Here is a 61,711-nt window from a genome sequence, read left to right as displayed (position 1 = left end):
TCCTCGTGTGTGATTTTATTTATTCCTTTGTGAATGTCGTGTCTGTCTGAACATGTCTCGCTCAGAGACCTGACAGGTGGAAAAGCCTCCCTCTTCTCTCTCTAAACCTTTTACTTTCTTCTGCCCTTTCAAGCTCATTCTCTTTAAATGTCAAGACATACTCTTTCTATTCTCCAGTAAGAATTAGAGATCTTTACGGTGTAATCTATGCTGTTACACACGGCCTAATATCCATAAGATTTTTTGCGGTATCTGTACTTTAATATTTATATTTTTGATAACTTACTTTTACTCCACTACATTCCTAAATAAAATTATGTACTTTTTACTCCATACATTTCCCCTGACACCCAAAAGTACTCGTTACATTTTGAATGCTTAGCAGGACAGGAAAATGGTCCATTCATGCACTTATCAAGAGAACATCCCTGGTCATCCCTACTGCCTCTGATCTGGCGGATTCACTAAACAGAGAACATCCCTGGTCATCCCTACTGCCTCTGATCTGGCGGNTGGTCATCCCTACTGCCTCTGATCTGGCGGATTCACTAAACAGAGAACATCCCTGGTCATCCCTACTGCCTCTGATCTGGCGGATTCACTAAACACACACGCTTAGTTTTTAAATGATGTTTGAGTGTTAGTGTGCCCCTGGCTATCCCTAAATTAAAATAACAAGAAAATGGTGCTGTCTAGTGTTGTTTTTTATGGAGAGAGTCTCCAAGGTAGAGTTCCATTCTGGTCCAAAACACTTGACTTTGAATGTCATTCAAACTGGACTGGATCAATATGAAGTTGTTAAACGCTTTTTTTWGTTAACCTTTATCGTAGTATATTTAGATACTTGTCTTATTCCTGAGGGAGACAGAGTACTCTTGCCGTTAACTGGGTGTTCTTTGACCAAAACAGACTCCTGGACAACTCTCTGGTTAAAAGCAGTGCACTGTATAAGAAAGTTGGTCCCATTTGGGACGCAGACCTAGTCTCCTGCTGAGATAGACAGCTGTTCTTAGATTCATCTAATAGTGACAGATATCAACCAATCAGGGACTGTTTAGTAATACATCCACCAATCACACACATGCTTAGAGACAGCTACAGTAGCTGTATCGTGCACAGTGGTCATTGATTCAAAAAGTCTGAGTAGCTTCCCTCATTCATTGATTGGTGGCGAAAGATCGCTGGTTTGAATCCCTGAGCCGACTAGGTAAAAAATATGTTTGTGCCCTTGAGCAAGGCACTTGACCCTAATTGCTCTGAATAAGTTGTCTACTAAAATGTACGTCTATTGGACAGTCACGCTAATGTTCAAAGGTTAGAGTTCAGTACAGGAGTCGTCTCTTACTGGGTGGTGATTGTGTTGTCTTCATGTGGTCTGGTATTTGGGATGTCTCCTGAGGTCCGGAGGGCCGAGTGTCTGCGGGTTTGTGATCCATCCTTGTACTTGATTGATGAATTGAGGTTACYAATTAGTAAGGAACTCCCCTCACCTGGTTGTCTAGGTCTTGATTGAAAGGAAAAACCAAAAACCYGCAGACACTCAGCCCTCCGTGGAATGAGTTTGACACCCCTGCCCTATATAGTGCACTTCTTTAAATGAAGAGCCCTATGGGCTCTGGTCAAAAGTAGTGCACTATGTGGGGAAAGGGTGCCATTTGGGACGGTATTGCCATTTTAGGAATGGAATTCATTTTAACACCCCCTCTAGAGGGAATGCATTAACCTGTTTGGGATAGGGGGCAGCATTTTCACGTTCGGATGAAAAGCGTGCCCAGAGTAAACTGCCTGCTACTCAGGCCCAGAAGCTAATATATGCATAATATTAGTAGATTTGGATAGAAAACACTCTGAAGTTTCTAAAACTGTTTGAATGATGTCTGTGAGTATAACAGAACTCATATGGCAGGTGAGAACCTGAGAAAAATCCAACCAGGAAGTGGGAAATCTGAGGTTTGTAGTTTTTCAAGTCATTGCCTTTCGAATATACAGTGTAAATGGGGTCGTATTGCACTTCCTAAGGCTTCCACTAGATGTCAACAGTCTTTATAACCTTGTTTCAGGCTTTTACTGTGAAGGGGGAGCGAATAAGAGCTGTTTGACTAAGGGGTCTTGCACGCAGCCGTGAGCGCGAGCTACGTTCCTTTTCATTTCTAAAGACAAAGGAATTGTCCGGTTGGAATATTATTGAAGATTTATGATAAAAACATCCTAAAGATTGATTCTATACATCGTTTGACATGTTTCAACGAACTGTAATAGAACTTTTTTGACTTTTCGTCTGGACTTTCGTCTGGACTTGCCCGCACCTTGTGAATTTCAATTGGTGAACTAAACGCGCTAACAAAAAGGAGGTATTTGGACATAAAGATTAACTTTATCGAACAAAACAAACATTTATTGTGGAACTGGGAATGCATTCTGATGAAGATCATCAAAGGTAAGTGAATATTTCTAACGCTCTTTCTGACTTTTACTGACTCCACAACATGGCGGGTATCTGTATGGCTTGTTTTTGTGGCTTAGCGCTGTACTCAGATTATTGCATGGTGTGCTTTTTCCGTAAAGCTTTTTTGAAATCTGACACAGCGGTTGTATTAAGGAGAAGTATATCTTTAATTCTATGCATAACACTTCTATCTTTTATCAAAGTTTATGATGAGTATTTTTGTAAATTGATGTGGCTCTCTGCAAATTCGCCGGATGTTTTCGAGGCACAACATTACTGAACATAACGCGCCAATGTAAACTAAGATTTTTGGATATAAATGTAAACTTTATCGAACAAATCATACATGTATTGTGTAACATAACGTCCTATGAGTGCCATCTGATGAAGATCATCAAAGGTTGGTGAATAATTTTATCTCTATTTCTGCTTTTTGTGACTCCTCTCTTTGGCTGGAAAATGGCTGTATGTATGTAGGCGCTGGCCTAACATAATCGAATGGTGTATTTTCACTGTAAAGCCTTTTTGAAATCAGACACAAAGCCTAGATTAACAAGAAGTTAAGCTTTAATTTGGTGTATTGCACTTGTGAATGTATGAAAGTAAAATATTTCGGAAAAATATTTTTGAATTTCGCGCTCTGCCATTTCAGCGGATGTTGTCGAATCGATCCCGCTAAAGGGATTTGATCCCTAAGAATTAACAATGACCAATCCCAATAGATTAGAATAAGATTTTGATCCAATGAGTTGATAGCACACTGAAGTACAACAGCCTAATATCAACAATTGGTCCGCATTACATCATCATCAATAACAGCTGGTGCGCGAAATCTAATATTGAGGAAGTCTCAAGGTTTTGCTCGCCTGAGGTAGAGTATCTCATGATAAACTGCAGACCACATTATTTCCCAAGAGAGTTTTCATCTGTATTTTTCATAGCTGTGCTATTTACCACCACAAACCAATGCTGCATAAGACCGCAGTCAACGAGCTGTATGTGGCGTAAGCAAACAGTCAGTCAATGAGCTGTATGTGGCCGTAAGCAAACAGTCAGTCAATGAGCTTGTATGTGGCCATAAGCAAACAGTCAACTCAATCAGGCTGTATGTGGGTAAGCAAACAGTCAGTCACTCAATGAGCTGTATGTGGCCGTAAGCAAACAGTCAGTCAATGAGCTGTATGTGGCCGTAAGCAAACAGTCAGTCACTCAATGAGCTGTATGTGGCCGTAAGCAAACAGTCAGTCAATGAGCTGTATAAGGCCGTAAGCAAACAATAAAATGCTCATCCAGAGGCGACGCTCCTAGTGGCCGAGGACTTTAATGCAGGGAAACTTAAATCCGGTTTACCTTATTTCTACCAGCATTTCACATGTGCAACCAGAGAAAAAAAACTCTAGACTAGCTTTACTCCACACACAGAGACGCGTACAAAGCTCTCCCTCGCCCTCCATTTGGCAAATCTGACCATAACTCTATCCTCCGGATTCCTGCTTACAAGCAAAAAATAAAGCAGGAAGGACCACTGACTAGCTCGATACGGGAGATGTCAGATGACGCAGATGCTAAGCTACAGGACTGGAATATGCTCTCTGTGTGTGGAGTAAAGATGGCATTGAGGAATACACCAAATCTGTCACTGGCTTCATCAATAAGTGCACCGATGACGTCGTCCCTACAGAGACCGTATGTACATACCCCAATCAGAAGCCATGGATTACAAGCAAAATCGGAACTGAGCTAAATGGTAGAACTGCCGCTTTCAAAGAGCTGGACTCTAAACCGAACGCTTATAAGAAATCCCGCTATGCCCTCAGATGAACCATCAAACAGGCAAAGCGTCAACCCACGACTAAGATTGAATCGTACTACACCAGCTCCGACGCTCGTCGGATGTGGCAGGGCTTGCAAACTATTACGGACTACAAAGGGAAGCACAGCCGCGAGCTGCCCAGTGACACAAGCCTACCATACGAGCTAAATTACTTCTATGCTCGCTTCGAGGCAAGCAACACTAAAGAGCACCAGCTGTTCTGGACGACTGTGTGATCACACTCTCCATAGCTGATGTGAGTAAAACCTTTAAACAGGTCAACATTCACAAGGCAGCAGGGCCAGACGGATTACCAGGACGTCGTGTACTCCGAGCATGCACTGAACAACTGGCAAGTGTCTTCACTGACATTTTCAACCTGCCCTTAGCGAGTCTGTAATACCAACATGTTTCAAGCAGACCACCATAGTCCCTGTGCCCAAGAACACCATTATCCCAGAAACCCTAGACTCACTCCAATTTGCATACCACCCCAACAGATCCACATATGACGCAATCTCTATTGCACTCCACACTGCCCTTTCCCACCTGGACAAAAGGAACACCTACGTGAGAATGCTATTCATTGACTACAGCTCAACGTTCAACACCATAGTGCCCTCAAAGCTCATCAATATGCTAAGGACCCTGGGACTAAACACCTCCCTCTGCATCCTGGACTTTCTGATGGGCCGCCCCCAGGTGGTAAGGGTAGGTAACAACACATCTGCCACGCTGATCCTCAACAGTGGGGACCCTCAGGGGTGCGTGCTCAGTCCCCTCCTGTACTCCCTGTTCACCCACGACAGCACAACTCAAACACCATCATTAAGATTGCTGATGATACAACAGTGGTAGGCCTGATCACCGACAACGATGAGACAGCCTATAGGGAGGAGGTCAGAGACCTGGTAGTGTGGTGCCAGGATAACAACCTCTCCCTCTGAGTGATCAAGACGAAGGAGATGATTGTGGACTACAGGAAAAGGAGGGCTGAGCATGCCCCCATTCTCATCAACGGGGCTGTAGTGGAGCAGGTTGAGTTCACATCACCAGCAAACTACCATGGTTCAAACACACCGAGACAGTCGTGACGAGGGCACGACAATGCTTATTCCCTCTCAGAAGACTGAAAAGATTTGGCATGGGTACTCAGATCCTCAAAAAGTTATACAGCTGCACCATCGAGAGCATCCTGATTGGCTGCATCACCGCCTGGTATGGCAACTGTTCGGCCTCCGACCACAAGGCACTAATGCGTAATGCGTACGGCCCAGTTGGTTAAGGGCTTGTAAGTAAGCATTTCACTGTAAGGTACTGTATTCGGCGCATGTGAGAAATACATGTTTTATTTAATTTAATTTGATCGTCATCGTCATCATCCCAAAACAGGACAGGATTTAGAGCATGCCTAAATAATGGAATGTTTCAATCAAACTCCATGTGTGTGGAGACGTTGACAAAAAAAAATGATGAAATGTAGGAATTTTTCAGAGAGATAAGAACCACTTAGGGGTAAAACACGCATGTCAACACTGATTTTGTCTCACACTGGCAGCAGCATCTGTGTGTGTGTGTGTGTGGTGTGTGTGTGTGTTGTGTGTGTGTGTGTTGTGTGTGTGTGTGTGTGTGTGTGTGTGTGTTGTGTGTGTGTGTGTGTGTGGGTGGTGTGTGTGTGTGTGTGTGTGTGTGTGTGTGTGTGTGTGTGTGTTGTGTGTGTGTCTGGTTTAGTAGCTAATTAACCATCTGAACAAGGCTTCTGTTATCAGGAGTAACATCCAGGCCTGTCACAGACCGAAGCATGTCTTTGGAGGAACTGTCATTGAGACGAGCAGCTGATTGCAGGAACAGTCACAGAGGCAAGTCCGTGACCTAGGAACCTGTGACAGTGATGGACATGGTGATTGGAGGAGGCAATGTGGCTTTGTATAATGGTTGAGCAAGTTATCTTCAAACCCATAGAGTGGTTAGGAGGAGGAGTCTACCGTGTACGGAAGACAATTCACCGTTCATTTCCTGTATTCAGGGTTCACTCAGGGTTCACACTTCACTTTAAGCGTTGTTTGTTTTACTATTGACAGTTACAGCTGATTTTGGCATTGTGTATCGATGTGCTTTCCTTAAATAAAAAAGGAGTCATCTGATTTATTCGTTTCAGTCTCGGAATTGTTTAATATAACGATTTGCCGTCAGCTCCTGATATCAGGGCATAAAAACTATAATCTGTCTCCTGAATTAGCCTAGTGTGCATGTGCGCACAGTTGGCACACTAGGCCCAAGCTTGTTTTCCCTAGCTAAACTAGTCAACTAGCTAAACTATGCTAGTTTTTGTCCTCATTGCCAAATTTCATAAATACTACACCATCAACTTCAAAACTGCTTTGTTAGTTATACAATCACGTAACTAAGATATTATCTGGAAAGAAACTTGAAAATGATTTCTTGTTTTATTGTTTTGTCGAATAGTCATGACTAGTTCCAGAGGCTTTATCTGAATAAAAACTATGGTGGCGAAGGATATCATTGATACTTACCACATAGTCATATTTTTTATCATGTAGAATAGTCTGTATACATACAGGAAGTACACAAATAGACAATGATATACATATGTACTTACCACTTACCAAGTTCAGTATTGAGATCCACCGACGTCATTGGCTGGACGTTTTTGACTGGTCTTGGGACTGTGACAACGGGCAGCCTCTCCCCGCTTGGCTCGATTGGATATGTAGTGATTTAACCAACACAGCCAGATATGTACACAGTCTTGTACACTTCATCTTTTTTTTTAAATGACTTTCGTATTTGTTGACAAAATCACACTCTATTAGTATAATAGTAATCCAGGAATGTCACGAGTTACTTGACACGAGAAAACCTGAGAAAATAGCAACTCTACCGATTGCAATGTCTACAATGAATGGCTAAATTACTTCCAGACGCGGTCTGCGGAGCTCATCCTCCTCAAGTCTCTACTGGTAACGGGAAGATATGTTTGAGCTTCCACCATGTAATGTAATGTACTTTGAGCGTCTTGAAAAGCACTATATAAATCCAATCCAGTTATCTGTTGTGAGTGGATAAACTGCCACAGGTACTGTATAATGAACTGTGGATAAACTGCCACAGGTACTGTATAATGAACTGTGGATAAACTGCCACAACTGATATAATGAACTGTGGATAAACTGCACAGGTACTGTATAATGAAACTGTGGATAAACTACAGGTACTGTATAATGAACTGTGGATAAACTGCCACAGGTACTGTATAATGAACTGTGGATAAACTGCCACAGGTACTGTATAATGAACTGTGGATACACTGCCACAGGTGCTGTAGCATTAACTGTGGATAAACTGCCACAGGTACTGCAGAATGAACTGTGGAAAAACAGCCACAATTCTAGAAGGGGTGAGTCCCAAATGGCACCCTATTCCATAATAGTGCACTACTTTTGACCAGAGCACTATGGTCCTTGGTCAAAAGTAGTGCACTAAATAGGGAATAGGTTGCCATTTGGGACGAAACCAAAGTCTGCCACCTAGTTCAATCTCTGATGAGGATGTGAAGATTTGTTAATGAGTTGGAGAGGATTTGCCAATGGGAATATATTATATTTCTGTGTCCCAAATGGCCCCCTGTTTAGAACTCTATAGTCCCTGGTCAAAAGTAGTGCATTACATAGGTAATAGGGTGCCATTTGGGCATACATTACATGGTTCAGGAGCAACTACAGTAGTCTACCAGGCAGGGTTTTTCCTCCCTAAATCCTCTCAGGCTGGGCCACTTCAGGTTTTCTAAATCTGCATCAAAAATGGCACCCTATTCCCTATATAGTGCATTACTTTTGACCAGAGCCCTATGGAACCCTATTCCCTATATTGTGCACTACTTTTGACCAGAACCCTATGGAAACCTATTCCCTATTTATTGTGCACTACGTTTGACCAGAGCCCTATGGGCCTTGGTTGTAAAGTAGTGCACTATTTAAGGAATAGGGTGCCATTTGCGATGCTGGGTGTATGTCTCCCCTTTACCCTGAGTGGAGGGAGATCACATGGGAGAGATTACTGTAACATAAGGGTGAGATTGCTTTCTGCCTGGTTGCTCTGAATCAACATCAGTGTGAATACCTACTAATTTGGACACGTTTGACAGGACCTCTGAGCTGAGAACAGACTTTTTCAATGTAGTAGTTAAATCAAGAACCGTATGCATAAAGGGTCTCAGGGTAGGAGTGCTGATCAGGATCAGTTTAACTTTGTTGTTGTTTTTCTTCCATAATTAATGTGTATATATATATGGACGAGGGGGTGCTGATCCTAGATCAGATGCTTTATGAATACAAGCCCAGGTATTATAATGACTATTTGTACTTTATGATTGTTTGAGAGAAGGTTATATTCTCATTAATTTACTAGTATGTAGGTTCAGAACTCATGTGACATCTGAGAGATCTGCTGTTATCTGACTTCAATGGCTGCGTGCCCATTGGGCTCTGGTCAAAAGCAGTGCACTATACTGGGAAGAGCCAAGATGTCCTCTGAGGTTCCCCTGGGCTCTTGTGGAGTCTCCCCTGGCTCTGACCTAGGCCCGATGCCTTCTGGGTGCATTATGGTCCTGGAACTGGGTACAGCTGCTGAAGCACCAACCATCTGCCAGGCCAGCAGGCTCCCAGGCTCTTCAAGGTCCCAACTATACTGTGATCTATTTAAACCAATGTTCTGCAGAAAGAAACTGACCCAATAATTATAGTTCTGTAGAGTTCAGCCTACCCATAGACTATAATTATAGTTCTGTAGAGCTCAGCCTACCCATAGACTATAATTATAGATACTGGTGTCCTTAATTCTGACAATGTAGTAATAATGTTATATTAATTAAAGCTATGTTATGTGGATGATTGTAAACCAGTCCAAACAAATGAATTACCAACAATGGTAATGACTTCTGGAGAGGCAGTCAACAGCTTGTATGGCTGTGTCCCAAATGGTACCCTATTCCCTAAGGGCTCTGGTCAGAATTAGTGCACATAGATGCTGCTACGAGATGCTGCTACGAGATGCTGCTATTAGAAGCTACTATGAGATGCTGCTATTAGAAGCTACTATGAGATGCTGCTATTAGAAGCTACTACGAGATGCTGCTATTAAGAAGCTACTTATGAGATGCTGCTTAGATAGCTAACTATAAGGATGGCTGCTGATTAGAAGTACTTATGCAGATGCTGCTATTAGAAGCTACTATGAGATGCTGCTATTAGAAGCTACTATGAGATGCTGCATTAGAAGCTATAGCAGATGCTGCTATTAGAAGCTACTATGAGATGCTGCTATTAGAAGCTACTACGAGATGCTGCTATTAGAAGCTACTATGAGATGCTGCTATTAGAAGCTACTATGAGATGCTGCTATTAGAAGCTACTATGAGATGCTGCTATTAGAAGCTACTTGATGAAGATGCTGCTATTAGAAACTACTACGAGATGGCTGCTATTAGAAGCTACTATGAAGTGCTGCTATTAGAAGCTACTATGAGTGCTGCTATTAGAAGATACTATGAGATGCTGCTATTAGAAACTACTACGAGATGCTGCTATTTGAAGCTACTATGAGATGCTGCTATTAGAAGCTACTCGGATGCTGCTTAGATAAGCTACTATGAGATGCTGCTATTAGAAACTACTACGAGATGCTGTTTAGAAGCTAATCTAGAGATGCTGCTATTAGAAGTACTATGAGATGCTGCTATTTAGAAGCTACTATGAGATGCTGCTATTAGAAGCTAGACTGCTATATGAGATGCTGCTATTGAAAGTACTATGAGATGCTGCTATTAGAAGCTACTATGAGATGCTGCTATTAGAAGCTACTACGAGATGCTGCTATTAGAAGCTACTATGACGAGCTTCAATCGAGCTTCAATGCCATACAACACTCCTTCCGTGGCCTCCAACTGCTCTTAAACGCTAGTAAAACCAAATGCATGCTTTTCAACCGTTCGCTGCCTGCACCCGCCCACCCGACTAGCATCACCACCCTGGACGGTTCCGACCTAGAATATGTGGACATCTATAAATTAAATACCTAGGTGTCTGGCTAGACTGTAAAATTTCCTTCCAGACTCATATTAAACATCTCCAATCCAAAATCAAATCAAGAATCGGCCGTCTATTTCACAACAAAGCCTCCTTCACTCACGCCGCCAAACTTACCCTAGTAAAACTGACTATCCTACCGATCCTCGACTTCGGCGATGTCATCTACAAAATAGCTTCCAATACTCTACTCAGCAAACTAGATGCAGTTTATCATAGTGCCATCCGTTTGGTTACTAAAACACCTTATACCACCCACCACTGCGACCTGTAAGCTCTAGTCGGCTGGCCCTCGCTACATATTCGTCGCCAGACCCACTGGCTCCAGGTCATCTATAAGTCTATGCTAGGTAAAGCTCCGCTTTATCTCAGTTCACTGGTCACAATAACAACACCCACCCGTAGCACGCGCTCCAGCAGGTATATCTCACTGATCATCCCAAAAGCCAACACCTCATTTGGCCACCTTTCCTTCCAGTTCTCTGCTGCCTGYGACTGGAACGAATTGCAAAAATCGCTGAAGTTGGAGACTTTTATTTCCCTCACCAACTTTAAACATCTGCTATCTGAGCAGCTAACCGATTGCTGCAGCTGTACATGGTCCATCTGTAAACAGCCCACCCAATTTACCTACCTCATCCCCTTAATGTTTTTATTTATTTACTTTTCTGCTCTTTTGCACACCAGTATCTCTACTTGCACATGATAATCTGATGATTTATCACTCCARTGTTAATCTGCTAAATTGTAATTATTCGCTCCTATGGTCTATTTATTGCCTACCTCCTCATGCCTTTTGCACACAATGTATATAGACTMATTTTTTCCCCTACTGTGTTATTGACTTGTTTATTGTTTACTCCATGTGTAACTCTGTGTTGTTGTCTGTTCACACTGCTATGCTTTATCTTGGCCAGGTCGCAGTTGTAAATGAGAACTTGTTCTCAACTAGCCTACCTGGTTAAATAAAGGTGAAAAAATAAATAAATTAGAAGCTACTATGAGATGCTACTATTAGAAACTGCTATGATATGCTACTATGAGATGCTGTTAGGATCCCAGAGGACTGATAAGACAGGCAACAGCAGTAGAGGCTCTCAAAGAGGCATTAGGAATGTACTGCACAAAAAACAAATATCATAGGGTGAAGGTAGCCCGCAGGAAGACCACAGGGGCACATTGTGTGTGTGTGTGTGAGGCTGTCCAGTCCTGTCCCTCTACAGGGGTACTCTATGTGTCACCATGATTCAAGGTGACAGCCGCTGCCCTGAGGTGGCCTCAGGCTGCCAGACCAGTGACCAGTGCTGCAGTAGCTTATACTCAAACTACATACGACCTGCTGTTCTGTTCACTTCTATGTAGCTGAACTCTCTCTCTGTCTCCGTCTCCGTCTCTGTCTCTCTCTGTGTCTCTGTCTCTGTCTCTCTCTCTCTCTCTCTCTGCATGGGAAACATATGTTTACACTGCCAAAGCAAGTGGATTGGATAAACAATAAAAAGTGAACAGTAAATATTACACTCTCACAATTTCCAAAATAATAGAGACATTTCAAATGTCATATTATGTCTATATACAGTGTTGTAACGATGTGCAAATAGTTCAAGTACCAAAGGGAAAATAATGTACACACACATCACACACATTCTGGAAAGTCCCCAGACTAGTACAGCTGAGTGGTGCTAACATAACACACTACAACACACTTCCTAACCAGATCAAGAGGGATCTTATTTTTCTTCAGTACTTAGACACCCAGCATTTCATCCAGTCCGACCTACCTGTGGAGAGAGACCAGTACCTCCTGTGGATCACACCAGTGGGCGTTGATTGACTACAAAAAATATGTTATTGTCACATACGGATAGGTGTAGTGAAATGTGTTGTTTTACAGTGTCAGCATTAGTAGTGGAGCAAATTAGGGTTAAGTGCCTTGCTCAAGGGCACATCGACTTCTTTTTCACCTTGTCAGCTCAGTCATTTGAACCAGCAACCTTTCAGTTACTGGCCCAATGCTCTAACCGCTAGGCTACCTGTTAACCGCTAGGCTACCTGTTAACCGCTAGGCTACCTGTTAACCGCTAAGCTACCTGTTAACCGCTAGGCTACCGGTTAACCGCTAGGCTACCTGTTAACCACTAGGCTACCTGCCACCCAGAGGCATGCTCCAATAGAGAGCACAGATCAGCCCCTCACTGAAAGCCAAAGGGCCATCTGCACCGCCACGATTATTGTGTGTGACCATGCATTAAGCTATTTGATGTTTCCCCTGGATTTACTGTTGATCACGACAGCCGGTACTGGGCTCAGACAGTCAGAGTATATCATGTTGGCTGGTACTGGGCTCAGACAGTCAGAGTATATCATGTTGGCCAGGCCGGTACTGGGCCCAGACAGTCAGAGTATATCATGTTGGCCGGTACTGGGCTCAGACAGTCAGAGTATATCATGTTGGCCAGGCCTGTACTGGGCTCAGACAGTCAGAGTATATCATGTTGGTCGGTACTGGGCTCAGACAGTCAGAGTATATCATGATGGCCAGCCAGTACTGGGCTGCAGACAGTCCAGAGTATATCATGTTGGCCGTCACTGGGCTCAGACAGTCAGAGTATATCATGATCGGCCGACGGCGGGTACTGGCGCCAGACAGTCAGAGTATATCATGTTGGTCGGTACTGGCTCAGACAGTCAGAGGTATTTATCTATATGGCCAGGCCAGGTACTCGGGCTCAGACAGTCAGAGTATATCATGTTGGTCATCTGGAAGGTTTACTGGGACTGTCCAGTACAGGTCAGCAGTCATATATCAGTTGTGCTGGCAGACATATTGGTGGTGTGTGGGTTTTAAGTCTCGTTGCAGATGCAAACGAGGGTGGTATGTGCAATGGATAGACTGCTGTGTGTGGTGTGTGTGTGTGTGTGCTGTTGTGTGTGTGTGTGTGTGTGTGTGTGTGTGTGTGTGTGTGTGTGTGTGTGTGTGTGTGTGTGTGTGGTGTTTGTGTCTGTGTCTGTGTGTTGTCTGTGTGTGTGTGTTGTGTGTTGTGTTGTGTGTCAGTCAGAGAGAGGGTATTACAGTATAAAGCTTCTAAGCCATGTAAAATAATGTTACCATAACAGGATAGGTATATCACCTCATACTTTATTAAATAATCATCATCATCATCATCGTAATGGAAAAAAGGAAAGTTAAAAATTGCATTCTTAACACATGGACAAAACAAGTTCCATAGTTTTCATTATGTTGAAGATTTCCCACAACCAGTATTAGAAATACATGCGGTGGCTTTACAAAAGTCACTCTGGGCTCACTTCATTTTAGTTTTCTTCCAATGCCATTGTCAGTGCCCATCGGGTAGGTAACCATGGAAACCTGGGTAAGGGCTGCATCGGGGACCGTGAGAGACTGAAGGATTCCAAGGTCTGTGCAGATGCTAAGGTTACAGGTCTGTGAGAGACTGAAGGATTACAGGTCTGTGAGGGAGGACTGAAGGGGGGATACAGCGGTCCTGTGAGAGGGACTGAAAGGGGAATACAGGTCTGTGAGAGATTGAAGGATTACAGTTCTGTTGGAAAGAGACTTGAAGGATTACGAGGTCTGTGAGAAACTGAAGATTTACAGGTCTGTGGGGGATGAAAGGATTACAGAGCGCGAGAGACTGAAGGTTACAGCGGTTGTGAGAGACTGGAAGGATTACAGGTCTGTGAGAGACTGAAGGATTACAGGTCTGTGAGAGACTGAGATTAAGGTTGTGACTGAGTTTCAGGTCTGCGAAGAGGGACTTGAAGGATTACAGGTCTGCGAGAGACTGAAGATTACAGTCTGTGAGAGACTGAAGGATACAGGTCTGTGGAGACTGAAGATTCAGGTCTGCGAGAGACTGAGAATTACATGTCTGTGAGAACTGAAGGATTACAGGTCTGTGAGAGGGTTTGCAACACATGGGTCTCTAACTCAATGTACTGATCATTCAGACAAGTCCTTTTTGTTTAGGTTTTGTTCTAGACTATTTTCCTTTCATAGATTATCAAACCGAGGTATAATGCAGCCTTTGGAAATGATCTGAGACGTCGATAAGATGCAGTGCTGCTGGTTAACACGTACAGTCACTGGAGGGTGAGACCGGAGCTGCTTGTTCGGGACTGCCTGTGACTAATCCGATCTCAAAATGACTTCCTTTGTGCCACCATTAATCACATTGTTGCATTGATGAGCTTCACCATTAATCCCATTGTTAATTTTTCTTAATTTAACTAGACAAGTCAGTTAACAACAAATTCTTATTTACAATGACAGGCTGCCCGGTCAAACCCCGGAAACGCTGGGGCCAATTTTGCGTGGCCCTATGGGACTACGCAATCACGACCGGATGTGATTCAGCCTGGATTTCGAACCAGGGACTGTAGTGATGCCTTCTTGCACTGAGATGCAGTGCCTAGACCACTGCACCACTCCGGGGAGCCCATTGATGAGGCTTCACCATTGATTCATCATTTAATTTACACACGGCAGCCTTTACAACATGCCGTGCTTTTGTCTCTGTGATGGTTGCGTGAAAAGATTTATCCCAGCCCCTGTTTCACAAGAATCCTCAGAGGAAGATTACCCACCCCTGTTTCACAAGATCCTCAGAGGAAGATTTACCCAGGCCCCTGTTTGCACAAGATCCTCAGAGGAAGATTTACCCAGCCCCTGTTTCACAAAGATCCTCAGAGAAGATTTACCCGGCCCTGTTTCACAAGATCTCTAGAGGAAGATTTACCCAGCCCCGTTTCACAAGATCCTCAGAGGAAGATTTACCCGGCCCCTGTTTCACAAGATCCTCAGAGGAAGATTTACCCAGCCCCTGTTTCACAAGATCCTCATCAAAGGAAGTGAGACAGGCACGAATTTCAGACAATTCCTTCCTATAGAAGGCTAGGGATGTATCCCAAATGGCACCCTATTCCCCATAGTGCCATGGTCAAAAGTAGTGCACTATATAGGGAATAGGGTGCCATTTAGGATACTTACCCAGCCTCTTTAACTCATCATCCTCCCTCCTGACCCAACTAACCATCACAATGACACCAATTATAGCAGAACTTTTATCACATCTACCATGTTGAGACGGTGTGGTGTCAATAGCTGTGTCTGGAAGCGGTGGTGGAAACATGTGACATAATACGTCATCATTTCCTCACATGATTTAACACGCTTCAGGATGTTAAAGAGAAAGGTTCATCAAAACAAAATGAGAGTACCGGTACTGTAGATTCTCTGTCATTCAGTAAGATAACATCCACAACGACAATAATACTTTAAAGTTGCAGTTATAATTATAACAATCCTCATGACATAGTTACAAACTAATAGTGTTTGACATCAGATCTTCTCCCGGCGACTAGGGATGAACTGATTTAAGTTAAGGAAATAAAATGCAATAGAAAACACATCAACGTTGTGCTGATCAAAACAAAATGAAGCTTAGATTTGATCAGATCAAAGCGTTGCCCGGCGACAGCAGACACTCGCATAGCAGGTGTTGGAGGTGGAACTGCGTTGGAGCTGTCAAATCGGTAAGCAGCTGCACTTGCAAAGCCACATCAGCCCCACTCACTTTAGAATTTCAGAACGAGAAAAGTGTAGGCTATATAGAAATAATTAGCCAGAGTGGCGCAGCAGTCTAAGGCATTGCATCTCAGTGCTAGAGGTGTCACTACAGACCCTGGTTCGATTCCAGGCTGTATCACAACTGGCCGTGATTGGGAGTCACATAGGGTGGCGCACAATTGACCCAGCGTTGTCCTGGTTTGGCCTAGTTAAATAAAGGTTAAATAAATCAAATGTAAATAATAAAGGTTTCTATCATCCTAATGGAGGTGTAGATTACATCCATCATCCTAATGGAGGAGTAGATTACATCTATCATCCTAATGGAGGAGTAGATTACATCTGTCATCCTAATGGAGGTGTAGATTACATCTATCATCCTAATGGAGGAGTAGATTTTACATCTATCATCTAATGGAGGAGTAGATTCACATCTATCATCCCTAATGGAGGTGTAGATTACATCTATCATCTAATGGAGGTGTAGATTACATCTATCATCCTAATGGAGGATAGATTCATTATCATCCTAATGGAGGTGTAGATTACATTTCATCCTAATGGAGGAGTAGATTACTCTATCATCCTAATGGAGGTGTAGATTACATTCTATCATCCTAATGGAGGAGTAGATTAACATCTATCATCCTAATGGAGGTGTAGATTACATCTCACATTTCCGTGTTCTAACAAGGCCACGTGTGGATATCTGTTAATGCGACTCCGTGCAAACAATGGCAATGTCCTCTTTAGGTATAATGCCGGGAGCCATTTGTGTATTTGACAGCCCTAACGCAGTTCCGCCGTCAAAACAACCGCTATGCAGATGTTGGCTGAAGCTGTTCTGATTGAATAGAGCACCTAGTCTATCTATCTGGCATGCACACCACCACTGTAGCTAGACACGACGTGTGGGTTTTTAAAAACGTTTTCCTGTCCTCGGTTCATTGGGTCACACAGCAACATATTTACACYGACACAATTTGTTTCTTCCGTTAAAAAGGGATAGTTCAAACCCAATATGTCATGTTGTCATTTGAACTATAACTTTAAGTCTACACTTTAGACAGACTGTTATAGGTGTGTCCATACATACTGTAGCAGCAAAAACACACTGATTTAACAAGTTCATCACAACTCACAGAGCAATGGTGACATAGACTGCCTTCGCCTCATATTCCCCAAAACCAAAGCTCACATTTGGCCAAACTAAGGTCTGCCCCAGCTCAACTATTCTGGAAGGTACAATAGTCTCTACTTGAATTCCATTTCCCATTCATGTCATTCATAGAATAGGGCGTAGGGTCCAAGTCTCCTGTTTTCTTCCTGGTTGAGGCTCCATATTAAGTCCATTTGTAGTGAAGGAGTTCAACCGAGTTCCAGGGTTCTAATGAGGTGTTTGATTGGACAGATAGTCACAGTTTCTGTTGAGTAGTATGATATGATTGGTTGAAAACAGAGTGAAAGGTCCCGTTTAGGAATAAGATTGGAGGAACAGTGATATGATCCAGCTCAAGGATTTGTTTGGGTTGGTGGAGGAAAATGAGATAAGGGGTGATCTTCTTAARGTGAGGGTGGACAGGGTCAAGGTGGCAATCACATTATAACGACATAACAGAATTAAACTGAAGCGTCTACAGGGCCTCTGTGTCTCAACTCTATAACTCTATAACTCCATGAACTACCGCCATTCAGGGAGCTTGTGGTTGTCATGGACAACAGGGTAGTCCCATAGCTGTAAACTGTACGGGACGGATGGGGATATGGCTCTAAGGTCATACGCAGTCATGAAACATCATTTTACGGTTTCTCTGAAAGATGCAATAATAAACCATTAGGAGTACAGGATTTAACTAGAAGTCTCCTGGTGGAAGCAAAACTCTTCCAATACTATGACCCACATCTAATCCCTATCGCCCCTACAGACAGTATAGTATACAACCTAATCCTTATCACCCCCCACAGAATCAGTTAGTATACAACCTAATCCCTATCACCCCTACAGACAGTATAGAATACAACCTAATCCCTATCACCCCTACAGACAGTATAGAATACAACCTAATCCCTTCACCCCTACAGACATTATAGTTACACCTAATCCTATACCCCTACATGACAGTATAGAATACAACCTAATCCCTATCACCCTACAGACAGTAATTAGACACCTAATCCCTATCACCCCTACAGACAGATAGACAACCTTAATCTCTATCACGCCCAACAGACAGTATAGTTAATACAACCTATCCCTATCACCGCCTACAGACAGTATGAATACAACCTAAGTCCCTATCACCCCTACGACAGTATAGTATAATCAACCCTATCCCTATCACCCTACATGACCAGTATAGAATAAACCTAATCTCTATCACCCCTACAGACAGTATAGTATACAACCTAATCCCTATCACCCCTAACGAACAGTATAGAATACAACCTAATCTCTATCACCCCTACAGACATTATAGTATACAACCTAATCCCTATCGCCCCTACAGACAGTATAGAATATAACCCCTACAGACAGTATAGAATCAACCTAATCCCTATCACCTCCTACAGACAGTATAGAATCAACCTAAACTCTATCACCCCTACAGACAGTATAGTATACAACCTAATCCCTATCACCCCTACAGCACAGTATAGAATCATACCTAATCCTATCACCCCTACAGACAGTATAGTATACAACCTAATCCCTATCACCCCTACAGACAGTATAGAATACAACCTAATCTCTATCACCCCTACAGACAGTATAGTATACAACCTAATCCCTATCACCCTACAGACAGTATAGAATATAACCCTACAGACAGTTAGAATACAACCTAATCCTATCGCCCCTACAGACAGTATAGAATATAACCCCTACAGACAGTATAGAATACAACCTAATCCCTATCACCCTACAGACAGTATAGTATACAACCTAATCCCTATCACCCCTACAGACAGTATAGAATACAACCTAATCTCTATCACCCCTACAGACAGTATATAGTATACAACCTCATCCCTATCGCCCTACAGACATTATACGTATACAACCTAATCCCTATCACCCCTACAGAACAGTATAGAATACAACCTAATCCCTATCACCCCTACAGACAGTATAGTATACACTCATCCCTATCACCCCTACAGACAGCATAGTATACAACCTAATCCCTATCACCCTACAGACAGTATAGAATATAACCCCTACAGACAGTATAGTATACAACCTAATCCCTATCGCCTACAGACAGAACACCAAGATAAATAGATGTGTATGTGCACAGCTTGTAGACAGCGAAAACACAACCCTCTGTCTTCTGGTCTAGTCCTGACTGGCACACACAAACACATTAGCACACAATTTAGATTCAAATGTGTGAACCAGAACACACACACACACACACACACACACACACACACACACACACACACACACACACACACACACACACACACACACACACACACACACACACACACACACACACACACACACACACACACACACAACACACACAACACACACACACACACACAAATCATGTTGCAAAGAGGTAACAACAAGCCTATTGGTTGTGTCCCAAATGGACCCTATTCCCTATATAGTGTAGTACTGCCCTAAATGCCCTGGTAATAAAAACTAATGCACTATAAACATTATAGATTTACTATTTGAGACACTGCCAGGGGTCCTAGAAGCTGCTTCATGCCAGGGTCCCTAGAAGCTGATTCATGCCAGCGAGGACTTGTTTGTGTGTCTCTGTCTGTCTGTCTGTCTGTCTGTCTGTCTGTCTGTCTGTCTGTCTGTCTCTGTCTGTCTGTGTCTGTCTGTCTGTCTGTCTGTCTGTCTGTCTGTCTGTCTGTCTGTCTGTCTGTCTGTCTGTCTGTCTGTCTGTCTGCTGTCTGTCTGCTGTCTGTTGCTGTCTGCTGTCTGTCTGCTTCTGTTGTGCGAGATGGATGAAGGGGGTGGGGCTGGAGGACGAAGGGAGGAGAGGGGACAGAGGTGGATGGAGGGGCTGGAGGAAGAAGGGAGGAGAGGGGACAGAGGTGGATGGAGGGGGTGGGGCTGGAGGAAGAAGGGAGGAGAGGGGGACAGAGGTGGATGGAGGGGGTGGGGCTGGAGGACGAAGGGAGGAGAGGGAGACAGAGGTGGATGGAGGGGGTGGGGCTGGAGGACGAAGGGAGGAGAGGGGGCAGAGGTGGATGGAGGGGGTGGGGCTAGAGGAAGAAGGGAGGAGAGGGGGACAGAGGTGGATGGAGGGGGTGGGGCTAGAGGAAGAAGGGAGGAGAGGGGACAGAGGTGGATAGAGGGGGTGGGGCTGGAGGAAGAAGGGAGGAGAGGGGGACAGAGGTGGATGGCGGGGGTGGGGCTGGAGGAAGAAGGGAGGAGAGGGGGACAGAGGTGGATGGCGGGGGTGGGGCTAGAGGAAGAAGGGAGGAACGAAGTAGGAAAGGTAATCTCGTTAATACCAAAGCAGCAGCAGGCAGGTGCCCTGATGACAGGCACAGCCAGGGAACAAAGGACTGACGGGGTTAAACAGCTGATGACCTCACTGACGCCCACTGCACAACACACACACACACACACACACACACACACACACAACACACACACACCGCACACACACCACACACACAATAAGGGCATACTTTGCTTCCACCAGGAGACCCCTTAGATGAAATGATAGCTGAGAGTTAGAGACAAATGGCCCTGCACTCTTCAGGCATTCCAAATGAAACTGTAATCCTTATGTAGTGCCCTACTTTTGACCTATGGCCTCTGGTCAAAAATAGTGCACTATTTAGGAAATATTTGAGTCTGTTGGTTCTTACATCAAGTCATCTATTTAAAAGTAATGATGTCCATGATCTTCTAGGTTACACGCTGTTGATAAAATACCATCCCTGGGTTGTTAATGACCCAACCAATCACTTTTTATAACCTCTGACCCCTGACCTGCATGTGGTTGTGATGATGCATTTTCTTCTAGATCTGACACTAAAAACTGACCCATGTAAACAAATGTAACGATCACATTCAGATAGGGAGTCTTGGCTGTGGGGGGAGAGGGGAGGGGGTTAGAGAGGGGGGAGAGGGAGGAGTGAGAGGGGAGACAGGGGAGGGGGGAGAGAGGGAGAGGGGGGACAGGGGAGGATTTCTATTTCTGTTCCTCCAGCTCACTGAGACTCAAGAGGTGAGAGTGGGGTCACCAAGGACAGGTGAGCTAAAAGGTCATTCAAGTAAAATCAGTTGAGTCTTCCGTAACATAGAAGGGTTTGTGTTGAAAACACAACAGAAGACATCAGCCCCATTGATGACACATGTCGAATTCTAATCGTGTCTTAGGGGGAACAGTTCCCCCCCTGTTGTAATATGGATGGCTCATAGTAGGATAAAGTAGGGTCTTGTGATTAGAGGTCGACCGATTCATCGGAAAGGCCGATTAATTAGGGCCAATTTCAAGTTTTCATAACAATCGGTAATCGCCATTTTTGGACACCGATCATGGCCGATTACATTGCATTCCATGAGGAGACTGCGTGGCAGGCTGACTACCTGYTATGYGAGTGCAGCAAGGAGCCAAGGTAAGGTGCTAGATAGCATTAAACGTATCTTATAAAAACAATCACTCTTCACATAATCACTAGTTAACTACACATGGTTGATGATATTACTAGTTTATCTAGCTTGTCCTGCGTTGAGTATAATCGATGCGGTGCCTGTTAATTTATCATTGAATCACAGCCTACTTCGCCAAACGGGTGATTTAACAAGCGCATTCGCGAAAAAAGCACTGTCKTTGCACCAATGTGTACCTAACCATAAACATCAACGCCTTTCTTAAAATCAATACACAAGTAAATATATTTAAACCTGCATATTTAGTTAATTTTGCCTGCTAACATGAATTTCTTTTAAATAGGGAAATTGTGTCACTTTTCTTGCGTTCTGTGCAACAGAGTCAGGGTATATGCAGCAGTTTGGACCGCCTGGCTCGTTGCAAACTGTGTGAAGACTTTCTTCCTAACAAAGACAGCCAACTTTGCCAAACGGGGGATGATTTAACAAAAGCGCATTTGCGAAAAAAGCACAATCGTTGCACGAATGTACCTAACCATAAACATCAATGCCTTTCGTAAAATCAATACACAGAAGTATATTTTTTTAAACCTGCATATTTAGTTAATTAAAAGAAATTCATGTTAGCAGGCAATATTAAATTAGGGAAATTGTGTCACTTCTCTTGCGTTCATTGCACGCAGAGTCAGGGTATATGCAACAGTTTGGGCCGCCTGGCTCGTTGCGAACTAATTTGCCAGAATTTTACGTAATTATTGCGTAACATTAAAGGTTGTGCAATGTAACAGCAATATTTAGACTTAGGGATGCCACCCGTTAGATAAAATACAGAAGGAACGGTTACGTATTTCACTGAAAGAATAAACGTTTTATTTTCTAAATGATAGTTTCCGGATTTGACCATATTAATGACCTAAGGCTCGTATTTCTGTGTGTTATTATGTTATAATTAAGTCTATGATTTGATATTTGATAGAGCAGTCTCACTGAGCGGTGGTAGGCAGCAGCAGGCTCGTAAGCATTCATTCAAACAGCACTTTCGTGCGTTTGCCAGCAGCTCTTCGCTGTGCTTCAAGCATTGCGCTGTTTATGACTTCAAGCCTATCAACTCCCGAGATTAGGCTGGTGTAACCGATGTGAAATGGCTAGCTAGTTAGCGGGGTGCGCGCTAATAGCGTTTCAATCGGTAACGTCACTCGCTCTGAGACCTTGAAGTAGTTGTTTGCCTTGCTCTGCATGGGTAACGCTGCTTCGARGGTGGCTGTTGTCGATGTGTTCCTGGGGCGAGGAGAGGGACGGAAGCTATACTGTTACACTGGCAATACTAAAGTGCCTATAAGAACATCCAATAGTCAAAGGTATATGAAATACAAATGGTATAGAGAAATAGTTCTATAATTCCTATAATAACTACAACCTAAAACTTCATACCTGGGAATATTGAAGACTCATGTTAAAAGGAACCACCAGCTTTCATATGTTTTCATGTTCTGAGCAAGGAACTTTAAACATGAGCTTTTTTACATGGCACATATTGCACTTTTACTTTCTTCTCCAGCACTTTGTTTTTGCATTATTTAAACCAAATTGAACATGTATCATTATTTATTTGAGGCCAAATAGATTTTATTGATGTATTATATTAAAATAAAAGTGTTAATTCAGTATTGTTGTAATTCTCATTATTACAAATAAATAAATAAAAATTGTCCGATTAATCGGTATCGGCTTTTTTTGGTCCTCCAATAATCGGTATCGGTATCGGTATCGGCGCTGAAAAATCATAATCGGTCGACCTCTACTTGTGATATACCATAACACCTTGCAACTCAACTCTGGACCTCGAAGCCCCCCTCTAATTAGGGACTGGTTTACAGCTGGGACACCAGGTGGGTACAATTAATTATCAGGTAGAACAGAAAACCAGCAGTCTCCGGACCTCATAAGGTAAGATTTTAAATCCCCTGCCATAAGATAATGGGGGGGGGGGGGCATGACAAGCAGCTGATGGAATGATCCAACCGTGTCAGTGACCATACAGACCACAGTCATGATAGGCCAGTTGGTTTCTTCCCCCCTGTGTTACATGCTTGGATGTAGGGGACAGGAGGGGGAAATGTTTGGCAGATAGGGGAAGGGGGGGATGGGGATTGGGGGGGGTTGTACCCCTCTACACCTCCTCTCACCGGTCCAGCACTCGGCTGTAGTCCTGTGGGCCGCAGCCCCCCTCACTCTTAAGCTCGGCAAACACGTGGGTGAAGAAGTGGGGATCAGCGTTGATGCGTAGCATCTTGGTGCTAGTGGCGTCGATRATGGCAAGGCATCGGTCCCAAAACGCCTCTTTGCCAGCCTCCACCAGGAAAGGTTTCAGTGGGTAGGAGATCTCATTKCCCATGTAGGAGTAGGACAGGTAGAGGCAGGTGAGCAGCGTGGCCTGAAGCTCGTGCTCCGACGACACCAGGTCCCCATCCACCACATTTCGACACAGCATGTAGACAAACACAACGTTGGCTGGCGTCACGAAGGCCTGATCCTGCCAGCCCTGGAGGAGTAGAGASCGGTCCACCGCCCTCACCCACTGCACTGGGTCCGCCGGGGAGAGGTGTTTCAGCCGATAGCAGCGGCCACACAGGAACTCACCCAGGCAGCGGAGAAGTTCACTAGTGGAMGCCTGGATGATGACGCGCTTGGGGGACGAAGCGCCCGTTCCTTGATGGGGCACTTTTTTGACAGARGGTAGCTGCTGGGGCTTAATGCCCATCTCATAGCCGCAGTGTCCCTGGCCAAAGCCTATCCCCAGGCCTAGTCCCGCTGGCCTGTTGTAGCTGGACAGGTTGGCACAGGATAGAGACTTCTTGACATTCTCCTGGTTGAGATGCAACACCGGGTCCTTCTGGTAAATGTTGTTGTTGTTGAGGGTGTCTCCTAGCAACCCAGGACCCCCAGAACATTTCTTAGAACCCCCTCGTTTCTTGGTGGTGGCAACCAGGCGTTTCCAGGTGAGCGCCGGGAGGAAGATTGACTGGCCCCGTTTCAGGCCGCCGGTGTGGTCTTTCTGAGTGTTGAGCGATCGGCTGCTCAGGTTCGGGTAGTGGTTGAGCGAACCGGGGCGYGTGTTGTAGTAGCTGTTCTTCCTGGATGCAGGGGACAGTGACAGTACTGCACCCATGGTGATTCAGTGATCTATTATACTGGCTTTGTGAGGTCAGATTTGGACAGGGGTGAGATGGAGGCACAGTTCTCTCCTGTTTAACTCTTTAAGTTTAGTTGAATTTAGAGACAAACGGTTTCCAGTTGATGCTGACACTATTCATATGCCCATGATGGCATTGCCATTATCTGCAACACAAGAACAGCAAACATTTATGATGTTGTGAATAAAAAAAGCAAATAGCCTACTTAAACTTTGAAAATAATACATTTGTATATTTTTCTCTCAAACATTTACATTCGCTAATGTCCTGTCAAGCAGCGCTGTGCACCTGCRTCCCACCAGACTGCTATTTGCACAAGCATATCAATACATACAGKGCCTTCAGAAAGTATTCATACCCCTTGACTTATTCCACATTTTGTTGTGTTACAGCCTGAATTCAAAATGGATTACAAAGATTTTTTTCTCTCACCCATATACACACACAATACCCCATAATGACAAAGTGAAAATAAAATACAGAAATATCTAATTTACAAGTATTCTCACCCCTATGTCAATACATTTTAGAATCACTTTTGGATGCGATTACAGGTTTRAGTATTTTTGGGTAAGTCTCTAAGAGCTTTCATACCTGGATTGTACAATATTTGCACATTATTATTTTTTAAATCCTTCATACTCTGTCAATTTGGTTGTGGCTCATTGCTAGACAKCCATTTTCAAGTCTTGCCATAKATTTTCAAGCCGATTTAAGTCAAAACTGTAACTTAGCCACTCAGAAACATTCAAAGTCATCTTGGTAAGCAACTCCAGTGTATATGGGGTATTGTGTTTTAGGTTATTGTTCTGGTGAAAGGTGAATTTATCTACCAGTGTTTGAACCAGGTATTCCTCCTAAGATTTTGCCTGCGCTTAGCTCTATTCTATTTCTTGTTATCATAAAGAACTCCCTAGTCCTTGCTGATGACAAGCATGCCCATAACATGATGCATGCTTTAAAACATGAAGAGTTGTACTCAGTGATGAGTTGTGTTGGATTTGAATTGTGGAGGAACTGCAACGTTGTTGATCCATTCTCAGTTTTCTCCTATCACARCCGTTAAACTCAAACTGTTTTAAAGTGGAATTGAGAGCATTTTAACTACTTTGCAGATATGAAACCAACAGACAACCATAATATCAGGCAAAAAAAATCACATTTGCAGTTTATGCTACAAAATCAACTTTATCAAATCAAAATCCTCATAWCAAATGTTATTGGTCACATACACATGGTTAGAAGCGGTTTTAAAAATAGATKCTATTTGACTCAAAATTCCATGTTGGCAGAATAGATGATTAATATAATTCACAAATATATTTCTTGGTAGTCCAAAAMATATTGCTATCAGGTTGTAAATCACAGCTGCTCTGGTACATTGTTTGCTGCCTCCATTCGGGATGCAATATTTCAGTTTCAATGACTCAATATTTTGGACAAAAACGGACGAATGCAAACTAAGGTTGAGAATGTCAATACAATCAAACTAGCAAGGGAAGTGATCACAAGTCAGTCATAATGTAGCTAATAGGCTTGCGTACCTATTTATGTAGCTATTTATTTAGCAAGCTAAAAACACAGAGCCTAACGTTAGCTAGCTACCTAGCTAGCTAGGTGCTGGGGGATGTCATGTCATTGGAGGAGTTGATGGGTGACCAACTTTTTCCCCTCATCATAGTGGCGGGAAGGAGGGGTGCTGGGGTGCTGCCRCAATCCCTGAAAAATCATAGTCAAAAAATATTTATATAAAAAATATTTTTTCACAAAAGTAGTGCACTGGGCCTTTATTGGTCCTGCATTAGTGGACCAATACAGCCGTCAAATCACTCTCATCTGAGTGTGCCAGAGAGTGCAGAATAACTGATAGATTTACAATCCTGCAAGATCCGCTGACTATGACCGGTGTCAGTAAACGTTGGCAAAAAATGTAATTGTTCGTCACTAACGCTCTAGATAACATGTAAACAGCCTAACCAGCTCTGCTAGGGAGAGTAAAATGGTCAGAGGGATGTGTTCTCTCATTTGTGTCTGGAAGAAGATGGCAAGCTAGCCAACTTTAGCCAGTTAGCTTGGGTGCTTGACTGCTGTTGTGAGCATCATCCCTACTCCTCGGGCACGAGGCAATTTACGAACGCASCCTTAGTTGTCAATCAAATGTATTTGGCATCAATCAAATGGGAGGGCAGGTAGGCAAGTTCCCATTCAGTTGTCAAAATGTGGGTGGGTTGGGAAATGCAYGAATTGGCAGGCGGGCTACAGAAGGACAAGCAGGCTACTACTATACCCCATCGTTTATCAGAGCAATTCTGATGGCCAACTAGCTGAAAAAGTTGAAGAGGGTTTGTCTAATGTTTTCTCGTTAGATTTGAGCTTATCTCACTCTGGCATTAGTTGTTGGTCTTGTTGTTGTTGATGTGCATAACATAGGGAGCGATAGCCTACCTTTTCATGGTTGTTTGATCAAAAGGACTGTTAAGTTCCCAAATGGAAGAAGACTCCCGTGGTATTTACATATTTGCAGAAATCCATTCAGGTGCATTTTGTGTCTTTTTGGCAACTGCGTTAATTCTAATGATCTAAAGTTGCGCTGTTGGTACTGCCAGTTCAAAGTGGATGATGGCAGGCCTGTGTGGCAAATGGCTTATTTGCATAACGACCTACTGTAGCTATGATTGGCTATGGCGCACCGGTCTGCATAGACTCTCTCTGGTCCTGGACGAGACAGCTGTTTTTCAGGTTTTATTTACTGCAGTGTCTATTAATTTTCAAAAATGCCGTACTGTACATCACTCCCAAACATTACCATATCTTAGTGCTAGCTTGTCAGACTTTTTTTTTTTTAAGTGTCATATTCTTCCTTAAACATATGAACAGATTTTAATAACATTTCATGCTGTCAGGTCCACTTTAAAGTCGCCACTGGCCKCATGGTGAATTCCCTGAGCGGTTTCTTTGAGAGGCATTGGAAAAYCTCCCTCCCTGGGGTTTAATATGTGTTTGGAATTCACTGCTTGACCGAGGGACCGTACAGATAATTGTATGGCTCCTGAGTGGTGCAGGGGTCTAAGGCACTGCATCTCAGTGCTAGAGACATCACTACAGACCCTGGTTTGATTCCAGGCTGTATCACAACCGGCCGTGATTGGGAGTTCCATAGGGCGGCGCATAATTGGCCCAGCGTCGTCCGGGTTAGGGTTAGGCCGGGGTAGGCCGTCATTGTAAATMAGAATTTGTTCTTAAACTGTCTTGCCTAGTTAAATAAAGGTTAAATAAAAAWAAWAWAAAWAWAAATGTGTGGGGTACAGAGATGAATTAGGTAGTCATTCAAAAATMATGTTAAACACAATTATTGCACACACAGAATGAGTCCATGCATTTTATTTTGTGACTTGTTMAGCACATTTTTACTCCTGAACTTATTTAGGCGTTGCCATAACAAAGGGGTTGAATACTTACTGACTCAAGACATTCATTTGTAAAAATGTTGAAAAACAATTCCACTTTGACATTATGGGGTGTAGGTGACAAAAACAAGTGACAAAAATGTTAAATTCAGGCAGCAAAATGTTGAAAAAGTCATGGGGTTTGAATACTTTCTGAAGGCACTGTATCTCTGGTCCAGGGCGTTAGTGCGCGTTCTTCTACTATCCTCTACGAACACCCTGGACGCCCGGGACCAGAGCTAATCCAGACAATTCCCTAGTGTGAGGACCGTTCCTCATGCGCCAGTCTCCACTAAAGTCACCAGACTGACCCAAATAGAATATCCGCGCAGCTATAATAGTTGAATCATTTCAACACATTGTTGTAGCCTACTGCAGTGCGCTAAGGAAATAAATAGTCGATTTCCATGCACAATGATATTCTAGGGCAGGCTACATTGCCAGAGCGCACTTTAACAAGATTTTTTWAAATGCCGATAAAAACACAAGCTCTCTGACAAACACAATCAATGAAAATCCATTTGACATAATAACAATTGTAAATAATTATCAATGAGAAATAAATACAATTTCGAAACCAAAACAGGTCATATTTTTTTCTCCAAAAGACAAACAAACAAACAATGCAAACAGAACAGATATGCTCACCTAGCCTATGTATGGCTATATCATCGGATGTCCGATGGCAGTATCAACCCGTTGTCCATTATCGCCTATCTGCAGTCCGCGATTTACAGAACTGCACAACAAAGCGCWATAACTGGACTGCCTGTGGGGAGGTAACATTGACAACTGTTCACATGAGTGCCGGAATTATTGATTCAGTTCAAGAAGCGCTTCTGAGCGCTTTGTTATTCTCAGGGTAGCCGCGTAGAAGCCGTCCGTCTCGGCCACGTCGGGTGCAGGTGTCCAGCGCCGCGTAATAGCTGCTGCAGACTAAATCCAAAAGGCTGCTCCGTTTATAGASTAGGAATTCTTCTGTCAGTCGAGTCTCCATCTCAAAGGGATGACAACGCAAACTTTCACTTGGATATCTGACCACACTGTCCTTTCAATCGATTCCATCCTTGTGTGCAGAAAAGCCTATCCAGAACTTTACGTAAATACAAAGTCCTTCGAAAGCAGACAGAATACCGGCGGAAAGATAATCTGTGTCACTCCCTCATATCGGTAACCGTACGTTTCGATTAGAAGTGGTGCCTCCGTTTGACAACTCTTCTCTTCGCTCCAAAATATTGGCCGCTTTGTGGGCGTGGGTGTAGGCGTGAACCTATTCAAGTAAGTAAGTAAATACATTTAGAAAATGTAACAAAAAAAAAGATATTAGCCAGCTGGCTGGCTACAACAGGCCACTGTGTCGGCTAAATAGCTTGCCAACTTTACATACTATAGCTAAGTGAAATATMATCAGCTGGTTGACTTCATATTAGCTTGTTATCTTGATGTAGGCCTATTTATCATTGTAAATTAAAAACTCATGCACCAAATGCATTTGTAGATAACAGCAAATGAAGAGGGTGAAAGGGTGTTATGCAGCTGTCGGGAAAAAGGAGAAGGTGTACTAGTTAGATAGGGCAGGTTGTGGGAGGACATTATGAAAATATTCTCCCGTTTGAGTCCCTAGCGAGGAAAACTATGATGACAGACAGAGAGATATTAGCCAGGGCTGTCTAGTTGTAATATGATGATGCCTGTTTCTTTGTGATGTCTGTCCTCAGATATGGGTAGCTGTGAAAGCCTGTCTGCAGATGAAGAGGTCCCAGTGAATGTCCCAAGAGACTGCTGGCACATTTTTTTGGGATGTACTTATGTTAGCGATTGTTGTTCACAACAATCCAGTTAAAAGTCACACACAATGTAGGCTGCAAACTTATTACAACTGTAGCAGGCCAATCCTTCTCCTGGAGGTATGTTGGGTATGCAGACTTCTGTTCCAGATCAGTTATAACACAACTGATTCAACGTATCAAACCTAATGACTTGATAATAATGTGTATTATTGCTGGGCTGGAATAGAAGTCTGCTCAGCCAGTAGATYAGGGAGTGGAKCAAGGTTGGCCACTTCTGGTGTGGACTTTTTTTGATCACCCATTGTTTACCTCTTTATTAAGATGTCTAACATTTAAAAACAAGTTAGATTATTTGTACATTTTGAAATTATATTTTCATTAATTATATGTTGCATTCTATGTCCTAAACTCACACATCATTTGCATATTGATGAGATAGCTATATGTTCTCAATTTAAAAGGATACCAGTAGATAATGTATATGAGGCTTATCATAAGCCAGATTTTCTACATTATATTTCTGACATGAAATTGTTTAGTGCAAATCTGAACCTTGTACTCTAGCTACAGTAGAGTACATGGCAATAAGGATCTGGCAATTTGTAGGCTAATTTAAACTGTCAAAAAGGAACATTATTTGGCATGGGGAGTGTTGTAATTCTACCTTGTCTATATGCCAAGAATGCTTTTAGAATACTGAGRCGGTTACTGATAATGGGCCTCTGTACGCCTATGTAGCTATTCCATAAAAAATCAGCCGTTTCCAGCTACAATAGTCATTTACAACATTAACAATGTCTACATTGTATTTCTGATCAATTTGATGTTATTTTAATGGACAACAAATGTGCTTTTCTTTAAAAAAATGATATTTCTAAGTGACCCCAAACTTGTGAACGGTAGTATACTTGTAACCTCACTTTTGAGAAAATGGCCTTTGAATGTTGTTTTGATACCTACTGGAGAGCTCTTCTTTGTCTACACCCATTAAGCATTGTTCACACCCTCATAAGCTTTAACCCCCACCCGAACTCTGACCATTTTACTTGCCCTAGCAGAGCTGGTTAGGTAGTTTTCATGTCATCCAGAGCTGGTTAGGTAGTTTTCATGTCATCCAGAGCTGGTTAGGTAGTTTTCATGTTATCCAGAGCGTTGTTGACTGTAACTGTGCTGCTGGCAACAATTGAATTACGCTTTTTTGCCGACGTTTACTAACACCGGCCACATTCAACAGGTGTTGAGCATTTGTAAATTCATCAGTTATTCTGCGCTCTGGCACACTCAGACGAGAGTGCACTGAAATCGAATGCATCTTGAATGGTAACTGCATAGTGGAGTCTTTTGTTAAGACATGTAGCTAGCTAGCTAAACAATTATCCATCATTCTAACTCATGATGTGTAATATCTGAAAATGTATTTAGCTAGACCATTTTACCTCTTTAATAGGAGTTGATAGCCAGAGTGAATTTACCAGCTAGTACGTCTAATCAACAGTTGTTGCAGTGACATTCTATTGAAGTGGATACTTGTATAGTGGAGTCTTTTGTCAAGACATGTAGCGAGCTAGCTAAACAATGAACCATAATCCCAACTCATGACGTTACTACCCTGCATGAATCTGCAGGTAGCTAACCAACCAGGTTCAATGTTAGCTAGCTAACATTAGGCTATAATTAGCCAAGCATAAGGCTCTTTGATATGAATAATAAGATCATACACGTAACGTTAGCTAGCGAGCCAGCCAGCTAACGTTAGCTAGCTAACAGTACACTTTAACTTGAAATGAAACCACTTTCTGTCAAAATTAGAAACGTGTAATATCTGAAAATGTAGCAAGCTAGACTATCGTACCCGTATACATCACGGATGGACGTGTCTCCTGTCGGATGCCATGGTTACCCTTAGTTTGAAGATGTAATCCAGAGACAGGTGTTTTCTCCATCTCCTGAACTCGGTCCTCCAGAAAGTTGAGAACACTTATGCAGTTTTACTACGCAATAAAAAATAAATAAAGCCGCGTTAGCAGGATTACCTAGACATACTGACCAGCTCAAATAGACAGAAGCGTGCTATATTGTAGACTCAATTCAATCCTAACTCATCTCTCGGTATGTCCAGCCCACTCATTATCTCAGCCAATCATGGCTAGCGGGAAGGTTGCTCTCTTTTTCTGTGGCTCAACCAACTAGGCTCGTAATTTAATAATTTCATTTGTATTTACAGATGGCATACATGTTTGTTATTAAGGCACATGAAAGTTCACATGTTCGAAAAGGCATCTCTGCCCCCCAAAAATGCATTTTGATCAACAACAAAAAGGTTTACGTTCAAACGTCTCTTCTGTGAAGTAGTGACCTGAAACATATGCCTAGTTTCCTGAAACGGGTTACATATGCTGAGCACTTGTTGGTTGCCTTTCCTTCCACTCATCCCAAACCATCTCAATTGGGTTGAGGTTGGGTGTTTGTGGAGGCTAGTTCATCTGATGCAGCACTCCATTACTTGCCTTCTTGGTCAAATAGCCCTTACACAGCCTAGAAGTGTGTTTGGGGTCATTGTCCTGTTAAAAAACAAATTACAGTCCCACTAAGCGCTAACCAGATGAGATGGCGTATCGCTGCAGAATGCTGTGGTAGCCATGCTGATTAAGTGTGCCTTGAATTCTAAATAAATCATAGACAGTGTCACCAGCAAAACACCCCCACACCATCACACCTCCTCCTCCATGCTTCACGGTGGGAACCACACATGCAGAGATCATCTGTTCACCTACTCGCGTTCACAAGACACGACGGATGGAACCAAAATCTCAAATTTGGACTCATCAGACCAAAGGACAGATTTCCACCGGTCTAATGGCCATTGTTTGTGTTTTTGGGCCCAAGCAAGTCTCTTCTTATTATTGGTGTCCTTTAGTAGTGGTTTCTTTGCAGCAATTTGACCATGGAGGCCTGATTCACGCAGTCTCCTCTGAATATTTCATGTTAAGATGTCTGTTACTTGAACCTGTGAAGCATTTAATGAACTTATCCTCTGAAGCAGAGGTAACTCTGGGTCTTCCTTTCCAGTGGCGGTCCTCATGAGAGCCAGTTTCATCATAGTGTTTGATGGTTTTTGCGACCGCACTTGAAGAAACGTTCAAAGTTCTTGAATTTTTCTGGATTGACTGACCTTCATGTCTTAAAGTAATGATGGACTTTCGTTTCTCTTTGCTTATTTGAGCTGTTCTTGCCATAATATGGACTTGGTCTTTTACCAAATAGGGCTCTGTATCTTCTGTATACCACCCCTACCTTGTCACAACACAACTGATTGGCTCAAACGCATTACGAAGGAAAGAAATTCCACAAATTAACTTTTAACAAGGCACACCTGTTAATTGAAATGCATTCCAGGTGACAACCTCATGAAGCTGGTTGAGAGAATGCCAAGAGTGTGCAAAGCTGTCATCAAGGGTGGCTACTTTGAAGAATCTCAAATATAAAATATATTTATTTAACACTTCTTTGGTTACTACATGATTCCATATGTGTCATTTAAATGGCTTCTAAAAACGAGGTTCTCCAGTATTCACCAAGGTTCTCATCTCTCGTTTCATGATGGGCATGGACACATGTAGCCTACATCATGGAGAGGGTTTTACGCACATCCAAAGCATGGCTACAATAATGTAGGCCTGCCTACAATACATAGATTAAAAAGGGAACGCCAGCTCACTGTTTTGCTCCTCTCCAACTTGATCTTTTAATAACAAAGCTTCAGTGATTAAGATTTTTTTCTAAGCGGTCTCACGAGCCAAACCCTTTATCGACAGTCTTGAGTAGCCCAGGGGAGAGCGAGGTAAGTTGTCACACGGGTAAGTTGTCAAACTGTTCATACCTCCAACACTAGAGGCGCTATCTCAAAAATCAAATAGCTACTTTGTGTGACTACATGTTCTATGGTCAACTTCCTGTTCACATGTGGTCAAGGACACTCTAATCTGAGGTGAGCACAAGGTTCTTATTTTTCCCCTTCAAAAGTAAAAAATTGTCACTTTACATTTTATGCAATAAAACTTTGTTAGGTATGAATGCTCAAAATGATAATTTTGCTCTGAGTAGAGGAGACAATAACGTGTATTTTGATACTTTAGCTGCAGTCCTATCTTGAGCTAACCTTTTAGCCAACATTAGCACACATGTCAGTTTGGGGCAAGTTGTCTCAATGACCTTGGGGCAAGGCGTCACCTAGTGACAACTTGCCCCAGTATACATAGACACATAGAACAAAAAAACATTGTGATATCGTGTAATCAGCTCTGATAATAGTATTAAATGTTACTGTAAATGGATTATTATATACACGTGTAGTTTAGAGCAGCAGACATATCCCTGGACTACACAAGACAGGCTCTGGCATGTGTGTGTGTGTGTGTGTGTGTGTGTGTGTGTGTGTGTGTGTGTGTGTGTGTGTATGTGTGTGTCTACAACACACTACATGCCTACTGTATGAGACAGTATATCCACAGACACACACACACACTACTTCATACAGTGTCATGAATTTAGCATGGTGTTATGAATTGCATTGTGGCTACAAGGATAGTAGACAGGGAGGTGGGCGTAATACGCCTGTAATGAATATGTAATTGCAATGAGGAAATCTGTTTTTGAAGGAAAGATGAAAGGAAGGAAGGAAGGAAAGAGGGGAAGGAAAGAAAGATGGTTAGAAATGATAAAAGAAAGACAGAGAATGGCAGCATACCACCTGGCATAATGTTAATGGCAGTGAGGCAGGTGAAGTTGCAGAACAAATCAATCAGTAGTACAGCGAAGGATTTTGACATAAATGACAGTACTCTGACTCGTTATTGGGGCTGCAGGTAGCCTAGTGGTTAGAGCGTTGGACTAGTAACCGAAAGGTTGCAAGAATCAAATCCCTGAGCCGACAAGATAAAAATCTGTCATTCCGCCCCTGAACAAGGCACTGTTCCTAGGCTGTCATTGAAAATAAGAATTTGTTCTTAACTGACTTGCCTAGTTAAATAAAGATTGTCAAAAGGTTACCAGAGAAGAAATTGAAAGTCAGACAGCCATGCCAACAACAATGGTTGGCTATACAAAACCAAGGCAGGTTTTTTCCACTGATTTGGAGATGCAGCTTGTTCAGTGTACTACTAGGTCAGCTGACATTTATTTTGGTCTGTCGCCAAGTGAGGTCAGAAGACTTGCCTACCAGTTTGCTGTGGCACACCAGCTGAAGTTTGCGTCAATGTGGGCAGAAAAAGAAAAGGCCAACTCGGAGTAGTTTGCAGGCTTCTTAAAGCGGCACCCAACGCCGTCGCTGAGAAAGCCAGAGGCAACTAGCCTCATCAGGGCAAGTAGCTTCAACAGAGAAAATGTTAATGCTTTCTACGACAATGTAGCAGAAGTGCTACAGAGATATCAATTTGGACCAGGAGACATATGGAATGTCGATGAAACTGGGGTGACCACTGTACGGAAACATGACACAGTGGTGGGCAGACGTGGATTCAAATAAGTAGGGTCACTGACCTCCGCTGAAAGGGGAACCCTCGTCACACTGGCCTGTGCTGTCTCAGTCACAGGGAATAGTAAACCTCCATATTTTATATTCCCCTGTGTCAACTTCCGCGGTCATTTCCTGATCAACGGGCCACCTGGCAGCAAAGGAGTGGCAAATGCCTCTGGGTGGATGAAAGATGTGCACTTTGTTGACTTCCTGAAACATTTCGTTGAGCATACAAAGTGCTCAAAGGAGAAGACCTGTTGAATCCTTTTGGACAAAACCAAGAGTCTCATCTGTCCATTGATGGACTCAATTATGCCAAAGAAAATGGCATAATTATCCTGTCATTCCCACCACATTGCTCTCATCTGCTTCAACCGTTAGTCAGGTCTGTCTGTGGGCCGCTAAAGAGGCACATCAACACCGGGTGTGATGCCTGGATGAGGAACAATCACGGGAAGTCAATGTCAATTTATGACATTCTTGGGATTGTGGCAATCACCTATCCTCTGGCTGCAACCCCCTTGAACATTCAGACTGGCTTTAGGGTGGCTGGGGTACAACCTTAGAACAGGGATGTATTTCTGTAATCCGAGTTTGCGCCATCCTACGTTACAGATTGCCCCATTCAGAGCCCAACCCTACCAGGCCCCAGCATCAACCCTGCCATGCCCCAGCAACATTCCAGCCCTGCCAGGCCCCATCTCCAACCTGCCAGGCCCCAGCAACATTCCAGCCCTGCCAGGCTCCAGCTCCATCCTGCCAGGCCCCAGCAACATTCCAGCCCTACCAGGCTCCAGCTCCATCCTGCCAGGCCCCAGCAACATTCCAGCCTTGCCAGGCTCCAGCTCCATCCTGCCAGCCCAGCAACATTCCAGCCTTGCCAGGCTCCAGCTCCATCTGCCCATGCCCCAGCAACATTCCAGCCTTGCCAGGCTCCAGCACCAACCTGCCATGCCCCAGCACAATTCCAGCCTCCAGGCTCCAGCTCCACCTGCCATGCCCCAACAACATTCCAGCCTTGCCAGGCTCCAGCACCAACCTGCCATGCCCAGCAACATCCAGCCTTGCCAGGCTCCAGCTCCATCCTGCCAGCCCCAGCAACATTCCAGCCCTCCAGGCTCCAGCTCCATCCTGCCAGGCCCAGCAACATTCCAGCCCTTGCCAGCCCAGCCCTCCTGCAGCCCAGCAACATTCCAGCCTTGCCAGGCTCCAACTCCATCCTGCCATCCCAGCAACATTCCAGCCTTGCCAGGCTCCAGCACCAACCTGCCATGCCCAGCAACATTCCAGCCCTGCCAGGCTCCAGCTCCATCCTGCCATGCCCCAACCAACATCCAGCCTTGCCAGGCTCCAGCACCAACCTGCCCTGCCCTGCAACATCCGCCTTGCCAGGCTCCAGCACCAACCTGCCATGCCCCAGCAACATTCCAGCCTTGCCAGGCTCCAGCTCCATCCTGCCAGGCCCCAGCAACATTCAGCCCTGCTAGGCCCCAGCACCAACCTCCATGCCCCAGCAACATTCCAGCCTTGCCAGGCTCCAGCTCCATCCTGCCAGGCCCAGCAACATTCCAGCCCTGCTAGCCCCAGCACCACCTGCCAGGCCCCACAACATTCCAGCCTTGCCAGGCTCAGCTCCATCCTCCAGGCCCAGCACATCCACCTGCAGCCCCACACCAACCTGCCAGCCCAGCTCCAACCTGCCAGCCCAGCACATTCCAGCCCTGCCATCCAGCAACAACTGCCAGGCCCCAGCAACATTCCAGCCTTGCCAGGCTCCAGCTCCATCCTGCCAGGCCCCAGCAACATTCCAGCCTGCCAGCCCCTGTACTATTCCACCTCCAGGCCCCAGCTCCATCCTGCCAGGCCCAGCACCATTTCACCTGCCACCCCAGCACCAACCTGCCAGGCCCCCACTCAACCTGCCAGCCCAGCACCTTTCACCCTGCTAGGCCCCAGCACCAACTGCCAGGCCCCAGCCACCTGCCAGCCCCAGCACCAAACTGCCAGGCCCAGCCAACGCCACCCAGCACCTTCACCCTGACTAGCACGAGCTCAGACACAGACCTGCCCAGTTCTTATGCTAGCACCAGCTCACCCATGTCCAGCTATGCCATTGCTGACTACGTACTCCAGAGGACATCCGGCCAATCCAAAAGCTGGCCCCGAAAACCAGCTTGCAAAGGAAAATAACGGCGAAACAGCAATTCAACTGGCACACCAGTGAAGCAGGCACTAGAAATGGAAAAGAATAAGGCACAATCTAGCAAAAGGATGTTTTCCGAAGAAAAGGAAGCAGGGGAGTCCAAATTTGGATCTGCAAAGAACAAGGCAGCTAAAAAAAGAAAAATCATAGAAGAGTCATCATCAGATGAAGAGGAGTGCTTCTGCCCGTCTTGTGTGAGCCATCTTTAAAACAGCTTCCAAAGAGACTTGGGTGAAGTGTGTGAGATGCAACAAATGGGCCCATGACGCTGCACCTCAGCCAGGCAACTTATGTGTGCCAGAACTGGTACTCTGAAGATGAGTCTGATTAGTCAGATACGGATGTAGTCGTATAGGCTGTTAAAAAACTTGCACACCTCTAGCATAAACTCTAGCATACTCTAGCATAACTATAGCATAACTCTAACATACTCTAGCATAACATAGCATAACTACATACCTCTAACATACCTCTAGCATAACTCAGCATGCTCTAGCATACCTCTAGCATACTCTAGCATAACTCTAGCATAACTCTAGCAAACCTCTAACATAACTCTAACATACCTCTAGCATAGCTCTAGCATAACTCTAGCATACCTCTAGCATACCTCTACATACGTCTAGCATGCTCTAGCAACCTCATAGCATACCTCAGCATATACTCTAGCATTACGTCTAGCATGCTCTAGCATACCTCTAGCATAACTCTAGCAAACCACTAACATAACTCAACATACCTCTAGCATAGCTCTGTAGCAACCCCTTCTAGCAATTACAAAATACCTCTACACTCTAGAATGCTCCAGCATACCTCTAGCAACCTCTAACATACCTCTAGCATAACTCTAGCATACCTCTAGCATACCTCTAGCATACCCTCTAGCATAACTCTAGCATTACGTCAGCTATGGCTCTAGCATACTCTAGCATACCTCTAGCAAACCTCCAACATACTCTAGCATACCTCTAGCCATACTCTAGCATAACTCTACATACTCTAGCATACGTCTAGCAGCTCGTAGCATACCTCTAGCATACCTCTAGCATACCTCTAGCATACCTCTAGTACTCAGCATAGCTCTAACATACTCCTAACAACCTCCAGCATAGCTCTAGCATAACTAGGCCAACAATACCTTTGTGACCTGAATAATCAAGTCTCTTTCAAGCCAAGAGAATGGAATGATATAGGCTGCAAATAGGGCCACAGAGTATACTGAGTGAGTGAACACCTCAAACATATCCTCTCGTCTCACCCTTATCTTAGGTTACGTTTCTAATGGGAGTCTATTCCCTATGTAGTGCACTACTTTTACAAGGGCCCATAGTAGTCAAAGTAGTGGACAATGGAAAGAAGTAGTGGACTATAGGGAATTGTGTACCATTTGGGATGAATCTCTAACCTATAATACATTGCAGCATACGCTCCCAAGATGCCCCCTGTTACTTCAGCCTGTTATGGTAGATGACTGAGTGACACAGTGTTGGCTGGCCTCGTATGGGATATATCCTGTGAAATAGGAACCGAATTGCCACACAATATAACTAGAGCTTTATGCAACTCTCTATTTTGGGCATGCTAAAAGGGACTTTCCATAGAAGAAGTTAAGCCACTGGAGAGGGAGATGGAGAAACAGAAGAAACAGTATCTGTTGGTAGAGCAGTGCAGGATAACATTCTGTAGAAGGAACGAGGCTTGTTATGCAACAACCATCTCGATAAGGTGCTTCCCTCATCATATAGGTTGTATATAACACAGCCCCCAAGCTCTGGAATAAGACCCCAGCTAGCACATTTGGTTTCTTGGAAGTTGTGGGAACATATGTTTTTTGTTTCCCATTAGTTCTGGGAACGAAGCCATAATTTTCCTGACCGGTAAGACACAAGTGAAAATTGTATCCTGTTCTGGGAACAATAATTTTTAGGTTGCAGGGAGGTTTTGAGAATGTTTTACTATGGTTCCCTGAACGTTTTCCTGGTAGGTTTCATTAAAGAGGCAACCTGCAGTTGCTACATCCATTTTTGGAATTAATTATACCCATTGATTCTACAAGAATATAACTTATAAATGCCTCATGAGCTTAGTTCAACTGTCTTACCCCATCAGAACCAAAAATATAATATTGTTTTACTCCAATGTTTGTGAACAAAGTAAATGTAAACAAACACTATGTAGCTTCAAAACATGGTTAAAACTATAATTTTTATATCATGGATGGTCAGTCTTTGCATCCATAGCTCTGTCTATGAATTTCCAGGTCTCTGGTCATAAGTAGTGCGTGCACTATACAGGGAATAGGGTGCCATTTGGGACACATTCGGGGATATCGCCTCATTCACTCCCCCCTTCCCCCTCCTTCCTCCACCCCTCCACACTCCACCCTGGAGAAACAGCTGCAGGGCTACCTCCAGCCCAGCTGAAACAGGCTGACTACTAGCAGCTACTGTATCAAAGAGGCTCTTGTTGGACCCAGCTCAGCTGCCACCAGTGGAGGCTGGTGGGAAGAGCGACAGGAGGATGGGCTCATTGTAATGGCTGGAATGGAATAGATGGAGCGGTATCAAACATATGTGAACCACAATGATCCCGTTCTCCTATAGCTACTCCCACCAGCCTCCTCTGGCTGCCACCACCATCTACCCAGACAGGGGGGAGAAGAAAGACCATGACTTGCCCTGAGATCTCTGATGCCTGTTTTTGTAGCATGGCCCCAACCTAACCTTGTAGCATGGCCCCAACCTAACCTTGTAGCATGCACCCAACCTAACCTTGTAGCATATCCCCAACCTAACCTTGTAGCATGGCTCTAACCTAACCTTGTAGCATGGCTCTAACCTAACCTTGTAGCATGCACCCAACCTAACCTTGTAGCATCCCCAACTAACCTTGTGCATGGCTCTAACCTAACCTTGTAGCATGGCCCCAACCTAACCTTGTAGCATGCCCCAACCTAACCTTGTAGCATGGCTCTAACCTACCTTGTAGCATGCACCCACCTAACCTTGTAGCTGCACCCAACCTAACCTGTAGCATGCACCCAACCTTAACCTTGTAGCATGCACCGCAACCTAACCTTGTAGCATGGCCCCAACCTAAACCTTGTAGCATGCACCCAACCTAACTTGTAGCATGGCTCTAACCTAACCTTGTAGCATGCTCTCCTAACCTTGTAGCTGGCTCTAACCTAACCTTGTAGCATGGCTCTAACCTAACCTTGTAGCATGCACCAACCTAACCTTGTAGCATTCCCCCAAACTAACCTGTAGCATGGACCCACCCTAACCTTGTAGCATGGCTCTAACCTAACCTTGTAGCTAGCCCCCAACCTTAACCTTGTAGCATGGCTCTAAACCTAACCCTTGTTAGATATCCCCAACCTAACCTTGTAGCATGGCCCCAACCTAAACCTTTGTAGCATGGCCCTAACGCTAACCTTGTAGCATGCCCCCAACCTAACCTTGTAGCATGGCTCTAACCTAAGCTTGTAGCATGGCTCTAACCTAACTTGTAACATGGCTCTAACCTAACCTTGTAGCATGGCTCTAACCTAACCTTGTAGCATGGCCCCAACCTAACTGTGTAACATGCACCCAACCTTACCTTGTAGCATGGCCCCAACCTAACCTTGTAGCATGCACCAACCTAACCTTGTAGCATGGACCCAACCTAACCTTGTAAGCATGGCCCCAACCTAACCTTGTAGCATGCACCCAACCTAACCTTGTAGCATGCACCCACACCTAACCTTGTAGGCATGGCTCTAAACCTAACCTTGTAGCATGGCCCCAACCTAACCTTGTAGCATGGCACCCAACCTAACCTTGTAGCATGCCCCAACCTTCACTTGTAGCATGGCTCTAACCTAACCTTGTAGCATGCACCCAACCTAATTCCTTGTAGCATGGCCCCAACCTAACCTTGTAGCATGGCCCCAACCTAACCTTGTAGCATGCACCACCAACTAACGCTTGTAGCATGGCCAACCCAACCTAACCTTGTAGCATGCACCCAACCTTACCTTGTAGCATGCTCAAAACCTAACCTTGGTAGCATGCACCCAACCTAACCTTGTAGCATGCACCCAACCTTACCTTGTAGCATGGCTCTAACCTAACCTTGTAGCATGCACCCAACCTAACCTTGTAGCATGCAAGAATATGAGGGGTGGCCATTCATCTTCTGGCTGTGCCAGGTGGAGATTATAACAGAAAATGGCCAAGATGTTCAAATGTTCATAGATGACCAGCAGGGTCAAATAATAATAATCACAGTGGTTGTCGAGGGTGCAACAGGTCAGCACCTCAGGAGTAAATGTCAGTTGGCTTTTCATAGCCGATCATTCAGAGTATCTCTACCGCTTCTGCTGTCTCTAGAGAGTTGAAAACAGCAGGTCTGGGACAGGTAGCACGTCCAGTGAACAGGTCAGGGTTCCATAGCCGCAGGAAGAACAGTTGAAACTGGAGCAGCAGAACGGCCAGGTGGACTGGGGACAGCAAGGAGTTATCAGGCCAGGCCATCCTGAGGCATGGTCCTAGGGCTCAGGTCCTCCGAGAGAGAAAAAAAGAAAGAAAGAGAGAATTAGAGAGAGCATACTTAAATTCACACAGGCCCCCGGATAAGACAGGAGAAATACTCCAGATATAACAGACTGACCCTAGCCCCCCGACACATAAACTACAGCAGCATAAATACTGGAGGCTGAGACAGGAGGGATCAGGAGACACTGTGGCCCCATCCGATGATACCCCCGGACAGGGCCAAACAGGCAGGGTATAACCCCACCCACTTTGCCAAAGCACAGCCCCCACACCACTAGAGGGAAAGCTTCAACCACCAACTTACAATCCTGAGACAAGGCCGAGTATAGCCCACAAAGATCTCCGCCACGGCACAACCCAAGGGGGGGCGCCAACCCAGACAGGAAGATCACCTCAGTGACTCAAYCCACTCAAGTGACGCACCCCTCCTAGGGACGGCATGGAAGAGCACCAGTAAGCCAGTGACTCAGCCCCTGTAATAGGGTTAGAGGCAGAGAATGCCAGTGGAGAGAAGGGAACCGGCCAGGCAGAGACAGCAAGGGCGGTTCGTTGCTCCAGAGCCTTTCCGTTCACCTTCACACTCCTGGGCCAGACTACACTCAATCATATGACCTACTGAAGAGATGAGTCTTCAGTAAAGACTTAAAGGTTGAGACCGAGTCTGCGTCTCTCACATGGGTAGGTAGACCATTCCATAAAAATGGAGCTCTATAGGAGAAAGCCCTGCCTCCAGCTGTTTGCTTAGAAATTCTAGGGACAATTAGGAGGCCTGTGACCGTAGCGTACGTGGTATGTACGGCAGGACCAAATCGGAAAGATATGTAGGAGCAAGCCCATGTACTGCTTTGTAGGTTAGCAGTACAACCTTGAAATCAGCCCTTGCCTTAACAGGAAGCCAGTGTAGTGAAGCTAGCACTGGAGTAATATTATTTTTTTAAATTATGTAAGAGAAAGGGTTGGCACAGAATATGACACAGAAGATGTTTTATCCTCCTGAGCTACTCTACTCAGTGTTGTTGTTGTTTGCACTATGCTAGCTACCGTTTATATAAGAGGACAGTGTCCCTGGCAGCATGTTGTCTCATTACATGCTTTCATCATGTTCCAGCCATGCTGTGGCTCTGCCACGTCTAGTTGTCACAGCACTGTAGGGTACGTCCCAATTACAGTTGAAGTCGGAAGTTTACATACACCTTAGCCAAATACATTTAAATTCAGTTTTTCACAATTCCTGACATTAAATCCTAGTAAAACTTCCCTGTCTTAGGTCAGTTAGGATCACCACTTTATTTTAAGAATGTGAAATGTCAGAATAATAGTAGAGAGAATGATTTATTTCAGCTTTTATTTCTTTCATCACATTCCCAGTGGGTCAGAAGTTCACATACACTCAATTAGTGTTTGGTAGCTTTGCCTTTAAATTGTTTAACTTGGGTCAAACGTTTCGGGTAGCCTTCCACCATCTTCCCACAATAAGTTGGGTGAATTTTGGCCCATTCCTCCTGACAAGGCTGGTGTAACTGAGTCAGGTTTTTAGGCCTCCTTGCTCGCACATGCTTTTTCAGTTCTGCCCACAAATTTTCTATGGGATTGAGGTCAGGGCTTTGTGATGGCCACTCCAATACCTTGACTTTGTTGTCCTTAAGCCATTTTGCCACAACTTTGGAAGTATGCTTGGGGTGATTGTCCATTTGGAAGAGCCATTTGCGACCAAGCTTTAACTTCCTGACTGATGTCTTGTAATGTTGCTTCAATATATCCACATAATTTTAATTCCTCATGATGCCATCTATTTTGTGAAGTGCACCAGTCCCTCCTGCAGCAAAGCACCCCCACAACATGATGCTGCCACCCCCGTGCTTCACGGTTGGGATGGTGTTCTTCGGCTTGCAAGCGTCCCCCTTTTCTCTCCAAACATAACAATGGTCATTATGGCCAAACAGTTATTTTTTTGTTTCATCAGACCAGAGGACATTTCTCCAAAAGTACGATCTTTGTCCCATGTGCAGTTGCAAACCATAGCCCGGCTTTTTTAATGGCGGTTTTGGAGCAGTGGCTTCTTCCTTGCTGAGCGGCCTTTCAGGTTATGTCGATATAGGACTCGTTTTACTGTGGATATAGATACTTTTGTACCTGTTTCCTTCAACATCTTCACAAGGTCCTTTGCTGTTGTTCTGGGATTGATTTTCACTTTTCGCACCAAAGTACGTTCATCTCTAGGAGACAGAACGCGTCTCCTTCCTGAGTGGTATGATGGCTGCGTGGTCCCATGGTGTTTATACTTGGTTACTATTGTTTGTACAGATGAACGTGGTACCTTCAGGCATTTGGAAATGGTCTCCAAATTTTATTCTGAGGTCTTGGCTGATTTCTTTTGATTTTCCCATGAGGTCAAGCAAAGAGGCACTGAGTTTGAAGGTAGGCCTTGAAATACATCCACAGGTATACCTCCAATTGACTCAAATTATGTCAATTAGCCTATCAGAAGCTTCTAAAGCCATGAAATCATTTTCTGGAATTTTCCAAGCTGTTTAAAGGCACAGTCAACTTAGTGTATGTAAACTTCTGACCCACTGGAATTGTCATACAGTGAATTATAAGTGAAATAATCTGTAAACAATTGTTGGAAAAATTATTCGTGTCACGCACAAAGTAGATGTCCTTACCGACTTGCCAAAACTATAGTTTGTTAACAAGACTTTGTGGAGTGGTTGAAAAACTAGTTTTAATGACTCCAACCTACGTGTATGTAAACTTCCGACTTCAAATGTACCTCCACAWTGTTCTGGTACTCCCTGTATATAGCTCCACATTGATCTGGTACTGGTATTTCCTTTATATAGCTCCACATTGATCTGGTACTGGTACTTCCTGTATATAGCTCCACATTGATCTGGTACTGGTACTCCCTGTATATAGCTCCACATTGATCTGGTACTGGTACTTCCTGTATATAGCTCCACATTGATCTGGTACTGGTACTTCCTGTATATAGCTCCACATTGATCTGGTACTGGTACTTCCTGTATATAGCTCCATTCTTGTGCATGTTATTTTATTCTTCTTGTGTTAGTCACTATTAAAAATCTGCGTCTTTGGGAAATGTTTGTAACCAAACATTTCACTGTAAAGTCTACACCAGTTTTATTTGGCGCATGTGAAAGATAACATTTAGTATGTTATTTGATGCGCAGAGGGTGAACAGTGCTTTCTACCTTCAACAGAATATAGTTATACTGCCATCTAGTGGCCAATGTCAGGGCATGTTACCAGAGAACACTACACCATGTAGGATTATTTTATGATTAATTTATGATTGATTGATGATTTAATTCATTAGAGCAGAGGTTGGTTAATTGAGCAGTAAGGCCAGAAGGGAGTGTGGTACTGTATATAGCCAGTAGGTTAATAGTACCGCTAAGGGCTGTTCATTCTATGGTACAGGGGAAATTCTGCTGTACACTACCGGTCAAAAGTTTTAGGACACCTACTCATTCAAGGGTTTTTCTTTATTTTTACTATTTTCTACATTGTAGAATAATAGTGAATACATCAAAATTATGAAATAACACATATGGAATCATGTAGTAACCAAAAAAGTGTTAAACAAATCAAAATACAATTTATATTTGAGATTCTTCAAATAACCACCCGTTGCCTTGATGACAACTTTGCACACTCCTGGCATTCTCTCAACCAGATTCAGGAGGCAGTCACCTGGAATACATTTAAATTATCAGGTGTGCCTTCTTAAAAGATAATTTGTGGAATTTATTTTCTTCTTATTGCGTTTGAGCCAATCAATTGTGTTGTGACAAGGTAGGAGTGGTATACAGAACTACTGTATACCAACAACAATGCAGTTATATGTCATATAGAGAAACAAGTATTTTTACCTGTGGTATATTTAGTGTTGGAAAAAGTATTACATGTTCATACTTGAGTAAAACTAAAGATAACTTAATAGAAAATGACTCATGTTAAAGTGAGTCACCCAGTAAAATAGTACTTGAGTAAAAGTCCAAAAGTATCTGGTTATAAATGGACTTAAGTACAGTGGTGGGAAAAGTACTCAACTATCATACTTGAGTAAAAGTACAAAGTAAAAGTAAATACTAGACATCAAATTCCATATCAGATTACACAATTGTCTTTCTTTTTTAATTTACAGACAGCCAGGGGCACACTCCAACACATAATTTACAAACGCAGTATTTGTGTTTAGTAAGTCCGCTAGACCAAAAGCAGTAGGGATGACAACGCATTATATTGATAGGTGCGTGAATTGGACCATATTGCTGTCCTGCCTGAGTATTCTAAATGTAACGAGTATTTTTGGGTGTCAGGGAAAATGTATTGAGTATGAAGTACATCATTTTCTTTAGGTTGGTAGTGGAGTAAAATGAAAAGTTGTCATAAATATAAATAGTAAAGTACAGATACCGCAAAAAAAGGACTTAAGTAGTACTTCAAAAATATTTTTACTTAGTTACTTTACACCACAGGGTATATCGTCTCGGTTGGAATGTGTACCCGGTTTACAATTGTTGGGAGCAAACAGGAAGTAGTTGAGTTGATGCATGGCTGTAGACATGGTCAGTTCATCATAAAAAAAAAAATGATAAAAGAATAATTGGTCTCCATTTTGTCTACACATAGAGTCATCCATCCACCATCTAAAGAACCATCTAAAGAACCATCTAACTACGACTTCACCAAGACCTGTCAGTGTCAGGGTGGGTCATCACTACTTTAATAAGTTCTTTATTCATGCGTGTCATTATTTCAAAGCACAATGTTGTATTCAACTACATGTCAAATTAAATATATATGCTCTTCCATGACATAGACTGACAAGGTGAATTCAGGTGAAAGCTACGATCCCTTATTGATGTCACCTGTTAAATCCACTTCAATCAGTGTAGATGAATGGGAGAAGACAGGTTAAAGAAGGATTTTTAAGCCTTGAGACAACTGAGACATGGATTGTGTATGACAAAAGATTTAAGTACCTTTGAATGGGGTATGGTAGTACTGTAGGTGCCAGGTGCACCGGTTTGTGTCAAGAATTGCAACGATGCTGAGTTTTTCACGCTTAATAACAGTTTCCCATGTGTGTCAAGAATGRTCCACCACTCAAAAGGACATCCAGCCAACTTGACACAACTGTGGGAAGTATTGGAGTCAACATGGGCCAGCATCTCTGAGGAACACTTTTGATACCTTATAGAGTCCATGCCCTAACAAATTGAGGCTGTTCTGATGGCAAAATATGCAATTCAATATTAGGAAGGTGTTCCTAATGTTTTGTACACTAAGAGTATATGTAGAGGTTTGTTTTATGTTGGACTTTTTTACTCAGAGCAAGCAATGCTGTAAATAATTGGGAAGTTTAGGGGAGACCAGGAAACAAAGTAATCATACTTTACCAAATAACTCTAATTAGAAATAACATAGAAAGCTGCTATTCAATGTGCTAATGCTTGATTAGTGTATCTACATGTATAGGACGTTTTGCTTAAATCCATAAATTATTCTGTTGTGTTATTGACAAAAAACATTCAGGCCGAATTATAATATATAAATAGGGTTTCTACATGAATATAGTGCTTTATACAGTATGTCCCTCCGACATTATGTGTGTGAACGTTGATAAAACATTACATTTAACAGTTGGATCACATACAATGATGCTCTAAAGTCTAACTAAACTAAACCATGTAAACAGATTCCAATAGCAGTGTGTTTTAATTCAAATAAATTCATGAAAATGTGTTCTAGGAAGATTTTAACCCACTTAATCTGAAGATTTTCCCAAGTTTTCACCATCATTGTAAAATTATTAGTTATTTGGTTGCTTTGGGAAAGTCATTTCTGAAGAATTTTGCTTATTTAATGTCATTAGTGATTCATTTACGTTTGTCCTTCAGGGTTAAGGTCATCCCTGTAACGTGAACTTAACTCATGTTTTAATATGGTAGAAGTATTCCTTTAAAAAAAATAAGAAAAAAAATAAACATTGAACATCTAATAATCAAATCCTAAAGTAAAAGCAGGTGAGCTGGTTCTACTCTTTTTGTCCGTTTTGTGGTGGAAAACTGAGCGGGAGATACTCAACTAGTCCAAAGAAGGCCAGTTTTATTGCTTCTTTAATTAGCACAACCGTTTTCAGCTGTGCTAACATAATTGCAAAAGGGTTTTCTAATGACCAATTAGCCTTTTAAAATGATAAACTTGGATTAGCTAACACAACTTGTCATTGGAACACAGGAGTGATGGTTGCTGATAATGGGCCTCTGTGCGCCTATGCAGATATTCCATTAAAAATCAGACGTTTCCAGCTACAATAATCATTTACAACATTAACAATGTCTACACTGTATTTCTGACAAAAAAAGGCTTTTCTTTCAAAATAAGGCCATTTCTAAGTGACCCCAAACTTTTGAACGGTAGTGTATGTTGAACCAACTTGGAATGGATGTTGAATTGACGTCTGTGCCCAGTGGGGAGGAACCATCTAACTTCAAGTTGGAAAATCCTTTAGCGAAAGAGATCTGTAGTTATTTCTTGAATATTGTGAGATATTTTGACATTCACTTATTGCATTCCAGTTTGACTCAAAGGTTTGTTGTCCACCCAGAGCCACCGTCCTTCAGTCTCCAAGCAACTCAGTCCGATCCAGTGCTTCATATCATCACCAAGGGTTGACAAGAAAATATTCTGGGGAACAGAAAAGTTGAAAAATAGGTTCTAAAAAACAGTTTCTACTCTTAATAAACACAGCTGACTTTCTTTCTGTCTRGTTTGACTTGATCCTCTGTTCGTCTTACATACAATTCTGAAGAAAACAGAAGTTGGGTCTGAAAAAGTGATGATCTTTAAAAACCTTTCCATAGCCTCTAATTTCTCTCTTTCACCTTGCTCACCCATTTCTCTTGGCTGTTGACAATGACCAGGTGACCTCTCTTTGAGACACAGTTATTGAGTCCAGTTCATATAACCAGTAGAGAATAAGTAGCATGAAACAACGAGCCCTTAGCACAGGCTTTATAACCTTCAACCTCTGCTTGACGAAAATAAAATGGTAACACTTTAGGGAATATATCTTTAGGTTTGCTTCTTCTTGAAATGCTATACTTTCACATCTTCTTACTATGGTAGGATTTCAGCCTTTACAGGTTATTCTTAATGCCTACTTGACACGCAGTTCCTCACATATTTGCATATTCAAACCTCAAACATTTGCATATTCAAACTGCAAACATTTGCATATTCAAACTGCAAACATTTGCATATTCAAACCTCAAACATTTGCATATTCAAACTGCAAACATTTGCATATTCGAACCGCAAACATTTGCATATTTAAACCGCAAACATTTGCATATTCAAACCTCAAATATTTGCGTATTAAAACCTCAAACGTTTGCGTAGTCAAACATATTCCAGACAGTAACATTCATGACAGTGTCAGATTGTGACAGTTCCAACTCACCTATTAGGTTGGCTACGAGGTTACTCTGCTGTGTCTCCAGTGAATCAAACTGGTTGCTCTTACTGACATCTATTGAAAGAACCACAGGCAAGTAAATATTAAAAAAAAAATGTTTATCAATGCCCAAATGATTTTGGTATTATGAGAAATGGCACAATAAAACAATGGGAGCATTTACCATTGTGCAGGTATCTATTCTTTTATCATCTGATAAATTGTGTTCACATCCAAATACATAGGAAGATACTAAACCAAGAACAGAGTGCAGATATACTCACAGAGGCCCACCACAGCACCCAGAGCACAGAAAGCACAGAGCAGGGTGAGGTAGAGAACAGCCAACGGACCTACAACCCCCTGGAGAGAGAGGCTGCTACCCTGGTCGAGGAGTGGAGCCTGTTTCCCTGGTCGAGGAGTGGAGCCTGTGTCCCCTGGTCGAGGAGTGGAGCCTGTGTTCCCTGGTCGAGGAGTGGGAGCCTGTGTCCAGGTCAAGGAGTGGGAGCCTGGGTCCCTGGTCAGGAGTGGAAGCCTGTGTTCCCTGGTCGAGGAGTGGAGCCTGTGTCCCTGGTCCGAGGAGTGGAGCCTGGGTCCCTGGTCGAGGAGAGGAGCCTGTGTCCCTGGTCGAGGAGTGGGCCTGTGTTCCCCTGGTCGAGGAGTGGAGCCTGTGTTCCCTGGTGAGGAGTGGAGCTGTGTTCCTGGTCGAGGAGTGGAGCTGTGTTCCCTGGTCCGAGGAGTGGAGCCTGTGTTCCCTGGTCGAGAGTGGAGCCTGTGTTTCCCTGGTCGAGGAGTGGAGCCTGTGTTCCTGGTCAGGAGTGGAGCCTGGTCCCTGGTCGAGGAGAGGAGCCTGGGTCCCCTGGTCGAGGAGTGGAGCCTGTGTTCCCTGGTCGAGGAGAGGAGCCTGGGTCCCCTGGTCGAGGAGAGGAGCCTGTGTTCCCTGGTCGAGGAGTGGAGCCTGTGTTCCCTGGTCGAGGAGTGGAGCCTGTGTTCCCTGGTCGAGGAGTGGAGCCTGGGTCCCCTGGTCGAGGAGTGGAGCCTGTGTTCCCTGTCGAGGAGAGGAGCTGGGTCCCCTGGTCGAGGGAGAGGAGCCTGTGTTCCCTGGTCGAGGAGAGGCCTGGGTCCCCTGGTCGAGGAGTGGAGCCTGTGTTCCCGTCGAGGAGTGGAGCTGTGTTCCCTGGTCGAGGAGTGGCCTTGTGTTCCCTGGTCGAGGAGTGGAGCCTGTGTTCCGTCGAGGAGAGGAGCCTGGGTCTGTCGAGAGAGTGCTGTGTTCCCTGGTCGAGGAGTGGAGCCTGTGTTCCTGGTCGAGGAGTGGAGCTGTGTTCCCTGGTCGAGGAGTGGAGCCTGTGTTCCCTGGTCGAGGAGTGGAGCCTGGGTTCCCCTGGTCGAGGAGTGGAGCCTGTGTTCCTGGTCGAGGAGTGGAGCCTGTGGTCCCCTGGTCGAGGAGTGGAGCCTGTGTTTCCCTGGTCAGAAGTGGAGCCTGGTCCCTGGTCGAGGAGTGGAGCCTGTGTTCCCTGGTCGAGGAGTGGAGCCTGTGTTCCCTGGTCGAGAGTGGAGCCTGTGTTCCCTGGTCGAGGAGTGGAGCCTGTGTTCCCTGGTCGAGGAGAGGAGCCTGGGTCCCTGGTCGAGGAGAGTGGCCTGTGTTCCCTGGTCGAGGAGTGGAGCCTGTGTTCCCTGGTCGAGGAGTGGAGCCTGTGTTCCCTGGTCGAGGAGTGGAGCCTGTGTTCCCTGGTCGAGGAGTGGAGCCTGGTCCCTGGTCGAGGAGTGGAGCCTGTGTTCCCTGGTCGAGGAGTGGAGCCCTGTGGTCCCTGGTCGAGGAGTGGAGCCTGTGTTCCCTGGTCGAAGGAGTGGAGCCTGGGTCTCCTGAACCCGAACAGAGAGTAAAGTTTACATTAGGGTTGGGGTCAATTCCATTTAAATTCCAGTCAATTCAGAATGTAAACCAAATTCCAATTCCCCATTTTTCACATTGAAAATAATTGACATAATTGACATTTCAATGTACTTCATGAATTGACTGGAATTTAAATGGAATTACCCCAAGTTGGTTTACATTGCCCTCATTAGAATGTGTGCAGCCGACGTATGTAGAAATACAGCAAAATAAAGTTGAAGCTGTTTTCCAGAGCTCCTTTTAAACATATTTGTTTAGATTTGAGTTGTGTAATAAATATGAATACAATCTCATCTTAGAATTTAAGACAGTCTATCTTTCATGTTTCAGTTACAGTCTCTCCTTTATTTTTAAGTAAATGAGTCCTTTCTAAATGAGTGAGCGGACACGTACGAGTGGAAATTGAAGTTGATGATCTAGGCAAACAAGTGTGCCCTAACTGTAATCCCTGTTTTCTGTGTAGTCACATTTACAGTACCTTGCATCACCTCTAGAGGACTCCTATTACCCATGGTTGAGAGGATTGTCTGTGCTGACTCCTATTACCCATGGTTGAATGTATTGTCTTGTGCTGACTCCTATTCCCATGGTTGAATGGTATTGTCTGTGCTGATCTCTATTACCCTGGTTGAATGGTATTGTCTTGTGCTGATCCTATTACCCATGGTTGAATGGATTGTCTGTGCTGACTCCTATTACCCATGGTTGAAAGGGAGAGTTAGTGTGCGTATGTGTGGTTCTCTCTTCACAGTTAAGCGACGTTGTTCCATAAGGTATAGTTTTATCTGTTTTTGAAATCTGATTTTACGGCTCACTTGAGTTACTTGATGTGGAATAGAGTTCCATGTAGTCATGGCTTTATTTAGTACTGTGTGTTTCGCAGAGTCTGTTCTGGACTTGGGGACTGTGAAGAGACCACTGGTGGCATGTCTTGTGGGGTATGTATGGGTGTCTGAGCTGTGCGATAGTAGTTTGATCAGACAGCTCGGTGTTTTCAACATGTCAATACCTCTCACAGAGACCAGTAGTGATGCAGTCAATCTCTCCTCTACTTTAAACCAGGAGAGATTGACATTCACGGTGGCAGGTAGCCATGTGCATTCAGTTGTACAACTGACTAAGTATCCTCCTTTCCCATTCATGTTAGCTCTATTTGTACGTTTACGGGCCAGCTGTGCTGCTCTGTTCTGGGCCAAGTGTAATCTGCCTATGTCCCTTGTGTGTGTCACTTGACCATATGACTGGACAGTAGTCCATATGACTGGACAGTATTCCATATGACTGGACAGTAGTCCATATGACTGGACAGTAGTCCATATGAAACTGCGACAGTATTTTCACATATGACTGGACAGTAGTCCATATGACTGACAGTAGTCCATATAACTATACAGTAGTCCATTTGACTGGACAGTATTATATGACTGGAACAGTATTCCATATGACTGGACAGTAGTCCATATGACTGGACAGTATTCCATATGACTGGACAGTAGTCCATATGACTGGACAGTATTCCATATGACTATACAGTAGTCCATTTGACTGGACAGTATTCCATATGACTGGACAGTAGTCCATATGACTGGACAGTATTCCATATGACTATACAGTAGTCATTTGACTGGACAGTATTCCATATGACTGGACAGTAGTCCAATATGACTGGACAGTAGTCCATATTGACTGGACAGTTATTCCATATGACTGGACAGTATTCCATATGACTCATACAGTAGATCCATATGACTGGACAGTAGTCCATATGACTATACAGTAGTCCATTTGACGGACAGTATTCCATATGACTGGACAGTAGTCCATATGACTAACAGTAGTCCGTATGACTGGACAAGTAAGTCCATATGACTATACAGTAGTCCTATGACTGGACAGTAGTCCATATGACTGGACAGTAGTCCATATGACTATACAGTAGTCCGTATGACTGGACAGTAGTCCATAGACTGGACAGTATTCCATATGACTGGGCAGTAGTCATTTGACTGGACAGTATTCCATGATGTGACAGTATTCCATAATAGTACTATACAGTAGTCCATATGACTTGGACAGTAGTCCATATGACTGGACAGTATTCCATATGACTGGACAGTATTTCCGTATGACTGGACAGTATTCCTAATGACTGACAGTATTCCTATTGGATGGACAGTATTATCAGCGTATGACTGGATCAGTATATTTTCCATAATGACTGGACAGTAGTCCATTATTGACTGGACAGTAGGTTCCATATGACTGACAGTAGATCCATATGACTGGACAGTATCCATTGACTGGACAGTAGTCCATATGACTGACAGTATTCCTATGACTGGAACATAGTTCAGTTATGAGCTGGACAGTGTCCATATGACTGACAGATTCCGATGACTGGACAGTACCAGACACTGGACAGTAGTCCATATGACTGGACATATTCCGTATGACTGGACAGTAGTCCATATGACTGGACAGTAGTCCGTATGACTGGCACGTATTTCCGTATGACTGGACAGTAGTCCATATGACTGGACAGTATTCCGTTGACTGGACAGTATTCCATATGAACATATCCAGTAGTCCATATGACTGGACAGTAGTCCATATACTGGACAGTATGTCCGTATGACTGGACAGTATTCCGTATGACTGGACAGTATTCCGTATGACTGGACAGTATTCCGTATGACTGGACAGTAGTCCATATGACTGGACCATGTGTTCCATGGATTCCTCTGGACAGTAGTCCATATGACTGGACAGTTATTTCCCATAGATGCGGACAGTAGTCCATATGACTGGACAGTATTCCATATGACTATACAGTAGTCCGTATGGACTATAACAGTAGTCCGTATGATCTATACAGTAGTCCATATTACTGGACAGTATTCCATATGACTGGACAGATCCATATGACGACAGCGTATTCTAGGTGCTACAAAAACTAGGACTCATTTTGTTGATAGCATGTCAAGAAGCGGAGTAGCGCTTCATATCCTCGTCATAGTTACCTGTTGTATCAATATGTTTTGACCATGACAGTTTACAATCCAGGATTACTCCAAGCAGTTTAGGCACCCTTCAACTTGCTTCCAATTTGCCACATTATTCAATACAAAATATAAGTTGAGGTTTAGGGTTTTAGTGAATAATTTGTGTCCCAAATAAAATACTTTAGGTTTTGAAATATTTTCTGTGTTGACTCCTAATACTCAACATGATAGAAAGGATTGTCTGTTGCTGACGCCTAATACTCAACATGATAGAAAGGATGTCTGTGCTGACGCCTAATACTCACATGATAAGAAAAGGATTGTCTGTGCTGACTCCTAATACTCAACATGATAGAAAGGCATTTGTCGTTGGTATGTGCTGACTCCTAATACTCAACATGATAGAAAGGATTGTCTGTGCTGACTCCTAATACTCAACATGATAGAAAGGATTGTCTGTGCTGACTCCTACCTAAAGTCTGTCTGTTTCAGGGATTGGATTTTCCGGCTGCTAATTTCAGTTTGTGATAGATTCATGTGATGAGTTGTGATGAGTTAATATTTCACCATAAAATTATTTGTAAAAAAGTTTTTTACTCCGTAGTACAAAAGATTCATGTCAGTATTTCCTTCCCATCTCATGGTGAACAGCTGCAATACATGTGACCAAATGGACATTCTCAGACCACAGACTTGGTGTGGAGGGGATCCCGAGTGGCGCAGTGGTCTAAGGCACTGCGGCTCAGTACTTGAAGCGTCACTACAGACGCCCTGGTTCGAATCCAGGCTGTATCACAACCTGCTGTGATTGGGAGTACCATAGGGCGGCGCACAATTAGCCCAGCGTTTTCTGGGTTTGGCTGGCGTAGGCCGTCATTGTAAATAAGAATTTATTCTTAACCGACTTGCCTAGTTAAATCAAAAAAAGTATCTGAAAATGGAAGTTTCCATTGTCTTTTAAAAGAAGACAACTATGCTAATCAGAGTGTTGGGTTTTCCCCTGCACAAAATACTTTAGTAAAATGGTTAATGGTTTGTTCAAGGTAGGGTTCACGTGTCTTTGAACATGGCTATATAAATTCCATCTATTATTATTCATTTATTATYATTATTATTTTAGAAGTGAAAGTAATGGTGTTTTTATACAACACTCATCTTGGGAAGATAAATATTGTACCTATAACTTCCATCACTTGTTTTTTCCCTCCATAACTCAGGTTTCAGGTTTTCCGCTTCCCTGTCCGTGTGTCTGTGTTCTTGATCATCATGGTGGCTAGAGAACAGGAAGGTCAAACCTGTTAACCTTTCCATTGAACAACACATCATCAGAGTGAGCCAACATGCAGTTTGCTACACCTCAGGCACACAAACAGACCCCACAGCTCCACAGGCCCAACGTACCTGTCAGCACCGGGCAAACATTTGATCCCTACACTGGATCAWCCCTCAAACCCTCGTTCCCCCAAAACCCTTAACTTAACCCTTAACATGACTTCCCCTCTTGCCAATCTTTCCTTATTGCGTCTTCATAACGGGCCAGATTACTGATGAGATGAAATAGGAGAGATAGTTTGCATTCAGTCCTAAAATGTACAGTATCAGTATGAACATCCAGCTACTCTCATCATAACTCTAATAAGGTAATGGATATGATGGTGTTTGTTTTGGGTGCAAAGGGATTGAGGGGCTTCCAGTGTTGATGGAACAGAGAGTGGGCTGAAGAGATTTGGGACGAATTGTTTGTTGTTGGAGCGCAGCCTGTAGAGTTAACCCCTGACCTTCTATAACCCCTGACCTTTGGGCATACAGTTCTATCCACGCATCAGGGAGAGGGACTGTCGAGACTGTCACTCGGAACACCCTGGAACAATCCGGAACACGGCGAGACCAGGGCTGTGTCCAAAATGGCACCCTATTACCCTATGGAACCTGGTCAAAAGTAGTGCACTACATAGGGAATAGGGTGCTATTTAGAACAGACAACCAGCTTCTGAACGGGGGCAGAGTGGGACCCATCCCAGGACCAATTAGGCAGGTGGAGGCGTGAAGCCTCACACAGGATCAGACACACAGTTTGAGGGAAGAATGCAGGCCAGGGGGAAACCTGAGATGTCCAGAGGAACAGAACAGTGTTAGAGAGGAACCTCTGACTTAGTTGGGACCGCAGATTAAAGACTGAGCTCAGCCCCAAAAACTAATCTGAGCCACCAATGTCTAATGTGAGTCCAAAATGGCACCCTTTTCCCCACAGGGCTTAGGTCAAAAGTAGTGCACTATATAGGGAATAGGGTGCCATTTGGGACACAKCATGTGTCTCCACTGAACAGAAAGTGAGGCGATTGAGAAGTGGAGGTAGATGAACGCAGTATAATTCTGACTGTCCTGTCAAAGAGGTTTCATATATACCAGATTTCAACGTCACGTAGCAAGGACTTTGCACATATTGTTCCTGAGGTAGAACTGTTATCAACTTCATCAACTGTGGGTTCTGTTACAGTGTTGGGTGCCATTACCAACAGAGCTGGTGTTCTCTCTTGAAACAATGCAAATAAAAATATACAGTACAACAATTTGACTGAAAATATGCAACAGTGCAGGACTTTCCAAGTCAAGCTTTTTATTTCAAATGTTGACATTCCTGACTGTCAAGAGGAGAATAGAGAGAGGTGGAAAGAGGTGGGTGACCTCACTGTGCCAGCACAATCCCACACATGCATCTAACAACGGGCACATTACTTTCAACATGCACATTACTTTCAACATGCACATTACTATCAAGGCACCTTACTATCACAGCTCACTTACTATCAACAGACACATTACTATTCACAGCACATACTATCAACAGCTACATTACTATCAACACACATTACTATCAACAGCTACATTACTATCAACCAGCTACATTACTATCAACAGACACATTACTATCAACAGCTACATTACTTCAACAGCTACATTACTATCACACACATTACTATCAACAGTTACATTAATACAACATTACTATCAACAGACACACTACTATCAACAGCTACATTACTATCAACACACATTACTATCAACAGACACATTACTATCAACAGCTACATTACTATCAACAGCCACACTACTATCAACAGACGCATTACTATCAACAGACACATTACTATCAACAGACACATTACTATCAACAGCTACATTACTTAACAGTCACATTACTATCACAGACACATACTATCAACACACATTACCATCAACAGACACATTACTATCAACAGCTAACATTACTATCAACAGTCACATTACTATCAACAGACACTTACTATCAAGGGCACATTACTATCACATACTTACTATCAAGACAGCACATTACTATCAACAGACACATTATGTCAACCGCTACATTACTATCAACAGACACTTCTATCAAGGGTACATTACTACAACAGCTACATTACTAACAACAGACACATTACTATCAACAGCTACATTACTATCAACAAACACATACTTCAACAGCTACATTACTATCAACAGTCACTTACTATCAACAGACACATTACTATCAAGGGGCACATTACTATCACAGACACATTACTATCAACAGACACATTACTATCAACAGCTACATTACTATCAACAGTCACACTACTATCACAGACACATTACTATCACACACATTACTATCAAACAACCCATTACTATCACAGCTACATTACTATCAACATACACATTACTATCACAGAACAGTAACTATCACCAGGTACATCACTATCAAAGGGCACATTACTATCAACCGACCATTACTATCAACGGACACATTACTTATCAACACGACACATTACTATCAACAGACACATTACTATCAACAGACACATTACTATCAACGGACACATATCTAACAACATTACTATCAACAGACACATTACTATCAAGGGGCACATTACTATCAACAAACACATTACTATCAACAGACACATTTACTATAACGGACACATTACTATCAATAGACACATTACTATCAACAGACACATTACTATCAAGGGCACATTACTATCAACAGACACATTACTATCAAGGGGCACATTACTATCAACAGCTACATTACTATCGACAGACACATTACTATCAAGGGGCAACATCATCAACAGACACATTACTATCAACACACACATTACTATCAACAGCTTACTTACTATCGACAGCCACATTACTATCAAGGGGCACATTACTATCAACAGACACATTACTATCGACATCCAGTTATTATCAAGGGGCACATTACTATCAACAGACACAATTACTATCAAGGGGCACATTACTATCAACAGACAAATTACTATCCAAGACCACATTATTATCAAGGGGCACAACATACTATCAACAACACATTACTTATCAAGGGCACATTACTATAACAACAATTATCGACAATTATAAAGGGGCACATTACTATCACAGACCATTACTATCAAGGGGCACTTAACTATCAACGACAAATTACTCATCACAGACACATTACTATCAAGGGGCACTATTGCTATCAACAGACACATTAATATATCAAGGGGCACATTACTATCAACAGACAAATTACTATCAACAGACACATTATTATCAAGGGCACATTACTATCAACAGACACATTACTATCAACAGACACATTATTATCAAGGGGCACATTACTATCAACAGACACATTACTATCAAGGGGCACATTACTATCGACAAACACATTACTATCAAGGGGCACATTACTATCAACAGTCACATTGCTATCAAGGGGCACATTACTATCAACAGCTACATTACTATCAACAGACACATTATTATCAAGGGGCACATTACTATCAACAGTCACATTACTATCAACAGACACATTACTATCAACAGTCACATTGCTGTCTTCAAAGCCCGTCGCCTACGACATGCGATATGGCCAGGACCTCAAAAGCGGCAGACATCTTGCATTCCTCAGGCCATTCCACAAAGTACAATAACTTCCTTGAATTCTTAGACCCTCGACGGCGGAGCCAGGGCACATCCTGTTGTCCTTGCAGTACTTCCTGCGTGTGGAGCGCAATCAGTCTTCCCCCTAGCTGTTGCCATGGCCACTGGAAAACACTAACTTTGGCCTGACAGTGTTGGTCCATTGCTGCTCTGTAATTGGTCATGTTAAGAGTAATGAAGTGACTTACAGTACATCAGGGTAATGAAGGTGTTACTCAACTATGCACGAGAGAGATGGACCTTTTGTTCAGAGTACTTCTACAGTACAAAAATATAGCATCCAGCGAGGATGCTGGCAAAAGTAATGGTCCTACAAACCACTGCTTGCCCTGGATCTCTTGAAAAACCCCAAAAATATATGACACGTAGTTATGTGAGTATAAACAGAGGGCGCAAATTGCGGTAATATGAATTTTGGGAAAAATGTGATTTTGTATAATCTTCTGGGCCCGATAGAAACCAAAATGTAATGTTTCAGGATCCTCACAATAACACTGGCTTCAGTTTCTGTCATCCGGAAGACACATACTTTTCATAATTTACAATGAATTTGTCAATATTAATGATTTTGGTTGTTAGTAGGAAATAATTGGGTATATAAGAAGTTAATGACTTTAGATTGTTAGTAGGAAATAATTGCTTAATAACCTGTATTAAGTGTTTCACCCCTCAAGGATGGATGAGTATTTTGAACATTTGTGAAATGACTAGAACTATGCAGTATTTGTGTGCCATGTCCCTTTAGGTCCCCTTCAGAATGCATGTCCTGCATTATATAAGACCTCGCTGGGCAGCCAAGGTACACAGGGTTATCATTTCTCTTGTCTTATGATAGAGTTCTTTCCTTACAGGGCATGTAGCTGAACTCTCTCACTCTGTCTGTCTGTCTGTCTGTCTGTCTGTCTGTCTGTCTGTCTGTCTGTCTGTCTGTCTGTCTGTCTCGGCCCCCTCTCCTCTCTCCTTGTCCTCTCCTGTTGTCTCCTCTCCTGCTCTGTCTCCCTGTCTGTCCCTGCTATCTCCCTGTCGTGTCTCCCGTGTTGTCTGCCGTCTGTCTCTTGTCTGTCTGTCGTCTGTCTGTTCTTCCGTCTGTTCTGGTCTGTCTCGATCTGTCTGTACTCTTGTCTGATCGTCTCGGCCCCTTCTCTCTCTCCTCTCTCCTGTCTGTCTCCCTCTCTCGCCTGTCTGTTCCTGTCTTGTCTCACTCTTCTGTGCTCTCCGCGTGCTGTCTCCGCCTGTCTGTCTCCTGTCTTGCTCCGCTGTCTCCGTGTCTCCCGTGTCTTCTGTCTGTCGTTGTGTCTGTCTTGTCCTGTCTGTCTGTGCTGGTTGTCTGTTGTCTCGTGCACCCTCTCTCACGTGTCTATCCCTGTCTGTGCTCCCTGTCTGTTCTCTCTGTCTGTCTGCTTTATTTCTCCCTTCCTGTCCCTGTCTGTCTCGCTTCTTAGGTCTCTCGTGCTGTCTCCTGATGTGTCTGCTGGTCTGTCTGTCTGTGCTGGTCTCGTACCTGTTGCCCGTCTCCGTGTCTGTCTGTCTGTGCTGTCTGGTCTGTTTCTGTCTGTCTGTCCTGTCTGGGTCTGTCTGTCTGGTCCTCGGCCCTCTCTCCCGTGTCTGTCTGTCTCTCTCTCTACCTGTCTGTACTGTTTGTATGGCTTGTCGTTCTGCGGTGCCTCTTCCTCTCTCGGTCTCAATGAATCTGTCTTTCTCTGCCTACTGCGTCTCTCTCTGTGGGAATGGTGGAGGTGCCTTGTTCATTCAGATGGTGTGTGTTGGGTCCTGTGTCTTGATGGTTGTGTGTGCATGCATGCTAGTACATAGGTACTGTATGATGCAGTTCTTTTTGTGTGCATTCGCCCATGGTTGTGCTCTGTGTGCGATTGTTAGGCATACATGCTTGTGTATTGTTTCCAGGGGTGAGAAAATATGTATGTGAGAAAGCGACAGAAAGGAGAGCGAATAAGGGGGGATGTCGGTGTGAAGCCTTAGAGGAGAGACAGAAGAGCGGTTAACTCCAGGGAAGAGAAAAGTTTAACCCAAGGGAAATAGGCCATGAAAATCAGGCTTTCTGGCGGGTCTTTCAGGGGAGTGTCGCGCAACGAAAACAG

At 43.6% G+C, this 61,711-nt stretch overlaps 1 protein-coding gene and 2 long non-coding RNA genes across 4 annotated transcripts; all 3 read right to left on the bottom strand.

Annotated features, from left to right (window-relative positions):
- Positions 1 to 13,581: 13,581 nt before the first annotated feature.
- On the bottom strand, positions 13,582 to 14,197 carry LOC139023379 (uncharacterized). The gene is made up of 3 exons (XR_011474512.1): positions 14,141 to 14,197; positions 14,044 to 14,095; positions 13,582 to 13,763 (listed from the first exon to the last, which is right to left on the bottom strand). It is a non-coding gene; the product is annotated as an uncharacterized lncRNA (long non-coding RNA).
- A 2,395-nt stretch (positions 14,198 to 16,592) lies between these two features.
- LOC111956054 (uncharacterized) lies at positions 16,593 to 18,505 on the bottom strand. 2 transcript variants are annotated; one of them, XR_002876190.2, is made up of 3 exons: positions 18,318 to 18,505; positions 17,934 to 18,011; positions 16,593 to 17,892 (listed from the first exon to the last, which is right to left on the bottom strand). It is a non-coding gene; the product is annotated as an uncharacterized lncRNA (long non-coding RNA). The 2 variants fall into 2 exon arrangements; XR_002876191.2 differs by having other exon boundaries at positions 18,332 to 18,505.
- A 2,094-nt stretch (positions 18,506 to 20,599) lies between these two features.
- LOC111956070 (cyclin-dependent kinase 5 activator 1-like) lies at positions 20,600 to 29,020 on the bottom strand. Its single transcript, XM_023976490.3, has 2 exons — positions 28,835 to 29,020; positions 20,600 to 24,885 (listed from the first exon to the last, which is right to left on the bottom strand). Exon 2 carries the CDS (start codon positions 24,713 to 24,715, stop codon positions 23,729 to 23,731), a length of 987 nt encoding a protein of 328 aa, XP_023832258.1. The 5' UTR covers positions 24,716 to 24,885; positions 28,835 to 29,020; the 3' UTR covers positions 20,600 to 23,728.
- Positions 29,021 to 61,711: the final 32,691 nt, after the last annotated feature.

Source organism: Salvelinus sp. IW2-2015, linkage group LG31, assembly GCF_002910315.2.
Source record: "Salvelinus sp. IW2-2015 linkage group LG31, ASM291031v2, whole genome shotgun sequence".
Taxonomy (NCBI): Eukaryota; Metazoa; Chordata; class Actinopteri; order Salmoniformes; family Salmonidae; genus Salvelinus; species Salvelinus sp. IW2-2015.
This window is presented reverse-complemented; position numbering and strand designations above follow the sequence as displayed.